Source organism: Telopea speciosissima, chromosome 8, assembly GCF_018873765.1.
Source record: "Telopea speciosissima isolate NSW1024214 ecotype Mountain lineage chromosome 8, Tspe_v1, whole genome shotgun sequence".
Lineage (NCBI taxonomy): Eukaryota > Viridiplantae > Streptophyta > Magnoliopsida > Proteales > Proteaceae > Telopea > Telopea speciosissima.
The window spans coordinates 36,818,645-36,890,733 of NC_057923.1; the positions used below are offsets into that span (position 1 = coordinate 36,818,645).

The 72,089-nt window shown below is 41.8% G+C and overlaps 1 protein-coding gene, 1 long non-coding RNA gene and 1 pseudogene across 2 annotated transcripts; 1 reads left to right on the plus strand and 2 right to left on the minus strand.

Annotated features, from left to right (window-relative positions):
• Positions 1-9,792: 9,792 nt before the first annotated feature.
• LOC122670353 lies at positions 9,793-28,012 on the plus strand. Its single transcript, XR_006334201.1, has 4 exons — positions 9,793-9,806; positions 23,078-23,080; positions 27,594-27,692; positions 27,939-28,012. It is a non-coding gene; the product is annotated as an uncharacterized LOC122670353 (long non-coding RNA).
• On the minus strand, positions 17,766-18,912 carry LOC122670351 (annotated as a pseudogene).
• Positions 28,013-29,602: 1,590 nt separating the features above from the next.
• On the minus strand, positions 29,603-32,397 carry LOC122672270. Its single transcript, XM_043869769.1, has 4 exons — positions 31,749-32,397; positions 30,639-31,414; positions 29,983-30,499; positions 29,603-29,880 (listed from the first exon to the last, which is right to left on the minus strand). The coding sequence occupies exons 1-4, from the start codon at positions 32,395-32,397 to the stop codon at positions 29,603-29,605; spliced, it is 2,220 nt and encodes a 739-aa protein (XP_043725704.1).
• Positions 32,398-72,089: the final 39,692 nt, after the last annotated feature.

Sequence of the window (72,089 nt, forward strand, 5' to 3'; positions counted from 1 at the left end):
CAAACTAGAAATCTTTTTTTAGCTAAGAGATATTGAGTTATTCATACGCAAGGTTCCTTTCAGCGAATCCATCATGGTTAACACAAGATCCAACTGGGGTGGTCGACGAGGAAGAGGCCCTCGATTCGTTCCAGAAGTTGAACTCCCGGGTGGAGCCGAAGCTCAAAACTATGAAGTGCCGGTTACTTCACCAAGAATGCCCTGACTCGTACCAAATCCGGTACCAGTAGCCCCTCCAACTACTGCAATCGCACTCCCACAGGGTATGGCCATCGGTGAAGTAAATACCATCATGGCCACCATGATGACAACAGGAATTGTTGGACCAAATGACTGCCCAGTTCATGACCATGATGCAGTAGCAAGCAGTACCACCACCACCCAATCGGCCCCTATAATTCCCTCCACCTGTACCTCAAGGTGGATAACTCCACAGCTAAAGTGATGGAGAGATTCAAGAAACTCCAGCGGCCTGCATTCTCCACGATCAGTTTAGAAGCAATACAACCAAAGAGATGGATCAACGCCTTGGAGAAAGCATTTGACACATTGGGATGTACCGATGCCCAGAAGCTGATATGCGCTGGGTACCAGTTGCAGAATGAGGCCAAAGCATGGTGGAAGGCAACGCGATCAAATCTGGAGGAGGTTCATCCCAACCCTACTTGGGATCAAGTCAAGGAATTCTTCTTTAAGAATTACTTTCCTGAGAGCTTCAGGGATAGGAAGGAAGTCGAGTTCTCTGCCCTCATGCAAGGGTCTAAGTCGGTGTTGGATTACCAGGAATAATTCAAGGACTTGTTCCAATTCATACCAGAACACCTGAAGGGGGAGGCTAGCAAATCGAAAAAAGTTTGAGAAGGGACTCAAGCTTAAGATCGGATCCATCCTGTCAATCTTAGGCATACAAGACTATGCACAGATGGTTGATAAGGCTAAGACCATAGAAGATAGATTGAAGCAGAAGACCACTGCGTCATAAGGAGTTGGTAAAAGGCCAAACAATTTCCAAAATTCTGGATGGCCAAATAAGGCATTCTGAGGAACTAGCTCGAGTCCCAGCCAGATACGGTACTGGCGACCAGAAGTGGGTCAAGCTTCTCAACCTTTTCATCCGATTTTTAATTCAACTACTCAATATGCCCAACCCACTCCTAGTCAAGCGACAACTACTGCTCCACCACCCCGACCAGCAACAAGCCAAGCAAGCCAAGCCTCTCCTTCCACCTCACTACCCAACAGATGCTTCGTGTGTAACAAGACTAGGCACTTAGCAAGAGAGTGCACAAGCCTGTAGAGATACAATTCCTACCCACCGTTTCAATTTGCCACTCGACTTTCCCAGCCCCAGGATAATAGAACACAAGGGAAAGTGTTTACACTGACCAATGAAGAAGCTGAGGCAAACCTGAAAGTAATGATAGGTACATGCCTACAACACTACTAATTTATGGGAAATATACCAGCTGGGTGTAAGAAGTTTGATTGCATCATTATCTTTCATACAAGCCCTAGGTACCTTGATCATATCATTCGCTCCTACACGAGTGTTATTTGACTTGGGTGCATCCCACTCATTCGCGTCTACTACCTTTGTGGATAGAATGACCATCCAGCCAAAGGACATAGGGCATAAATTAGTAGTTAGCACACCAATAGGGAGCATTGTGAGCCTAAGGGAAGTTTACGACCCCTGTCTAGTAGAAATTTGTGTGAGGAACCTAGCAGCCCGCTTGATTAAGTTTGACATGAAAGACTTTGACGTAATACTAGGTATAGATTGGCTATCCGCCTATGGGGCAAATGTCATGTGTACAGAGAAGAAGATACTATTTAAAATAAAGGATGGTACAGAATTCACCTACCAAAGTGAATAGATGAAGAAACCCAAGAAGATAACCTTGTCTGCCCTTCAAGCCCAGAAGTTACTGGATGAAGGAGGCTATTTGGCCACGGTAATGGACACCGAAGCAAAGATTAGGCCATTGGAGGAACTCGAAGTTGTTAAGGACTTCCCTGATGTTTTTTCGGAAGACCTGACTGGATCAAGAGACAGAGTTCGTGATCGACCTAATTCTTGGAGACGCACCTGTATCCAAGGCACTATATAGAATGGCGCCTATAGAGCTAAAGGAATTGTAGGTTCAGTTGTAAGATTTGTTAAAGAAAGGGCTCATTCGGTCAAACGTGTCTCCTTGGGGAGCACTCGTACTTTTTGTAAAGAATAAGGATGGAAGCATGTGTATGTACATCGACTATCGGGAATTGAACAAACTCACAATCAAGAATCGATACCCATTGCCACACATTGATGACCTATTCAACCAATTACAAGGTGCAAAGGTTTTCTCTAAGATCGATCTTAGGTCTGGATATCATCAGCTGAAGATCAAGGGAAGCGACATTTTCAAGACGGCGTTTAGAAACCGGTATGGGCACTATAAGTTCCTAGTGTTGTCATTTGGGTTAACCAACGCTCCAACTGCGTTTATGGACATGATGAACAGAGTGTTTCACGATGTACTAGACAAGCATGTCATCGTATTTATCAACGACATCCTAGTCCACTCCAAAAGCAAAGAAGAACATGCCCAACACCTAAGGTTCGTGTTGCAATGGTTGAGGGAACACCAGCTGTACGCCAAATTCAGCAAGTGTGAATTTTGGCTCCACCAGATTGGATTCTTGGGACATATTGTCACTGAGGCGGGCATCAAAGTGGACCCAGATAAGGTAAAGGCAGTTCTTGAATGGGAGACCCCAAAGAATGCCACAGAAATCCATAGTTTTCTGGGATTAGCTGGGTATTATCGGCCATTCATTGAAAATTTTTTCTCGCATATCGGCACCGATGACAAAGCTGACAAAGAAGGGTACAAAAGTTTGAATGGACTGATGCTTGCGAGAAAAGCTTCTAAGAATTGAGAAATTGGTTGGTGACAGCACCAGTGCTAACCATTCCAGATGGCACCGGTGGCATGGTGGCATACGCGGATGCATCCCGAATAGGATTGGACGGCATACTAATGCAAAAAGGAAAGGTGGTCACCTACGCCTCAAGGCAGTTGAAGGAGCACGAGAAGAGCTACCCCACTCATGACCTGGAGTTGGCTGTGGTAGTTTTCACCTTAAAAATATGGCGGCACTATCTTTATGGAGAGAAGAGTAAAATCTTCAGCGATCATAAGAGTCCGAAGTAATTCTTCACCCAAAAGGAGCTAAACATTATGCAGAGGCAATGGTTAGAACTAGTGAAGGACTATGACTGCAACATTCAATACCACCCGGGTAAGGCCAACGTTGCTGCTGATGCACTTAGCAGAAAGTCCCAAATTGAATCCCTCGCATCTTTGGCAGTTAGCAAGAAGTTGATAGAAGAAGCTCGAAAGTTTGATTTGGAACTCATGATTAGATAGCTATTCAGATGGCAGCTATGGACATGCAACCATCAATTTGAGAAGAAATTATCAAGAATTAAGCAGCCCAGAGATCCCGAGCTAGCAAATATTATCTGGATCCAGACTTCTCCATTGCCACAATGGAGCATTAAAGTTCAGGGATAGACTATGAGTGCCAGGTAACTATGATGTGCAAAATCGAATCCTTAGGAAGCACACAATTCACCCTACTTGATACACCCTAGCAGCACCAAAATGTATAAGGACCTGAAGAGGTACTATTGGTGGATTGGGATGAAGCAAACCGTAGCACTACATGTATCTCAGTGCCTCACCTGCCAGCAGATAAAGACAGAGAGACACAGACCCTATGGATTGGTGCAACCACTCTCGATTCCAGAATGGAAATGGGAAAGGATCACCATGGACTTCGTGACCAACCTTCCAAACACAAGGAAAGGAATGAATGCAATCTGAGTAATAGTCGATGGATTGACAAAGACACCTCACTTTATTCCCATCAAGATAACTTACTCCATGGAAAGGCTCGCCCAGCTCTACATTGAAAATGTAGTCAGCCTGGATGGTGTACCCGTGAGCATTGTATCCGATAGAGACCCCTGGTTCACATCAAGATTTTGGAAGAGTCTACAACAAGCACAAAATCTTAGCTCGGCTTTCCATCCCTAGATGGATGGACAATCCGAAAGGACCATTTAGACTCTGGAAGACATGCTCAAAGCCTGCGTGTTAGAGATGAAGGACAGTTAGGATGCCCATATTCCCTTGGTGGAGTTTGCATACAATAATAGTTACCATTCCACCATTGGCATGGCACCATATGAAGCCCTGTATGGCAGGAGGTGTCGTACACCATTATACTGAGATGAAGTCGGGGAGCAGAATTATCTGGGTCCTGAGATGTACAAGCAACTTACAAAAAAGTGGACATGATCAGGGAGAAAATAAGAGCGGCTCAATCCAGACAAAAGAGTTACGCCGACAACCAGAGGAAGGATATCGAGTTTAAGGTTGGCAAGAAGGTATTCCTCTGAGTTTCTCCAGTAAAAAGCCTGTTGCGTTTCAACAAAAAGGGGAAACTAAGCCCAAGGCTCATTGGACCCTATGAGATTTTAAAGAAGATCGAGCCAATAGTGTATCGATTGGCCCTACCACCATCTCTGGAAGGCGTCCATGAGTCCACATGTCGATGCTAAAGAAATACATCAACGATCCGATGCATGTGTTCTCTGCAAAGTCCGAGCAACTTGATGCTGATATGACTTATGAAGAACAACCAACGGAGATACTAGATAGGAAGGAACATGATCTTTGTAATTGCACAGTTGCGTTCATAAAGGTTCGATAGGGAGATCGCCCGCCGGAGGAGGCATCCTGGGAGCGTGAGGGAGAAATGTGTGATAAGTACCCTCGATTCTTTGAACAACAAGAGAAGCCAATTTCAAGGAAGAAATTTCTATTAGGTGGGGAGAATGTTAAACTTGCCCCAAACTAGCTGGAACCCTACTTGTAGAATCAAAGCCTGAGGTCACCCACTCAAATACCTTGTGGTGTGTCACCCTTGTGGTTAAGATCAGTAGGGAGCCCCCGCAGATGGCATCCAACATACCTGTAAGAAGGTGGGTTGCAACACCATGCAGCTGCTCAGCCCATCACCTGATGTATGACTCTGACTCCAAGTAATTTCTCCCTAATGTGTACCTAGGGGCCATGCCCATGATTTCATCTGTCTTGCCTTGATAAATGTGTGGGGGGAGATGCCCAAGTGAAAGTCCTAACCCCTATGGAAGGCCACAACAAAAATCAGCAAAAATTAATTCTCTAAGCGAAGCACAAGGAGTTGCACCCAAACGTCCAGTGCATGTCCCAGAGTGGCTGAAAAGGGTATTTTGCACTCCAGGCTTGTGGGAACCATGTACATTGCTAATAAACATATTTAAAACATCCCTTTGGATTTATATAGGCCATCCCTCAACCTTAGAACCATGTAGGCCCCACATACATAGATAAAATGGAGAGAATCAAGTGAATAATGCATTTTTCAATAGGGACAGCTTGGGCCAAACAGATCTTAGTAACCCATGGCCTATAAATAGGGGGCCAGCCTTAGATTTCATTTCCCCTACTGTTCCAAACGTTGGAGAGGAGAGGAAAAAGGAAGGAAAGAGAGGGAGAAGGAAGGAGAAGAAGAGGAGAAGAAGGAAATTGAGCCTAGGAGCCTTGGCCGAATTCACCTGAGCTTGAAGGTAATCAAACTAGAGTCTATTCTACCCCTCTCACCATGTTCCAAATTCTATTCCCTGTGTGTGAGCCCAAAATCTCAACCATGTAACCATGTCCAAACATGTTTTGTTATAGAATCATCATCTAGAACACTAGGACAGCTATGGATCATTCATGCATGCTCAATTCCTTATGACTTACTCATCATCTACTCTATTACAATCTGTTGGTACATTAAATCCATTTTCCAGCCATGTTAGATAGTGGATTTCATGATAAAACATGTATATATATTATGAATGGTTGATTAGAGACATAGATCTTTGCATGCATGCTATGTTTATTGAATTATACCTTGGGATAGCTACTATAGTAGGTAAATATGACCTGATCTCATGATAATTATATGGATTAATGGTGCTATGAGTCTGGTTATAGCTATGCTTACTTGATTCCTTTGATGTTTGGACCCAAACCACCAACCCATACCTAATCATGTTTAGGAACCCATAAAACCATTGTATTAGCTTAATTATAAGCAATACTCCCACTGGATTCATTCAAATCAAAGCTGGGGTGAAACCAACAGCCAAAGCCAATTTTAGATTCAAAAATCTCGTGTTGAACAGGGACTGGGCGATGCACTAGGCGTTACACCCAAATGCCTAGTGTTGTTGTTTGTGGTGTATTTTGATCCCATCCTTTCGGATCTTCACCCACAGGCCTAAAACAGCATGGGAAACATGGAAATCACCTCAAAACCCTACCCCATCCACCCTTACTGGTAACCACACCCTGGATGCACCAATGGACCCAAAAGGGTCAGGAACCAACACTGTGACTTAAGCCAAACCTAGTTGAGGACTTGCCACAGCTTTCCATGATTGTTGGGGCCATGAATGAGGAAATCCTTTAGAAAAATCCTAAGTTGTTGTGTCTTCCATCTCTGGATGATGCACTAGGCGTTTAACCCAAAGGCCTAGTGCAAGTCCCAGAGATTTCTAATTTAACTGGTTGACATCCTAATCTGAACTCGACCTACCCAAGGCCAACCCTAGGACTCTAACCCTTTCTAAACAATATTTAACATGTTCTAATGGTCCCATTAACATAGGTTATAGCCCTGGATACAAAGTGCAGTGTCAGAGTCCAACCGGGACCGGGCAAACTAAAGGACAAGCAGGACTTGAACAAGGTGAGTAGAATTACACCATACGTGTGGGTGTAGCATGACTGATGAGTCATAACACAATTACTATACTGAATTTACTTATTTAATTTTCTTTACAATCTTATTTACTCTGGTTCTTATGTATGATGGATGTTGGAAATTTGATGCTATTGCATATATATATAATTGCTAGTTTAGATGTCATAGCCGGCTTGGATATGAGGCTGGTGGTGGCCTGTAGAATGGGATGCGGGGCACCACTCGACTCATACTATCTTCCATGTAGAATGCATATGGTTAGGGTATCATCACCCATGCTATGAACCCTTGCCCACAGGGGTTAAGGTGTTGGATGCCTATGAGAGAACTAATACCAGTATACCACATGTATTTTTTCGGTTGGGTACCCATCTTCAAGAATGATAGTATCACAGGCTAATCACAAAGGGCAGGTCGGGCTGACCATACAGAGAATGCTGGAGCCGACTGGTTTTCTCTGACAACTCAATTGGTGTATTGCGGGAAGGGGTCAAAGGCCCACACCAGAGATACATGTATTGGGGATTGTAGTAGCACTGCACCTGTCTTAGTTTTGTTGTTAGGTGGCTAAATAAATATAATGAATCTCATTCATATAGACTCATGGTTGTGTTTGCATATGCATGCATGGTTAATATTTCATTCACGGGCTTGGTGGAGCTCACATTCTTGTATATTTTCTTTTTATATGATCTTGCAGGTGGATGTCTCGATGGTTGGGAGGCTCATCTCGAGCAGGAGGGTGATGTTGATTATGACTATATGGGTGTGGACCCGGACGAAGGTTATCCCTCTAGTGTGAGTGATTAGTGTTACTTTTGAGGATGGCCCATGAGGTGCGGACAACATACTTATCCTAACCTTAGGGATTCTTTTTGGGTAGATAGGATCTACTGACTTCCCTCCTTTTGTATAGCTTACTTGGGCTTTTGTTCTCTTGCCAAATTTTGTATACATGTAAGCTATTTGGTTTGAAATGTATAGACTGCACAAAAATGGTGAAGTGGAACTAGAACAATAATGTAAATATTAACTTTTATGTTTAATGTAAAGCTTTAGCTTCTGAAGCACTCTATGTTCTATTTTATCCATTGTTATGGGTGTGTGTGTTTGTGAGTTAATTGCTTCTAGATCCTTAGGGTTTGGAGGATTGTTAACATACAATCAGGGTCACTTGCCTATTCCTCCTAGGGGTGGTTTGGGGTATGACACTAATGATTACATCCGTCAACATGTGCCTGGCAAACTGGACATGAGTTATAGAAGGCAAACTAGTTTGCCCTTTCCTTGCCATGAAGATGAGATCTTTGACCACCTCAAAGAATTAGATGAGGAAACCCGAACAATCGAAGCCATGGTATGGGCACTATGCGATAAACTTCAAGCACTCACTGTAACTACCGATGAACCCGAAATCAACATGATCATCATAAGTAATGGGGAATCAGATGAGTCAAATCAAGATGTTGACCACCTCCTAGCTCAGTTTGATTCCAAGCTCTGTTTCCCATCTGATGAGGAGTTTAACAATACAACCACAAGGAGTGGGAAGAACTCTAAGCCGGCCTAGCTCAATGTCAACAACCTAGCTGAGTTGGTAAGGAACCAGAACCATGCTACCATAGAATCAAAAAATGAGGTTCTGAAACAACTCAAAAAAACTCAAGCCAACATCTCAATCTGGGGTTTTTTAACCGGTTCTCGAACCCATAGAGAGGCAGTCTTAAAAGCGTTGGCTAGCGTACATTTACCAATGGAAACAGAACCAACTTAACTAGCTAATATAGTAGGAGCTCTCTATATGTGGTCAAAGCTATCAAGTTTTCAGACAAGGATCTTCCACCCGAAGGATCAAGTCATACAAAAGCACTCCATATAACCATTGTTTGCAACTGAAGTCATATCCCTCAAGTCTTAGTGGATAATGGTTCATCCTTGAATGTTTGCCCACTACGAACCATTCAACACATAGGGATCGACCATCAAAGCTACATCCCTCTACAGAAGGAGTGAGAGCCTATGACAATACCAAAGGAATGTCATTGGGATTCTAAACACTGAGATCATCATGGGCCTGACCAAGTTCCAAGCCATCGACATCCCTTCATCTTTCAATATGCTCCTTGGGAGGCCATGGCTTTATGCAGCTGGGGCAGTTCCATCCTCTCTCCACCAAAAGCTCAAATTCATAGTCAATGATAAGGTCGTCACCATCTTGGTCGATCCTGAGCTGATAAGCATGCTTGCCAATGTAGAGGCTAGCAAAGAACTGGACTGTCAGCAAGTCAATTTTCAATTCGACATTATGTGGGCTACATACCCAGCACAACCCCTGAGAGAGAAGCTTCCTCTTACCCATTTGAATAGTCACAATCTAGCAATCCCAAACATGCTTAAGAAAATGGGGTATTTTTCGGGTATGAGCCTTGAAAAGTCTCACTAAGGAATGTCTAAGCTCATATTGCCCTCTCACAATAAAAAGAACAACGGTCTAGGTTATGCCCCGACCAAAGAGGATCTCTTCAAGCGGGTCCAGAAAGAGAAACAGAAAAGGAGGGAAGCTTACAAAAAGAAGCTATACAAAAAGGACCTCGAGAAGTACAAGAGGGTGAAGAAGTCAGAGCCCAAAAGCTGAGATCAAATGGACAGGTTGGAGATCCTTCAAGAAGATCATGTGGACTCTAACAAAGACTGGCAAGATGAAGCACCTTCTTTCCAACTTAAAGCCCTATTCGAAGGAGTGATCGCTACACTAGGTGCCCCTTAAGATTGGAATCTAAACCCACAAGCAATGATCTACCCAGCTGAAGGAGCAATACCCAATTGGACCTAGTTTTCAGAGTACCGCTTCTACGAAGGCATCGACAGTTCTAGTCCTAGTCCTCATTTACATTTCCGCTCTTCTAGTTCTAGTTCTGAGTCTGAGTCCGAGTCTGAGTCCAGTTCTTCTTCTAGTTCATCTAAGTTTATGTCTGAGTCCTATGTAGACCTTGAGTTTGATTTCAATGAATTACTTTCTTCTAGTTACATTGGGCCTCTTCTTGCATACATAAATGAGGATGAAATGTTCAATGAACCTCCGCCTGATCTCCTAAAAACAATCCAAATGAAATCAAGAGAAAAGAGCTCAACCAATCCCTGAGAGCTTTAAAGTCATTAATTTAGTATTATCAGAATTGCCAAGAGAAATAAAAATCAGCTCAACTTTGAATGAACAAGAAGTCCAACCTCTGATTGAACTCTTAAAAGAATACATGGAAGTATTTGCATGGTCATACGATGACATGCCCAGAATTGACACCAACATTGTCACACACCGTCTACCTTTAAACCCTGGAATAAAATTAGTAAAGTAAAACCTCAGACAAATGAGACCTGAATGGATCTTGAAGATCAAAGGGGAGGTCACTAAAAAACTCAAAGTAGGATTCTTAGAAGTGACTGAATACCCTGAATGGTTGGCCAACATTGTGCCAGTACCTAAGAAAGACGGACGAGTCTGAATGTGTGTAGACTTTAGGGACTTGAACAAAGCAAGTCCTAAGGATGACTTTCCTTTACTTCATATTAATATACTCGTAGATAATAAGGCCAAACATGCCCTTCTATCCTTTATGGACGGATTCTTAGAGTACAACCAAATCAAGATGGCACCCGAAGACATGCAAAAGACATCCTTCATAACTCAATAGGGAACATACTATTACAAGGTAGTGCCATTTGGACTTAAGAATGCCGGGGCAACCTATCAAAGAGCAGCAATCGCCATTTTACATAACCTAATGCACAAAGAGGTCGAGGTCTATGTCGACGACATGAACGTCAAGTCAGAAGAACGTGAGGGACACGTTGAAGCCTTAAGAAAATTCTTTGAAAGAATTAAGACATACAAGCTAAGGCTAAACCCCCTGAAGTGTGTATTTGGGACAACGACTGGAAAACTCTTAAGGTTCATAATCAGCCATAGGGGCATCAAAGTCGATCCAACCATGATTAAGGCAATTATGGATATGCCACCACCCAAAATCGAAAAAGAAATTAGGGGTTTTCTTGGGAGAATCCAATGCATCAGTAGATTCATTTCTCAGTTAACCATGGTGTGCGAACCAATCTTCAAGCTACTAAAGAAGAATGAGCCAAAGGAATGGAACGAGCAATGTTAGGCCGCATTCAATACAATCAAAGAATACTTGGCCAACCCACTGGTATTGGCACCCCCGATATTTGGAAAACCTTTATTGCTATATCTGCCTATAAAAGATGCGGCCATGGGAGCAATGCTGGCACAATACCAAGAAGATGGCAAGATAGAATAGGCCATATACTTTCTAAGCCAGAAATTTGTGGACTACGAGACTAGATATATACCACTAGAAAAAGTTTGCATGACTCTGATTTGGGCCACAAGGCGGTTGAGGCATTACATGATAACTCACCAAGTATTTCTGGTCTCAAGGATGGATCCAATCAAGCACCTATTCGAGAAACCCGCCTTAACAGGAAGATTAGCATAATGGTTGCTCTTATTATTAGAATTTGATGTCAAACATGTGACACAAAAATTGATCAAAGGACGAGCAATCGTTGATCACTTATCAGCGCATCCAACCCTTGAAACTAGACCAGTGGAAGATATATTTCCCGACGAGGACATTGCACAATTAGAACTAGAAGAAGCCGGTATGGTTGGTAATTACTATTTAATGGAGCAGCCAATCACCAGGGTTATAGAGCAAGCATACTACTAACCCCACCTGATGGAACCCATATGCCCTTGGTGTTTAAGCTTAACTTTGAGTGCACCAACAACATGGCTAAACACGAAGCTTGCGCCATAGGTGTAACACCCTGATTTTGGACTAGGGGTAATTTAGTCTTTTTACCTAATGCAGGATTAGGGCAAGCCGAAGTGTAGGAACTTGGACTAGCTGGAGGTGCACACATGCATGCTTGGTAAGTAGTGTGCCCTAGTGTAACACCTTTATTTTGAGTTTATTTCTTGCCTAAGTGTAGAATTAGGGTTTTATTTATAGCATATATAATTTGATTTGGAAAATAATTCAAAGTTAGTAACCTAACCTAGTACTTAGACATTTAATTCAATTTGTTAGAGGTCTAAGGTTCTATTATTTATAGGTGCAATTAAATATTTTATTTTTTATAATTTTATAGGGCTTAGAAGGACTTCCATGATTCTAACTTGGGAGGTCTTAGATTTTAGCTAGGAAAATATTATGGATTGATAAGGAAAGGTGAGGTGGCAATCTCCAATTGGCTAGAAATCTAAACTTGGAGAAAGAAAGTCTTCACAAAATAAAATCCCAACAAAAAAAGAAATTTTAACTAAAATTAAATTATCTAATCTAAAATTTTAATTTAAAAATCTTAAGTCAAGATTCCTTTTAAAATATTTTTATTAGAGGGCAAGTAAATAGATGTACTTAGAGACAAAATTGGATTCTTCCCACCTTCTTTCTTGTTAGGATTAAATCCCCATAACTAAATCTCAATCCTCATTTCCTTTATCATAAATTTGAGAGAGAGAGAAAGAGTGGAGGAGAGGAAAATTCGTTGACTATAGCAAGGAAGAGAAGAAGAAGAAGAGAGAAGAAGAAGGAAGGAAGGAGAAGAAGGAGATTCAGGCTGTGCAGAACCAACAACTTAGAGTCAAATTTCAACCATTTTGGAGCCGAATTGGAAAAATTTTATTTCACAATAAAACGTAACTCATCTCTTATCTTCGTAACCCAACTTGAATCAGCCAAAACAGAGATTGGATCAGAGAGATATCACTGATTTACTGAAGATAGGTCATTTTATCAAAAATCTGTGTTTTCCAAATCCGAGTTTATGCAATATAGTGATGTTGATTTCATCATTACCTTAATCATAGGACTCCATTAAAGTGATTTTAAATTAGGAAGACATATATCAACATTATTGAAGCATTGATTTGAGGTCACTTATAGAAATCCTAATTGCTTCACGCAAGGTGAGTAGATCTTTAACCATTATACTTGATATTTCTTACATATAAAATTTATTTTGAAACATTGTTTTAAATCTGAAATTTAGTTTTAGATTGAGATTTATCATGCTAAAAACATATTTCATTCATGCTTTTACTCAATTAAATTGTTCACACATGATTGTTTGCAAGGAATAGTGATTTCCTTATGATTTAATTCATATATGTGTGTGCAGAATTTTTAATAATGTCATGTTTATAGACTAATGAATCCAATGCTTATTTCTTGATAGTATGATGAAGGACTATGAATGATTCTTCATGATTAGTGACTCAACGTTTTAACTAAGAACCAAGTTACCATGTTGGATATTTTTTATATCGGTCAATAAATTTAGTATGACCAAAGTCGAATTTTGAGAGTCTGATTTAGTAAATTGATTAAATTTCTAAATATAATATCTTGACCAATAATTGATGGGTAGTCAGAGAGAGTGACTCAGATTTCGAGGAAATAACTATTTGCTTTGGATTACAAAGGGTAAGTCTTATATAACCATACTATTTTAATTGTGACGATTCTCTAGAGGAATTATGATATTCAAGAGGCTTTGTAGGGAAAAGGAGATGATATGCACTACAAGTATCTGTAACTGTTTAAAGATCTAAGTATTTAAATTTCGATGACAAAATTTCTTTAAGGATGGTGGATTGTAATATCCTGACATAATGGGGAGATCCAAATATGTAAATTTTGAGAACGAAATTTTGTTAAGGGGTGGAGAATTGTATTACCCTGATTTTGGATTAGGGGTAATTTGATCTTTTTACCTAATGTAGGATTAGGGCAAGCCGAAATGTAGGATCTTGGACTAGCTGGAAGTGCACACATGCATCCATGGTAAGTAGTATGTCTTAGTGTAACACCCTCATTTTGAGTTTATTCCTTACCTAAGTGTAGAATTAGGGTTTTATTTATAGCATATATAATTTGATTTGAAAAATAATTCATAATTAGTAACCTAGCCTAGTACTTAGACATTTAATACAATTTGTTAGAGGTCTAAGGTTCTATTCTCTATAGGTGTAATTAAATATTTTATTTTTTATAATTTTATAGGGCTTAGAAAGACTTCCACGATTCTAACTTGGGAGGTCTTAGATTTTAGGTAGGAAAGTATTATGGATTGATAATGAAAGGTGAGGTAGCAATCTCCAATTGGCTAGAAACCCACACTTGGAGAAAGAAAGCCTTCACAAAATAAAATCCCAATAAAAAAAAGAATTTTAACTAAAATTAAATTACCTAATCTAAAATTTTAATTTAAAAATCTTAAGTCAAGATTCCTTTTAAAATATTTTCATTGGAGCGCAATTAAATAGATGTAGTTAGAGACAAAATTGGATTATTCCCACCTTCTTTCTTGTTAGGATTAAATCCTCATAACTAAATCTCAATCCTCATTCCCTTTATCATTAATTTGAGAGAAAGAGAGAGGAAGAGAGGAAAATTCATTGACTATAAAGAGGAAGAGAAGAAGGAGAAGAAGCAGAAGAAGAAAGAACGAGAAGAAGGAGATTCAGACTTAGAACCAGGAACTTGGCATCCAATTTTGACCTTTTCAAAGTTGAATTGGAAAAATCTTATTTCACGATAAAAATGTATCCTCATCTCTTATCTTCGCAACCCAACTTGAATCAACTCAAACGAAGATTGGAGCAGAGAGATATCGCTGATTTACTAAAGGTAGGTCATTCTGTCAAAAATCTGTGTTTCCCAAATCCAAGTTCATGCAATGTAGTGATGTTGATTTCATCATTACCTTAATCATAGGACTCCATTAAAGTAGTTCTGAATTAGGAAGACATATATCAATATTATTGAAGCATTGATTTGAGGTCACTTATAAAAACCCTAATTGCTTCACACAAGGTGAGTAGATCTTTAACCATTATACTTGATATTTCTTACATATAAAATTTAAAAATATTATTTTAAATCTAAAATTTAGTTTTAGATTGAGATTTGTCATGCCAAAAATATATTTCATTCATGCTTTTACTCAATTAAATTGTTCACACATGATTGCTTGCAAGGAATAGTGATTTTCTTATAATTTAATTCACATATGTGTGTGCAGAATTTTTAATAATGTCATATTTATAGACTAATGAATCCAGTGCTTATTTGTTGATAGTATGATGAAGGTCTATGAATGATTCTTCATGATTATAACCTAATGCATGATGTTTTTAGATGATGCATAAAAATCTGATTTTGTTTAGGGTTTACCGTTTACTTTTCATTGATGTTATTGTTGGATAAGTGATAGCGAAGATTTTGCCCAATCTTCCCTATTATTGTTCTTCACTTTATGCATTGATATGTTGATGAAAGTTACTGTTTCAAACTTTATTTCCATTCTTTTCAATAGTATGTGTTAGGGTGGAATTGGGGAGTCATAACCCCTAAGGTCCGAACTTGGATGTATAGCTTTAAATTTTAAGCAAACCCTTGATTGTTATTTTGTTGTTTACCTTACCGGCATTGGTGTATATGTTGGGATAAGGATAAGTTGACGAGTTTTTGAGCTACGGACTTACCTTTATTGGAGCTATATGAACTAATAGAAAAAGAGAGATGATAAAAAACTCTCCAGGAGGGCATTGCTGGTAAAATCTTCAGGGGCTTTGATGGCCCCCATGCGCACAGGAGCCATGCTCACCACAGAGAATATTGACCCATTTGAAAAACATGGAAAGTATGTCATTGCATACAAGAGCAAGAAAACGTCGCTCATTATCAATCACGAGTACAAGTAGTAGTGAATTTTATCCTCTCAAGTGTAGTGCACCTCTCTTGAGAATCCAACCGTACACCCAATACTTGAGAAGATAAAAAGATGCCACTGCCCATATTTTAACGGATGGATTCTCAAGTGTGGTACATGGGGCCGCACTTTCAGAGGATAAAAATTACCTTCCTTTCATACAATTAGATAAAGATTCTGTTCTACAAGTTGGTGTGAGCTTCACACAAAAGGTGGGCCACTAATTAAATTTGTCTGAATTGCTGCAGAGCATGTTAAGAGAAACAAATGGAGCCACAACTTCAGAAAGGGACACCTTCTTCTTGAGCTTCTTAGTGTAATTGGTATTTTTATTATGGGTTGATGTTCTCTGTGTTGCAGCGCAGCCTATGCCTGGACACATGGACCTACCACTCAAAGGGCAGGATGGTCATTTCACCGACCCACATGCGTTTGGGCGCCACCGGCATAGAGAACATTTAGCTTATTCTTATTATTAGGGTAATTTACACATACCACCCCTGAGGTTTGACGAAAGGATGATTTTACCCCCCAGTTTTGGATAATTCTGCGTACCCCCCTGAGGTTTACAAATGGTAACAAATAAACCCATTCCGTCAGTTTATGACTAACACTGTTAAAATCAAAAGGTAAAATGACAAAAATACCCCTTCAAGGAAAAAAAAAAACCTGCAACTCATCTTCCCCAAATCAATTTGGGGAAGATAAATTACAGGTATCTCCATATATCTTTTTCCCTGTCTTCTTCCTCTTCTTCGTCTTCCTCCTGCAAGCCCACTTGCTCCCACCCCTCTGTAACCCCATCCGCGCAGGTCACAATCCCCACTCTCCTCCACCTGAGAAACATATCTGGAGAACCCATTGATCAAGCAGTGCAGTGCGGAGTACTGGATCTTGGGTGATCTAATGACTACCGAGGAATTTAGAGAACGTTCTTTTGCGAGGAGGGTTTCTAATGTTGAGGAAGCTGATGTTATATTTGTGCCGTTCTTTGCGACCCTTAGTGCAGAAATGCAATTGGGTATGGCGAAGGGGGCATTCAGAAAGAAAATTGGCAATGACGATCATGGGAGGCAAAAGCAGGTGGTGGACCTGATTCATGGTACTGATGCTTGGAAACGGTCTGGTGGCAGGGACTCCGTCTAGGAACATGATTTTGTTTGTTCATTTTGCTTTCATTTGTTAGTGATCTAGGATTTGGGTTTAGTTAGGGTTTTCTCTGGTGATCTGGGAGTGCAATTTGATAAGATCGCGGGTTTTATTTTTTCAGATCAAGGAAGGGTAGCAATAGCTCCCCAAGGAGATTTATTATGAAAACAAAGAGGGGGAGAGTGCAATTTGATAAGATCGTGGATTTGTTGCCCTAGATTTGTTCTATAAGTGAATCTAGTTCGCCCTAGATCGTGGGTTCATTTGAAGTTCTGTGTAGTAAAAACTGCTCCAATAATCATATTTAGCTTCCCTTTCGAAGAAAGCTCAGAGCGTAGTTCATTGTCGACATCGCTGCTGAGTCTGGAATCACCTTTCATGGTCCAATATTTGTCTAACAAACCGTAATTGAGTGATCTGGGGAGCTCTGCAATGTAGACTCTGATGCATTGGTTGGGATTTTGGGGAATTTTGCTAGAGCAAATGAGAGGTGAAGGGGGAGTAAATTATTGTTTATGTGTTGTGAAGAAGAGGAAGAAGAGAGAGACTGATAGAACACAGAGAATGGAGAATGAGAGTAAGAGAGAAGGTATAGCACAGGGGAGAGTGTTGCTCTTTGCAACCATGGTTCTCTGTATGCCTTCAATGGCAGATGTTGGAACTAGAAGTATCAGGTCGAATGAAAGGGTTTTGAAACCTGCAATTCATCTTCCCCAATCGATTTGGGGAAGATGAGTTGCAGGTTTTTTTTTTTTTTTTTTTTTTTGTAAGGGTAATTTTATCAATTCACCTCTTATTTTTAACACTGTTAATCATGAACTGACGGAATGGGGTTATTTGTTACTATTTGCAAACCTCAAACGGGTACGCAGAATTTTTCAAAACGGGGGGGATTAAAATTATCCTTTCGTCAAACCTCAGGGGTGATATGTGTAAATTACCCTTATTATTATCACACAAGAATGATAGAATGATTGCAAATCAGAGAGAAGGGGAAGGCCTAGTGTCTCACCATGCCCCAGACAAGGAAGGGAAAGCCTCCCAATCCATAGAGGAGAACCCCAAGTGCTATGGGGTGAGCAATGTAAGTGCTTCTCAGAAACCTGTAGAAGGGTTGCTTCTGTAAATCCGCTACGTTATTGGGTTCTCCACACTGCAAAATACAATAATCGAGATCAGAATAAGAGTAAGAGAGGATTTTGCACGGAGAGAGACAAAGTCAGGAATTCTTGCCCTTTCAGTAACAGAATCGTGATCAAAAAGCCAACTCATGTGACTAAACCAAAATCCTTCAATAGGGCTGTGTGGGTCTCGATCTGAATCGCAGAACTGGTGATGATACCTGTGTGTACTTACCCAATCCATTGGGTTCCCCTGCCATATATACACAATAATAAATAAAAAACAAGGAAAGAAAGCCAAAACAAATGGCGGTCACTACGGTACAGTAGCCTTCCACTCACCTAAAGTGCTTGAACCCCACAATAGGCGAAGAAGTATTCAAGCCATCTAGGGAGCTTGAAGCTCCTGTGCGTAAGGTTCCTATGAAATGAGAGAGTAATCCCAAAAAGCCCAGTCACCACATAGAGCGCGACAGCCACCCAAAATGCTCCCCGGTTGAAGGTAAATGGTGCAAACAAGCACAGCAGATGCATGAATAGAACGACCCCGGCCGTCGTCATATCCAAAGAATTCCATTTTCGTCCCAAGTAAACCCCCCTCCTCTGCTTCACCACCACATCCGACAGCAGAATGTGATGCCCACCGCTTAAATTCTCCGATGCCGTCTCCGCAGCCGCACGGACGACGCCCATAGCTCCCCTCCTCTTTCGACCGGAAGTTTCAGATATCAATGGATTCTGCTCCGACCTCTCCGCTCCTGCTGATTTGAGGACGCTGGAGCCAAGCCCTCTGGCACATTCACAAGACGAAGAAGTTGGTCTTGGCGGTCTTTTTGTACGGACGATAGGAGAAGTAGGATAGAATCCGGCATTGCGTGGTGATGCTAGCAGAGCCATGATTTGTCCTTAATTATCGGATGGAGCTCGCGAAAACTTCTTGATCTTCTATCAAGGATTAATGCAGAGGAGCTTTGATTAGAGGTTGTCTTTGTAGAATCCCTAATTCATTGATGAGAACAGAGGAGAAGATAAGAACAAGCTGGACAGTGGTTCAGCTCCCAAAGGAGATAGAAGGGTTAGAATTGCGAGAGAGAGAGAAAGAGAGAAAAGGAGAACAGAAGAAATTGATCATTTCGTTGTTGTTTTCTAACCTTTGACAACAGCTATTTAAAGCTTTTACAATAAAAGACTGTAATGTAACGGAATCAAGAATTGGAGAGTAACAGGGTCTTCTCAATTGTAACAAGTAATCCAATAGAATCACAACTTGTATAACCCACTTGGAAATTAACTCTCTACATAATCCCTGAGCCAGCTGGGAGGTCTTCTTTGTCTAGTAGCTTCCAATGCCACCTCAGCTTGTCTAGTAGCTTCTAATGCCACTTCAGCTTCCCCAGCTTGCGCCACCTCAGCTTCTTGCTCAACTATGCGTTGTTGTTGTTGTTGAGTAATATCTACATATAATTTTGGGGCTGTATCACTCCTTACCCCATCGAAACAAACCTTGTCCTCAAGGTTGAGATGAGGGTATAAGGCCTGAAAGGCAGAGAAATTTTCCCAAGTGGCATCTTCCCGTAACAGCCCATCCCACTGTACCAGGACTTGAGGTACAAGCCTTCCCTGTTGCCAAATCTGTCGTTGGCCCACAACGGCTATCGGAACAACTATTGGTTGAGCAGCCAAATTGACAGGGGGTAATTGCAGTACAGCAAGCGGAGGAGTAGGACCGCGATAAGGTTTTAATTGAGAAACATGGAATACATCATGGATTTGTGAATGAGATGGTAACTACAGTTTATAAGCCGCTGCCCCTATTTTACCTATAACCTCAAAGGGACCATAGTATCTTTTGCCCATTTTTTGAGATGGTCGTGATGACACTGAGAGCTGTCGATATGGTTGTAGCTTGAGCCAAACCCAGTCTCCAATTTCAAATTCTAAGTCCCTCCTATGCATGTCAAGCATAAGCCTTCATCCGCCGCCAGTGCGGAGTAAGTTAGACTTCAACGTTGTAATAAAAGCCCTCTATCACATAAATCAATCCACTGCCTCCGAAGAGTGACCCTCAATATAAAAGGAATCGTGGGAGGAATTCTTCCATACAATGCTTGAAAAGGTGTCATCTTGATACTTGTGTGATAGGAAGTGTTGTACCAAAACTCAGCCCAAGCCAAACATTTGTACCACTTGCTTAGGGTAATCCATTGCAAAACACCTTAGGATCTGTTCCAAGGATCTATTGACCACCTCGGCTTGCCCATCGGTTTGAGGATGATGGGCTGTCTGACTTCAGTGTAGTTCCACTATGGATCAATAAATGTTTCCAAAAAGTACTAAGGAAGATTCGGTCCCTATCAGTGACAATTGAACTTGGAAACCCATGGAGTTTTACTACCATGTTGATAAAAATAGCAGCTACTTTAGTAGCTGAAAAATGAGTTAGAAGTGCAGCAAACACTACAAGAACAAGCCTTTTTGGCTACGGTTAAAAATTTTACCGTAGCCGAATATATATTTATAGCAACGGTAATATACCATTCGTCGCCTTATTTAATTTATAGCCACGGTAATATATAATCCGTTGCCTTATTTAATTTATAGCAATGGTAATATATAATCCGTCGCCCAATATGATTTATAGCAACGTCCACCAATATAGAGTCGCCAAATTTCATTTAAGGAGACGGAAAATATATTAGTGTCATAAAAAAATATTTAATACAACGATTATAAAATAACCGTTGCAGAAAATACGATTTGTTGCAACGACATACTACAAAATGTTGCCAAATATAAAGTGCAAATATACACAAGCGTTTTTGGGAGAGAATATCAAATTTGTCCCACTATTTATAGCAACGGTAGTATATCATTTGTCGCCTTATTTAATTTATAGCAATGGTAATATATAATCCGTCGGCCTAAAATATTTAATACAACGCCTATAAAATAACCGTTGCGGAAAATACGATTTGTAGCAACGACATAATACAAATCGTCGCTAAATATGAAGTGTAAATATACACGAGCGTTTCTATGGCAACGGTAAAAGTATTACCGTAGCCAAATATTGTTTTATAGCAACACTAAAACACAAACTGTCGTGGATTGTTATTTAGGGTAACTAGATATTATTAACCGTAGCAGCAATTTTTGTTTTCGGCGCCATTTCCCTTTCCCGCTTTGTATTCCCCATCCCCGCACGAAACCCATTTTCTCTCAAAATCTCTCTCACAATATCTCAATCCACGCATTCTTCTCTCGCTCTCCTAGCTCTTGGAAACCTATTTTGTTCAACCCCAAACTTAACCCCTCCTCTACGACTCGCCTCCACCGCCTCGAGCTACGCACACGACGCAACGTCGTGGAAGGTGGACGATCGAGCCCCTTTTCTCTACAGCCCCTCTACACGCACGACGCAGTTGTGTCGTGGAAGGTGGACGATCGAGTCCCTTTTCTCTACAACCCCTCTCCCACCCTTGTGCGTAAACAGCTGCGATTTGAAAAAATTAGGAGCAGACAATGATTCTAGATCAGGAGAGGTGTTTTAGACTTGAGAAAATCAGAGGTAGGTTTGGTTCGCTCTCGCTCAATATTTCTCTCTCTCGCTAAGGTTGACTGCAAGTTTTCGATTTCAGGGTTTATCTAGTTTCTTCCACTGGGTTTTTGTATTGATTGAGATTTTTGCTAGGTATCTATCTCTCTCTCTCTCTCTCTCTCTCTCACACACACACACACACACACACACAGTCTGAATCTTTAATTCCGGACAAGCATCGTTTGGGATTTTGTCTATCTTTACAAGCTATGACTTTGTTGTTGCATTGCTCTGTGAATGGTGTGGGATAATAAGGATGCTTTCACTTTATTTATTTTTTTCCTGTTTTATAATGATAAATCTGAGATGCTCTGAGGCACCATACATCTTGTTAATTTGATTTTTAATATTTGTATATGAGATGGGGACTGAGGCACTATATATCTCCTTTAGGTTATTAAAATCCAATAAGGTGTTAGACTAAGTTGAAGTGATTAAGAAGTATGTTATTATGATAGTATATATAGATTAATTGAGGTGAGAATATGTGTTAATTACTCAACACATTAGAACCAATTCTACACTTGGAAAGGAAGAAGAAAAGAAGAGGTAAAGGAATTGATTGGGAGTGAAGAGGAGCTGCTGTATTGGTGAGGAAATTATGTGACATTGGGTATTTTGGATGCCAAACTAGAAGAATTGAAGACAAATTGAAAGTTAAAAAGGAGCATTGCTGAGTTGTTGGACAAAGAATAGAATAGGGAAGAGGATAGAGAACTGAAATCAAGTTTTGAGCTGGGATTCTAAGGTAAGTAGAGAATCAGACTTATGTTTTGAATTTGGTAGGAAGTTGTAAAAAGATTTGTTTGTAATTAGAGAAACTAGGGTGCATGGTTGAAGGTCTATGCGCATTAAGAGAGGAATTGGGATTTGGGACTACTAACGAACAAAGAACTTATAATATGAAGAATACTAAAATTTTCATCTACATAAGAAGAAATTTATGCAGAATATATTAGATATTTCATACATGGATGGAAATAATATGCAGAACAGAGTAAATTACTTAAGAATATTGTATATCTAGTTTCACATACTTGAATTTGAATACACATTTTTGTTTCTTCAATGGCTTTGTTTTGGCCAACCCCTAAATCTCTTCTATTGCAATATGTGTATGTGTGTGTGTGGGGGGGAGGATTGATAGGAAACACCTCTGAGATTGAAGCAAGCCTATGAAAGCGTAGTTAATATATAGGAGAAGCCCTCTCCATTAAATTGCTTATCAAGCCATCCCTAGGTTTTGATGAATGAGTAGGGGAATAAAGTATTCCATTGCACTTGCTACTATCTTTTCATGAAGTGATTATTTGAATGGCACTTCTATAGGTGTATTTAGGATATCAAACTTCTTTCAAAATCCCATTGTCTTATTCCCAAAAGTTCATTAAGTTGGGGTAAAAGAGAGTTTTCAAAGTTATTAAAAGTGACTTATCATTATATCATTTTCAAGAGTTGTCATTTTCTTGTCTGTGCTAAATTGTTGTAGTTTGGTAATATAATATGCCTTTCAGTGTTTAGGGGAAGAACTTTGGTCTGCTATATGGGGTTTTTTTAGCTGGTCTGGTGAAATAAATTATACTATTTTGTTTTGATTTTGTAAGTTTTTGTTTAAATGTGAAATGAAGCTGGATTCAATTTTCAGTCTTATATAGAGGGATATTTTGGGTACTATTGTATGTACTTTGTTAGGTTTTGAAAGAGAAGGATGGGGGTGGGGGATTGCATACAGCTGTGCCAATTTTTGGGGAATGGGAAGAGGAGTAGAAAAGCTCTTTATGTAATTGGGGCTCAGCTTGACTTGGAAATGGAACCCTAATAAAATCTGTAGGAACTGCAAGGCATGACTATGACCCACCACTCAGAGTGGTTTTGAGCTTGAAATTCCCCACAACACCCTTCCCTTCTCTTTTGTCTCTTCTCTCTTCCCCATGATAGTAGTGAAAAGCAAAAAATTATTAATTACTTGGCTTCCTCTCTTTACAAGTGCCTTTGTTTGGTTAGTGAGTTCACACAGATATTGATAATAGCTCTAAAGTTTGAGTTTGTAAACTCTACTTAAACACTATGAACTTGATTGCTCTAATTAACTATAGAATTCAATTGCAATATTGCATCCTGACCAGATGGTTTATGAAAAAGAGGTTTGCATTATATGTGCTTGTGATTAGGAAGTAAAGGTGAGTGAATAGGGGGTGGGTTTGGGAGCTGGGAAATAAATCATAGATGGGGTCAAAGACTTTAGAAAGGAAATAAAAGCAATTCTGTCCTCCGCTCTTCTTCACAGAGTTTCTAGGTTATTTAACTTGTAACACAGTTACATAATCCAAGAAGCTATATTAGACTGGGAGCGTGGTCCAAGTTAATTGATTTTGCAAGTCAAATCCATTTCATGGGTTGGCATGCTCTATCGCCCACACCCTTGCTGCTGAAGGTGGACACCTCCATACTAATCTCTTGTGTATGATTTTATTTCCGAAGGACCCATCTAGTTCAACTTGTATTCCCCCCTCTCTCTCACTGAGTCACTGCACCTTGCCCTCTAAAATTTTCAAAGAAGAAAACAATGGTCCACATAACCTGCAGCAATGTTTGAACAGTCATCACAAAGGCTACAGCTATTTTTGTACCATTTTCATACTATAGCTTTCACAAGAGGACACAAGTCACACAACCAATGCACTTGTCCCATTATTTTAATTAACTCTTCTGCTCTTTCTCCTTCTTCTACAGTAATACTGAGCATGGAAGTCAAAAGTAGGTGAAATTTTGGAAGTGATTGAACACCAATATATGGTGACAAGTTTGTGCCCTTTTCCTTGACAATGATCTACTTTATAAGGACTCTTAAAGAGTCATAACAGTTCTCCAAAACATTTATATGTGACAAAAGACAACCTTTAAGGGAAAGGAATTTTCTGCAATTGAACAACTTGGATGATGACTTGACAACATGGACCATGATTATTTGTTGAGGTTCCAAAAATGCTAGAAGGTGATAGGGTGGTAATGAAGAAAAGTGGAATTTTATAGTACTACAAAAAAAAAATTCAAAACTATAACTTGTAAACATTTTTTTTCTTTTTTCTCCCTTTCAGGGCTTGCAGATTACCACAAAGCAAGGGAGAAGAGCTCTAGGGCTGAGTAAGTATAGCTCCTCAATATTTGAATAAAGACCAACTTTTCCAACCAATGAATCAAACCCTGTTTGCCCCGCTAGTCCTTGGATGCTCTCCAAAGGCTTATGTACCCTTCCTGCAATCACTCTCTGAGACTATTAAAGCCTTCCTCACAGATGGGGTTTCTTCATAGAGTTCAATAGATTCAAAGACTCTTCCACTTGTTGAAGTTGTGAAAACACCAATACCTCCCTTGATCTCTTTCTTTATGGAGAACCCATGTCTTATAATACGACAAACACTGCACTTATCAGAAATACACATATTGGAGGATCCATTCATTCCAAGGGAACATGTCACAGTAGTGCCATAGAATTTCACCTGTTTTTTGTATTTGTTAAAGCCACTTTCTTATACTTCAACATGTAGTAATCAATATTTGGTAGTAGATCACCCCCATTATATTTTCTTGGCTCTTTTTTTCTTATTGAGCTACCATGCCCAAGAGCTTCCGACATGTTCTGACAGTGATTGTTTATTGTAAAACAGGTTTAAACAATGAGCGATACCGAAGTACATGGCAGTACTAGTGCAAGTGGTTCAGGTTGGTCAATAGACTATGTTATTCTTCAAAAATTATGTCAAATATTGTTGTTCTCAATATATACTAATGGTTTTTTTTATCTTGAACCATTAGTGATTCATGTCACAACAACCCCATTGTTGTACCTTGTTGCATTCATATGGTTTAACCATTGATTTTCGGGTTTAAAGCAAAATATCTTTCTATTTTTTTTTATTTGTGTTGTTTTACGGATTTCCTCTTCATTTGTGGGGTGGTCAATCTAGTCTAGAGTTGGGCAGATCTATTTTCAGTCAAAATTCTTTAATGGCATCTTTCTCCTTCAAAATGTATTTTTCAATAAAAACAAAAGATTTTCCTTTTTCTTTCCTTTTTCTTTCTTAGCCATGGATCTTAAAGTTGAATCATTTCTTGATTTTCAACACTAGGTCATTTGGCTTACATTAAAGTGGCCCTTAGGTCTGTAAATCGAGTTTGTGGATGGGTACAATGTCAGTCCATTAGCCCGGAGGTCATATCCTCCACACATCGTTTCGAGTCAAGGGTTCGAACACCAACCCTTGGGGCTTATAAGCAAAGCCCATTACTTTCGCTTGGGTCCACACACGAACCTGACTGATTTATTTCAAAACATTGTCTTTCTTTCTTCAAAAAATACAGCATTCCATCATTGGGTTGGGATAACAATGGACTAGGGTTACTCCTTGATAAAGGAATGAGTCTGGCATTAAGCCAAGGGTAGGTAGTCTAAGTCTAGGTTGTTTGGATATTAACTAGTTTGGTATTCCAACAAGACTAAGGGCCTACATTAAAAAAGAAACATATACTCTTCTCTCTTTTTCGTGGGTACTGTCATGTCTTTCTCTACTGGCCTTGCCAACAATATCAACCTAAAGCATAACAGGTAAGATACTGAAGAAACATATACTCTTCTGTTTCCTCTACTGATTTTTTTCTTTTTCTGTTCCTTAATTATTTCTTTCCTACTCTGTGTCTACATGCGGTGTTGGTTTCTACCGAGATGGCTAAGATTTCGGTCACTCCAACCATTGTCTTGGCCGAGTTCATTCTCTTCAAGAAAAAGGTTTCCTTCAATAAGGTGGGAGTGAACTTTGTCCATTTAAATGTGTTAAGTGTAAACTAGTATCTAAAAGGGGAGGGAGGGGAAGTAAAAATTTGTTTTTGGTGAAAGAACATAAAGAAAACAATGTTCAAAAGTCCTGCAGATGATGTGCATTTCTTACTTCCATAAATGTCTTAAATCCCCAAAGTTCTTACTTATAGGCTATTTATTGGACTGCTCTAGCTTAAGTAACCATATTTCTTTTGATAGAAATCAAAGCCTTAAAATGTTAAGGGCAGCAAGGGGTGGGGGATGTGTGCTCAGGTATAGGGCAGGAAGGGGGGGTGTGTGCTCAATTGTAGGACAGCAAGGGGGGGTGTGCTTAGGTATTGGGCAGCAAGGGGGGGGTGTCCTCAGGTGTAGGGCAGCAATGGGGGGTGTGTACTGAGGTATTCGGCAGCAAGAGGGGGTGTGTGCTCAGGTATTGGGCAGCAAGGGGGGTGTGTGCTCAGTTGTAGGGCAACAAGGGGGGGTTGTGTACTCAGGTATTGGACAGCAAGGGGGGTGTGTGCTTAGGTGTAGGGCAGCAAGGGGGGGGTGTGTGTGCTCAGGTATTGGGCAGCAAGGGGGGGTGTGTGCTCAGCTATAGGGCAGCAAAGGGGGGTGTGTGCTTAGGTATTGGACAGCAAGGGGGGGGTGTGTGTGCTCAGGTGTAGGGCAGCAAAGGGGGGGTTTGCTCTGCTTTGCTACACTCTCATAAAAAATATTGCTTGTCTGTACCTTTCTCTGTGTGCTCAGGTATTGGACACCAAGGGGGGGTGTGTGTGCTCAGGTGTAGGGCAGCAAAGGGGGGGTTTGCTCTGCTTTGCTACACTCTCATAAAAAATATTGCTTGTCTGTACCTTTCTCTGTAGAGGGCCAGAGGTCTTGTAGGTCAATAATGATTTTGGAGTGCAATAGAAGTCCTCAATGGGTCAAAAAGAGTAAAGATTTTTTCCATCTATTCACAAAATAAAAGTGAAGATGGTGGAGATAGAATGCGAACTGATTTTTATCCATATACAAATTCGTATACCTTTTTTTTTTTTGTTTTCCTCTTCTGTTCTTTGGTTTGTGATTTGATGGGAGTGGAGGTAGTTTTAATTTTTAATGGAGTTTCTTTGAAGGGATATTGTTGTTAAGTTCTTGTCATCCTCGTATTGATGAGGGGTGATTGTCCTTCCTTCGGAATGCTATTTTTTTCATGTTCATTGCACCGGACTCCTGGGTTTGTTAGCCTTGGCTTGTAACTCCTCTGTACTATTTGCAGGTTTTGTGGGTCAGGGAGCTACTAGGGAATAAGCTTTCACTTCTCTCTTTTACTCTGTTTCCAAAACGAGTGGTAAAATATGCAGATGCCGAAAGGAAGGTAATTCTAGCATTTTCTCTTCTATTGTCCTTTCCTAAGATGGTTGGATTCTTATTCTTATTCTTCTTGTAGTAGTCAAGAGGTAGGAAATATGATGATATGCTGTGTTCTTTTCATTTCTTGGCATCCAAACATAGCCTTAATGTTGTTGCTTTGCTGCTGATTTATTGTAGCTGGATCTCATTGAATTCTGGATTCTTTTGTTCCTCTTAATGGTTATGAAAATTTCCTGGGCAATGGATGCAGAAGTTCATCTTCAGAAGTGCCTCAAAGGACATCTCCAGGGACACCACGAGCTCCTCATCAGCTCAAAACACCTGCCTATTGTTATGATTGTGAACAATTTTTTTTTCTCGGACACAGGCTGCCTATGTGCCTTGTTATTCAACTTACCAGTCATCCATTTTCAACCTACTGCTCATAACAAATACTGAGAACATCTGGAATCAAATAAACTTTCTTTAGAATTCTTGAAGGCTATATTTTATGGAATATCTGAATTTTCTTTCGATTTGTAAAATTACATAGTCAGTCAAGGTCTGAAGTAGCTTGGGGAATAATTTATCGTTTATGTAGGAAGCATACGCTTTGATCCCTCTATGGAAACTCTTGTTGTAGTTGACGTATGCTGTTGTCTTTCTTTCTTTATTTTAGTTATATGTATACTACCTTGTTAAGGCCTCACTTTGAGAGTTCCATGTCAATACTCTAATTTGTGGTTTCTTTGGAATTCTTGAAGGCTATGTATGGACTAGTATATCGATGTAATTACAGGAAATATACTGATTTTAATTTTATTTTTTTGTTATTTCAGTTTTGGCGTGATTATTTTTAAACCGTTGCCAAAAAGACTAACTTTATTGCTCTTAGCGACGGAGTTTTTAATATTTACAACGGTTAATTCCGTTGCTAAAAATATAGCTTTTCTGCAACGGTAAACTTTGTTCCGTTGCCATAATATTATCTTCCGCAACGGTTAAGTAGTAACTGTTGCTAAAAACCAAAATTAGGCAACGGTATTATTTTAACCGTCGCCAAATATATTTTTCCCAATGGAACCCCTTATTCCGTCGCCTAATTTTGGCTGCGCCATTTATGCCAACGGTGATTGCAACGGCTTAGAAAACCGTCGCCAACATATTTAGCAACAGATTTGGATTTTTGGCAACGGGAAAAAACCGTCGCCAAAAATGAGTTTTCTTGTAGTGAAAGTGGCTGTATTTTATGAGCCTATCAACTACCACAAATATGGCCGTAAACCCATGAGATAGTGGCAAACTGACAATAAAATCCATAGTGATCTCATCCCAAACTTGGTGAGGTACACTCAATGGCTGCAATGTCCCAGCTGGTCTTTGGGTCGAGTATTTAACCTGTTGACAAACTAAGCAATGCTGAATATGGTTCTCAACATCAGTCCTCATGTTTGGCCAATAAAACTTTGCTTGCAATTTTTTTAGGGTCTTCTTGACACCTCCATGTCCCCCCAGTGCAGTATCATGGAACTCATGTAGGAGTTGTTGTTTCAAGGGTGAATCTGATGGAATTCTGAGTCGGTCCTTGTAGTATAAAATTCCACCTCGAACTGAATAAACATCCTCAGTTCTGCTATCCTGCTGAATGGTCTCATGAATGGCTAACAGCTCAGGGTGGGACTGATTAGCTTCCATTAACTGGTCAATAAAATCAAAAGTAACAAAGGAGATAGCAGTTAAAGTGGCAGATGTAGGAGTCATGTCCTCACAAGTAACTGGAAGATTGGCTACTCCTGGTAACCGAGATAGTGCATCAGCAGCTCCATTGTCATAGCCTGGCTTGTAAAGGATGATGTAAACAAATCCCATTAGCTTACTGAGGTAGTGTTGTTGCTCCGGGGTCTAAGCTACCTGTGTCATCAACTCTTTAAGACTCTAATGGTCAGTTTGAATAATGAACTTCCTGCCAAGCAAATATTGCCTCCACTTTTGTACAACTTGGGTAATAGCATAGAGTTCTCGAACATATGTGGATGCATTCTGTAAATGTTTATTAAGTTTTTTGCTGAAATAAGCAATGCGGTGAGTATCTTGCATTAATACTACCCCCACTCCCACAAGAGAAGCATCAATCTCTACAACAAATAATTTGGTAAAATCCGGAAGAGCTAAGACAGGGACTGAAACCATGGCCTGTTTGAGAACATTGAAGGCTGCAGAGGCCTTATCACTCCATTGAAAGGAATTAGCCTTCAATAAGTCGGTTAGAGGGGCTGCAATCTTAGCTTACTGAAATACAAACTTCCTATAATAACCTGTAAGACCAAGAAAACCTCTCAAGGCTTTGAGATTTTCAGGTATAGGCCAGTCAATCATACATTTAATTTTCTGTGGATCTGGTTCAACCCCCTGAGCTGAAACAATGTGGCCCAGGTAATCAATGGAGGCCTGAGCAAACTTGCATTTAGACCTTTTTGCATATAGTTGATGTTGTTGCAAGCATTGCATTACCTCCCGTAAATGTTGTGCATGTTGAATCAATGAAGTGCTGTATGTAAGAATGTCATCGAAGAAGACAACCACAAACTTTCGAAGAAATGGTTTGAGTATCGAATTCATCTGTGCTTGGAAAGTAGAAGGTGCATTCGTAAGGCCAAAAGGCATTACTAGGAACTCATAATGCCCTTCATGAGTTCTAAAGGCGGTTTTATGAATGTCCTTTGCCACAACTCTAATTTGATGATAACCAGATCTAAGATCAATTTTTGAAAAAACAGTAGCACCATGGAGTTCATCAAGTAATTCATCTATAGTAGGGATCGGAAACTTATCCTTTATGGTGATGGCATTGAGAGCCCTGTAATCAATGCAAAAACGCCATGAACCATCTTTTTTTTTTAACCAAGAGCACTGGAGAAGAGAAAGGGCTGTGGGACACTCTGATTATGCCACTGGTCAGCATTTGTTGTACCAAAGTTTCAATCTCCGCTTTCTGAAATTGAGGATATCTATAAGGTCGAACGTTTATTGAGTTGGCCCCAGATTGTAGGTGTATTCGATGGTCAAACTGCCTTGTAGGAGGTAGTTGGGTTGGTTCTCTGAACACAACCTCAAATTCTGCCAAGATTTGTGCTACAGAGGGCGGTAGCTGCCCCTCTTGCTCTGTCTCGAAATTAATGTCTGTAGATACCATCTTCATATGATAAAATGAAGCTACAGTTTGTGCAGCTGTCATTTTAGCCAATTGATGATGAGATACAGGGTCGTGCTTGACAGCCATTTCTCTTTGTAACTGAACTTTGCGACCCTCCCATTCAAAATTCATGGTAAGATGCTTATAATCTGTTAAGATAGGACCCAGCTGCTGCAGCCATTGAATCCCAAGAACTATCTCGGCTCCTTCAATTGGTAACAAGTATAACTCAATGGTGAAAGTATGGCCTTGCAATTGTAAGGAAATTGGCTTGCATTTCTTTGAACAAAGGAGGTAATCACCATTACCTATCAACACCTTGAATTCTCTAATAGGAACAATATGCAATTGCAGTAGTTGTGCCACCCGCGCTTGTACAAAATTGTGGGTGCTCCCACTGTCAATCAGCACTTGTATTTGCCTATCTGCATATGTACCCATTAACCTTATTGTAGAGGGAGCAAATTTCCCTGACAAGGCATGTAAACTAACTTCTGATGTCTCAGTAATCAGTTCCTCTACAATACTCATATGCTCCTGATCAACATCGTCCTCTGCTATCAGTTATAAAAAACGATGCTTACATTTATGTCCCTTAGTATATCTCTCATCACAATTAAAACAGAGCCCCTTCTCCCTACGGGCCTGCATTTCTGCGGAATTCAACCTGCGAATGGGAATCTGAGAAGGATGATGGATGGTTGGTGTTGGTAAAATGGCTGGGGTTGTTGGTAAATTGACAGGGGGTGTTGGTAATATAGCAGGTTGGTTGTGTGGAGATCGAAATAGACCTGTGGAGGAATTTGATTTCTTGGTATTTTTCTTCTTGCATCCGAGCCATAGCCATGGGTTGAAGGAGGGTTGTAGGCTGGGCGATTAACAACTCACTCCTGAGCTCTGGTTTTAATCCTAAAATGAAGAAGCTTAAGAGGAATTGTTCCGAAAGGCCACTAACTTTATTGGATAATTGTTCAAACTGGGCCTGGTATGCAGCAACATCCCCAGTCTGCTGGAGCTTAGACAAGGCACCCCTATGATCATCGAAAGCTGTCGGACCAAATCGTTGAAGAAGTGCTGCCAAAAAAGATTTCCAGGAACCTAGAAGATTGTTGTTGTGCATCCATTGAAACCAAGATGAAGCAGCACCATCCATATGGAAAGAAGCAACGACCAGACGTTGATCCTCAGGTGTATTGTGATAACGGAAGAACTGCTCAGCTTTGAAGGCCCAATCTGCAGGGTTCGACCCGTCAAAGCGAGGAACATTCAGCCGTAAATGCTTCATCGGTGGAGCAAAGGACGAAATTGCAGGCTGCAATGGTGGAATGTCGGTATTGGAATGAGGGGCTTGGTTAGTTTGATGAAAATGGATATCATTGAGCTGTGTTTCTATCGTGGCCATGAATTGCTGGAGATTTTGATTGATCTCCAAACTGCTCTGCTGCATCAACAGTAGTTGTGTCTCGGCAGTCTTCTTGAAATCAAGAAGAGAACGAACGTTATCCTCCATTCTCTGGGTTCTAGTACCTTCAGCCATGGAAGAGTCTCAATGAAAGCACCAGTGATGAGAATAGAGGAGAAGATAAGAACAAGCTGAACAGTGGTTCAGCTCCCAAAGGAGATAGAAGGGTTAGAATTGCGAGAGAGAGAGAGAGAGAGAGAAAAGGAGAACAGAAGAAATTGATCATTTCGTTGTTGTTTTCTAACCTTTTACAACAGCTATTTAAAGCTTTTACAATGAAAGACTGTAATGTAACGGAATCAAGAATTGGAGAGTAACAGGGTCTTCTCAATTGTAACAACTAATCCAACAGAATCACAACTTGTGTAACCCACTTGGAAATTAACTCTCTACATAATCCCTGAGCCAGCTGGGAGGTCTTCTTTGTCTAGTAGCTTCCAATGCCACCTCAGCTTCTTGCTCAACTATGCGTTGTTGTTGCTGTTGAGTAATATTTACATATAATTTTGGGGCTGTATCATTCATCTCAGAGGGGGCCAGAATCTTGAAGCGTTGAAGACAGAGACGTCTATTTCAACCCAAGCTCGTAATCTCAGAAGAGGAAAAAAAAATCTCTTATTTGTCTGAGGGATTTTTTCGATTTTGTGTTTGTGGCTAGCTCTCACTCTTGCTATATCTATCTTGTCCAGTTATGGATTAGGTGTAGCTCTCTCTCTCTCTCTCTCTCTCTCTCTCTCTCTCTCTCTCTGTCCATTATAATTGCGGCCTTGACTGCTCAGCTCCGCTCTGGGTCCAGTTGCAACCCTTGTCTCTCCGTTTCCATTACTAATGGTAAGTCCCTGCTTTCTGCTCTCAATTTATTTCTGTTGTTTCAACTTCTACCTTGAAGAAAGCTGAGTTGGCTGCTGGGTTGTCTTTCTCCTTCAATTTCAAGTTTGTATGTGATGTCATTGAGTGCTGCAGGTTATAGCGTTTATGCTGGTTTTGAGTAGTTTAATTGTTTAGATCACTAGAGATGTCCATTGTATGAGACTATGATCTTCACTTGTTTTGAATTCTTGTGGGTTTAGAGAATTTGATGTCACAAGTTGTATCTTTGAATTTGCAATTCTATGTGCTGAACTGAACAGCTTTGAGTTAAGATTTTTTTGTTTGGGACTGCTGGCTGTTCTTCTGGTCTTCTTGTTGACCATTGAATGTTTGTTTTAAGTCTAATATTTAAGTCTGATTTAATTGTTTAAATCACTAGAGATGTTCATGATATGTCCAAGTGATGTCTTCGAATTTGTAATATACTATGTGCAGAAATGAAATAGCTCCGAGTTCAGACTTTATAGTTGACCGCTTGCTGTTTTTCTAGACTACTTTTGGCAATTGAAAATTGGATTCAGTGATTAGACTAGATTGTCAAATGTCAATTTTTAGAGGCAACAGTAGAACAATTCAACCATATCTGTCTTTAATAATGTTCTTGGATGGAGCTAGTAATTTCATGGATGCTCCCTTGTGGCATTTCTTCCAAAACAGAAGAAGGTTTCCATGATAACTAAGCAAGTAAGGCTGCTGCAGTTGCAACTCCTGTGGTAGAGAAAATCAACGAGTACATGTCATCTTTGATGATTCTGCATTTAAATGCCAAATGGATGTGTAAATAAATCAACACCCGTTAGTTGCAACTCTTGTGGTAGAGACAATCAACGAGTACATGCCATCTTTGATGGTTCTGCATTTAAATGCCAAATGGATGTGTAAATAAATCAACACCCGTTAGGGTGTTACCTGAATGGAGATGGGAACGCAATGGAAGATGATCTCGTACGGTCGTACGGGTTTGGTTACAAGCTTCACGAACTCGAACAATTCTTTCACGATCTTCGAATGGCACAGGGAACTCCACATCACAAATCCTTGGGAAGAGATCAAATCCCAAGAGCACACAATTCCATGGAGAGAAGAGAGAGAGAGAGAGAGAGAGAGAGAGGGAAAATTTGGTTTCTAGTGTGAATTATCTGGGGCCTTAGGGTTATAGCATCTATATATAGCCAAACCCTAAGGTACCCCCCTTTTGCAGTCTTTCACTCTAAATAGGAAAGGGGGGAGCGGGAGTTGTTCACTTAAAGTGAACGGCTCCCTCCCCTTGCTCACGGGTTGTGTCAAGCCGCCCCACATGGACGCCATGGATTGAGTCCAAGACCTGGATCTGATTAACATCTCCCACTCGCTCATGCATGGGTGCATTAGATCAACTATGCATCCAAGTTTCTGTTAATCAGTTGTTTAACTCTTTATACAGGTGTAAGAACCATGGATTCCAAAAATCCACATTCCCCCGACAAGGGGTGGTTCTTTTCTCATGCGAATCGGATCTCGCCGGTGAACCCTAAAGCACCCTGATCCCTCCTAAGAGGGCAAATGGGTAATATTGAAGCCGCCACCTAGAAGGGGTTTAGGACCCATAAATATTCCCACTGGGGAAAGACTAATGACTCGATGGATAAAAGCTGTGGTCCACCCAGATCATTGGGTAAGTGTCAGGTTACGGACTGGGAAGGTGTTAGGCACCCAGTCTACCCGCCGAAACTGATTGTCCTTTCCTTGCAATCCTAAAACTAATTATTCTAGTTTCAGGTCATCCTAAAACTGGGCTATAACCCACACTTGGGTTTGAGTGCATGTTATTGTCTAAAGTGGGATCTTGGGGTTGTATCACTCGATGCCTTTTGGTCGGCCTTAGAATTGGAACGTGTGAGAAGGAAAGAGCTCATCTGGTAGCCATGAGTTGAAACAAAATATATTGGGACCTAGTGGGACGTGGATTCCCAAACCAAAGCCAAAGCCAAAGCCAATTGGCCCAAAATCAATATGGGCCTAAATTTGAAATGCGGTCCACACCCAAAATCTAAACCAAACCAAATCAATGCCTTGTAACCTCAAGTTCAAACCCATTTCTTAATTAATTGATTTATCAATGTTGGAGGCCCAGCCTGAACCTAGGCCTAAAATTTGATCGCATGGCCCATTATTCAATGAGAATCAAAGACTTGGCAATGGGAAAAGAAAAGACTACAGAGACATTCAAGAAACCATGGATAACACCTATGTAAGATTCAAGAATTCAAAAAAATGAAAGTCTCATGACAACAAGAACCAGAGATTATAGAAATGATAATAGGACGTAGATCATGCTCATCACAGAATACAAGTCAAGACTAGAAATTATAGAAGCATATACCTAGAAATCACATCACAAAATGGGGATTCCATGACATAAAAGATACAAAGATTATAAAAGAATCAATCACACAGATCTAGTCTCAAGAACATGAAGGAAGTAGATCAAGACATGGAGATGCATTTGCAGATTTGAAGCTAATCAGAAACCGAACTAAAATGCAAATTAAAGAGAAATGCAATCTTGCATCTGACATCATTCATAGAGACTGGCAATGGCATATCTAAGTCATTCACAGGACTGATTGCAATACATTCTTATATCTACTATTGATCACAGAGAGAATCAAAATAGAAGTCACAGAGACATACATTTAAGATATGAAATTAACCACAGAGAGAAGAATAAGACGCAAGATAATGGAGATCACATATTAGATGTAAGAATGGACCGTAAATCTATGAAAAACAGGGATCAATCATCAAGATTATAGAGAAGCAAAGAGTTGCAGATCCATTTTATCTTCAAGGAATTAAGCAATAAAGACTAGGGATCACAGATTTCATCAAGAAAATGAAGAACCAAAGAATTGTAGAAAAATTTCTGAGAGAATCAATAGAGGACATGAAATTTACCTGAATCAAGCAATAGAATCCCTTTGAGATCGATCAAGATTGTAGAGGATCAAACGATTCCAATGATTGCTACTTTCGGTTTCCAACGCAAGAACACCAAATTCGACCACAGGGGATGGGGAAAAATTATTACAGATTTAAAGCCGAAAAGAATTACAGGAGAAATCGCAAAGACTAGAAAAAGAAGATGATCAGAGATCACAATCTCCGGTTGGTGCGCCTGCAGCGGTTTCCTTGCTTAAGAAGCCTCAATCGCCGGTGAAAGGATGACCGATCAATGAAATGGAGATAAAGGAGGAAGAGAGAGTTGGTAAGGCCGATTGAGGACTGCAACTCATGAACCGCCGCCGCCGCCGCCGCCGCCGATATTATCTCCCCCAACTCAGAGGAGTTCTGACCCATCTGTCTCAGTGGACTTCGTTCCCATTTTCTAAACCTTTCTTCTTTCCCCTTTTTTTTTTCTCCTCTTTTCATCTCTCTTTCTCTCTATTTTTTCCTTTTTCAATTCTCTCTCCGGATCCTCAGCACCGATATCATCATATCCCGAGGGTTCAACCTCGAGTCTAGTAAGATAGCCACCACCTGTAACATCATCTAAAAAGAGTGTATACATGGGGGTTAGCTCCATCGAGCCAGTGAGGGGATGGGGATGCACATACACACAAAAGCACAGATAGTCCATGGTACATACTATTATTAATCCAATTTCCATCTAACACGCAATACTAAGTCAAAGTTATATGCTACTGCAATAACTTGGGAGACACTGTGGGTCCTTCCATTCTCACCACAGGGAAACCTTAGTTATTATCTTGAGGCCCGCACCGGATGTAGCCTCAACCACCCAGAGGCAGACCGCGATAACCATTACTACCCCTGGCCTGGCCTTTCTAACTCTCCTTAGGTGGCAGGTGCTCTGGTTACCCAACACCTGACCCCTGTTGGTAAGGGTTGTCGCATAGGGTACTGAACCTAACCACAAATATACTACATGAATCCTATTGTGTTGAGAGGTACTCCGGGTATATCAACCGTCCTATTCCATCTAACACTTGGGTACTAGCACAACACGGTGCATACAAGCAAGGATGGCATGCAAGTTATAATTTCACATAAACTGGGGTTCCAGGACCGGTACTTCCTGGCACCATAACCCAAAATAACCCACATCATCATCAATATCATCAATGTCAAGTAAGAAATAAATGCAATAATATAATCATGCTAATAGGGATGCAAATAACATTATATGTGTATAGATGTAGATAACAATCCCAAATAAATGCCCAAACCCACTCACAAATTGTCCACGTATTGTTCAGTGTGATTGCTAAGGGTTGCTTTAGTACACGCTTTACCATATTAGTTAGGTTGCCTAGTGATGCGTGAAGTATAGGTTAAAAGGTGCAGGAGGGGTCCTCAAAGGAGTCCCCAGTAGTTACTGTTAAGTGAAGCAAATAGATCACGAACAGACTCAAAAACGAAGGCACCAACGTGAGTCCATTCCTGGATCCGTCTAAGTCATGGAGACGAAATGCGAAGGATGGGTTTATGGATAGAGTCTACTCATTGGATCCGTCCGTTGATCCGTTCATTACCCTAAGAAAGTCCCGAAGGGAATGGAACCACAGACGGAGGAAACCAGGTGAGTCCTTCCATGAGTCCAATCGGTTAAAAGTCTTTGAGTGTGAGAAAGGGATCTACGGACGGAGTCCCGAGGCTGAATCCGTTTGTTGGTCTATTCGAGACTCAGTTCGAATTTTGAAGATTTTTAACTTTCAGCCTTAATCCATGAGATCCCACAGCTTCAAGAGCTAGGTAGGGGTATCCTAAACCTTCCTAGGATTATAATGTCACATAACATTCATGGATTCAAGGGTTTATAAGGAATTCAACTCCCATGATCCCAATCCAGGGTTTAGAGTTGAGGGAATCATAGAACAACAACTAGGTTAAAATGGAGGCCTTCCAAGGTTGAAATTAGTGTATGAGTTCCTTACATGGCCATGGTCTCAACTTGGGTTCCAAGTGAAACCCTAGGCTAAGACCAATCCAAGAGGAGAGGGTTTTTAATGGTTTAGGATGCGGAGGAGAGTGTAATGAATGAGGTTCTTACCTTAATGGGGTGATGTGCACAAGGGATCCTCCAAGTGGCAAGCCTCCTTCTTCCTCCACTCTCTTCCTTCTCTTCTCTTCTCCTTCTTGAATGCTCGGTCTTGGGTTGGTGTAGGTATTAAATGGCCAATAAATGGCTGAGTTAAGTATTTATAACAATTCATTCCTTAGGTGCTGTTTGGATGGGTCTCTAAGTTATAGAATTTATTTTATCACATTACAAGGCTAGTGGGTCCATCTATAAGGCACACACAACACAAGGAGGTCAAGAGTAGGGTCCACCATGCCCGAGGCATAGCCACGATGTTTGGAGTATGGAGATGTGGGTCCCACACATAGAAACACACAAAACAGGCATGACACAACAAACAAACAGATTATCGGACAGACTCACCAGCAGTGGGTCTGTTCGTTGATCCGTTCCTGCTGAAAGGGCTGTACAACCAAAGAAATGCCATGGGACCTTGGCCCACACTTTAGGGCTTCGAGGAGGGTCTGAACACATGAGTACTAGGGCAAGGACCATACCTATAATGTAGACTCATCCTTCTTGAGGGCTAACTCCTAAACCCTAAACAATAGTCTCTTCTCAATGCATACTGCACATAGGTACCACTTGTTGATGCGAGCAAGCACCGGATTCTCCTTACGATCCTCTTCGCTTTTGGGGCAGGTGCTAAGAGGGTAATCTAGAAAGTCGCCATCCACGAACCTTCCCCAATTCTGGTCAAGGAACCTTTCTTCAACTACGAGTCCCGTGTATTGATTGATGTTCTTATGTATTGGTTTAACAACCATTGCAAATAATTCACTGGCATAAGCTGCTGATTCGTCTACATTGCACAAAATTATAATTATATATTAGGGTCATCGGTCACACCCCGAACCAACCCCTGGGAGGATTCGATGGCTAACCCGAATACCCGATGTATTCGGAGACCACCAGGATCCAGATGCAGTAAGTACACGTCACAAGCACAACACAATTTCAAGATGACACGTGTCACATTGATCAGAGTGCAGGGAAAATAAAGTGCGACAAGTCTTATACATATTATTTACATTGAAAGTTCCAACAGCTCGATGTTCCCAAGTTCACGACCATCGAGCCAACACACCACTATGCTAAAGTACAAACAGTGAAAATTCATCCACAAAAAAGGCTAGTATTTAAACAAAAGAAAATAAAAAGGTAATGCCACGTCATCAGTTCCTGTTCTCCAAGTAATTTTTTCGGCCACAAACGCATTTACCTACAGGATCATCTAAAAAGAGAAAATTCCACAGGGGTGAGCTCCACTGAGCCCAGCAAGTAAAGGATAGACCACACACACACACAAGCATGCATCCTAAATGCATGGGTTCAATTTTAATATTAATCCACCTAACAAACAAATGCCTAAGTCGGGTCGGTGCTACAACAACAACTTGGGAAACGTCCTCGGTTTCCTCTCAACAGCCCCGAGATGTAACCTCAACTGTTGTAGGGAGCTCACAGTGGTCATTGGTATTATATACCTTCCCATTGGTAGACCCCGATAATCATAGCCTAGACCCCATCCTGACGTCCTTCACACTCCTCAGTGACAGGGAGCTATGATCAACCAACACCTGAACCCCTACTGGTAAGGGTTGTAGCACTAAGGAATGATATTCCTAGCCATATGCAGTCTAAATGGTATAGTACGAGGTGTACAATGCTCCCGCATCCCATACTACGGTACACCATACCTCTCGTTTCCAAGCCGACTACGACATCTAATCTATCACAAGCATTCATCTTGCCAACCATTCCACATCATATCATTCACAACCATGAATTATAGACAATGAAATCAATAAATATTGTAAATAAAACAGAAATAACACATGCAAATGATTACTGGCAATTGTATCTAAAAATTGAATTAAATATTCTTTAAAACAATCAAAGCCTACCCCTACTTACCTTGTTATGTTTGCATTTGCGAGATCGAAATAGTCCTCGAGACGGTTGTCGATAGGTTTTGATGACCAAATCATTATTCCCTATAATTGTTAAATCATACACAAGTATTAGACTATGCTCGAGTATTGGTAGGATCCTAGGATAGCCATAGGATTAGGTTAGAATAAGTTTAGAATTAAATTTAGGTTTAACAGTGGTTACAAGAATTTAAAGGGAAAAATGGGGTTTTGTATAGAGATTTCGGATTGCTTAGAAGTAGAACTGGGTAATGTTTTCTTTTAACAAACGAAGCCCTATGAGTCTAATTTAAAATTGGTATTAATGGAATTATGACCCACAGTGCAGGCAACGTCGGATGCAGCATCGGACTCAGCCTGGGCTTGCCTCCGACCTTAAATCCGACCCGACCAGAGGTGCAGACAATATCGGATGCAGCATCGGACTCAAGCTGGGCATGCCTCTGACCTTAATTTCGACCCAACCAGAGGTGCAGACAGCATCGGAGGCAGCATCGGGCTCAGCCTGGGCTTGCCTCCGACCTTAAATCCGACCCGACCCGACCAGCGGTGCAGACAACATTGGATGCATTACTCGTATATTTTAAAATCAGAAATAAAGTTAATTCATAGCTTAGGAAGGATTCTTAAGAAAATTTCATTAATTCCAAGGTTTACTTAGAGCTTGAAAGTAATATGATGAGTTGTACAAATCTTGAATTTACTGGGCAATTGAAAGTAAGGAAGACCTAGAATGGATTCAGCAAGGAATTGCCATGAAAATTGTGATTAAAGAAGAGAGTAAAGCAAAGATGAGATTATTACCTTAAAACAACAATTTGGAATTCCAAGAATTCTACCTCTTCCCTTTTTCCACTTTTCCTTCTTCCCTTCTTCTCTTCTTCTCCTTCTTCTTCTTCTTCTTCTTTTCTTTTCTCCTCTTTTCTGTTTCTAAGGTTTACAATAGTAGTGGTAGTAACGGTGATTGGGTTTTGTTTAGTTTAGTTAATCCATTAACACATCTAACTAATCTTATTATATTATTAAAGGTTAGTTATTTGTATTTTATTCTCATTATGATCAATTATTTAATAATTCACTCACATGACACCACACCATATGTTAGGTGGTTTAATTCTAAAACAACACTTCATACCTTTACACTATAGGCTGCCACCTCCTACAAAACCAAGTTAACAATTGCTAAGAGAGAAGCATTAAAGAATGCTTACCCCTCTACCCATTACGTTGTCATCTAACACTCCCACCTCTTAACCTTTGCTTGACACCTAAACAATTTGCTAAGTGGCTAGATCTTATAAATCCACCTTCTACTTCTATTGCCACCACTAACTACTAATGCCATCTCCTATTTCACTATCTCTCTTAACAATTAATCCAAATAACCCCTATGTTATATAAATCATATATATATATATAAACACTACACCGTAGTACATTGTTATAAAATTATTATAATTTATATAACTTACATAAAATAAAATTAATATTATAATACATCTTAATTTATAGTAACATTAATATAATATAACCCACTTAAATAACATATAATATTGTATTAAACAGAATCTTTGGAAGTTCGCATATGACTTGCATCGGATGCGAGGCCAGATCCAAGCCTGGGCGTAAATCCGTGTTTGGATCCGATGTACCCTACTATTCGGTCCACATCGGTCTCAAGGCTGGATCCAAGACTCTGCCTGTCTCCGATGCCTCAATCATGGCCTTTTGCTTATGAAATCTTAGGGCTTTTCTCTATGGATCTTCCCCACCTTCTCTAACACACTCTCGCCAAAAATATTTAAGTTTAAAATATCAAACACAGCTTATGCTTATCAGTTAGGGGAACTTACCACGATCCGTACATCTGTCGATGGGTCTTGCAACTACACGGGGGAGGTATCCGTCATTTTACTAGTATGTGATGCCTTACCGTAAAGGTTCTTTCTTCATCATCTACCTGATCGAACACCGAACCAAAACTCCATAATGTACTTGATGTTACGACTTCGGGTTCCAAATCTATAATCGGATTTGGGTTAAGGTTTGGATTTCGGACTTATAACCAAAGTTCAAATTAGCCCGGGTTTTTTGGCATGGGTGTAACATCATGGTTGCAGTTATAACAACCCCACTTATGCAGAGGTGGTCCAAGCCACTAAAATAATAGAGGAATGAGGAAGGGCATGTCTACTCAATCACCAATGAGGAAGTCCAGGCTGATCTGAGTGTCATCATAGGTATCGCAAACATGTAGAATTATATTGCTATAATTGGTTTGTTTTGGTGTCTATCAGGTATGATTTCTATTTGTTCACAACCAGCTTATGTGTTGTTTCATTCGGGGGTGTCACACTCTTTTGTATCCCCTTTTTTTACCAAGAGGATGCCAGTCAAACTAAAGCAAATGGCTCAGAATCTGACCGTTAGTACACCAACGGGTAGCAAGAGGGAACTCAACTTAATGTACAAGCTTTGCCCCATACGGATATGTAATAATAGGCTAGTATCAAATTTGATAGGTTTGGACATGAGGGACTTTAACATAATCTTGGGTATGGATTGGCTATGCACTTATGGGGCCAGCCTGATCTGTGCAAAGAGGAAGATCCTGCTCAAGCTAGAAGAAGGTGAAGAATTTATATTCAAGGGCATTAGACAGGAAAAGCCCAAGAAAGCCATTATCTCTGCCCTTCAAATCCAGAAATTGTAGGAACAAGGATGTCAATGTTACCTGGCCTCTATGGTAGACACTGAAGCAAAGGTTAGACCACTAGGGGAGATAAATGTGGTGAGGGATTTTTTGGATTTCTTTCTGGAAGATCTGACACGGTTGCCACCGGATCATGAGACGGAGTTCATGATAGATTTGATATAGGGTGCAACCCTAGTGTCTAAGGCTCCCAACAGGATGGCACCAATTGAGTTGAAGGAGCTACAAGTACAACTTCAAGACCTATTGAAGAAGGGCTTCATTAGATCCGGTGTATCTCCATGGGGAGCACCTGTACTATTTTTGAAGAAGAAGGATGGTAGTATGAGGATGTACATTAACTACTGTGAGCTCAACAAATTGTCAATCAAGGATCGGTATCCTTTGCCCAGGATCGATGACTTATTTGATCAACTACAAGGTGCCAAAGTATTCTCAAATATTGATCTCCAATCTGGGTACCACCAGATAAAGATCATGTCACACCCCAAACCACCCCCTAGGAGGATTGGGTAGGTGACCCGAATTACATGACCGCAATCCGCCAAATCCCACGGATCTAGAAACAATGCTTACATTCATGAATCAATATCCACATCTTAACCATAAGTAAGATTAGAGTAATGCAGAACATCTACAATTTAAACAAATAATCGGAAGCATAGTGATATGGGAAATGGTGATAATATATACATGTAGACATGTAGAAACTTGTTTGTTACATTTCCCAGCACACACAACCCACAACGAAGGAAGACATAAGTTGATAAGTGCAGCACTATATACATGATTATATACAGGGTTAGGATACCCAACCCCAAAAGAAAGAAAGAAAAACAAAAGCAGTAACTAAAACTGATCCACGGTCAAAACAGGAAACCTCCTAACAAATCAAAAAGGAGTTCCCAGCATAAAACATCAGAAGCACTCCTCAACGGTCTTCATCCATGACCACCGAGAAAGTACACAGAATCGGTATGACCTTCGTCGGGGTCCATACCAACATCATCATACACACCAGGACTCTCCTCCTCGAGATAGCCCACCATGCCACAGCGGCATCCACCTGCAAGATCATCTAAGAACAAAGCAACATATAACAGAGTGTGAGCCCCATCGAGCTCGTGAGCAAATAACATCCATCATGCATGCATATGCAACCACAATCCACAGATTCACATGATCTACATGACGTGCAAGTCCAGTTTTATTATTAGCCACCTATCATTACAACTAAGTCTGGTTTATGCTACTATAATCCCAATGCATGTATCCCTGGTATAGGCTTGGTTACCTCTTCCCACGATACACTCATGGGGTTGTCGGAGAAAACTAGTCGGCTCTAGCATCCCTTCCTAGGTCAGCCCGACCAGCCCTCTATGATTATCCTGGTAAACAATCGTTTCTTTCCTCATGCACCATATAGGTGTTCTGAATCTATGCACCTTTCGGTGTTCTGATAATTGCACCTTTCGGTGTTCTGATCCTATTCACTCCCTGATAATTGCTTCCTAGGCATCCAGCACCTTAACCCCTACTGGCAAGGGTTCGTAGCACGGGTAATGAAACTCTAACCCCATGTCTATATGGTATAGTATGAGTCAAGCAGTGTCAACCACATTCATAGTACGGGCTACCGCAGGCCTCATTTCTAAGCCGAGTACAACATCTATTCTAACAATCACAATCATCATATTTATTTCACAGTGTTGATCGACAATAGTCATTATGCAGTGATTTGAGTAACTTTGATTATAAGTATGTAAATAGCATAACCGACAAGATTCAATTACTAATAGCCGGCATCAGATCATAATTACATTTGCACATATGATAGTATCATTCACTCACCAGCACTTGGCTCTAGGTACTCGGTCACAGATTCAATTCCAGCTGTGGTCTGATTGTTGTCCTCGAGCGCGGGATCAGATCCTAAACATAAAAATCAAGCAGTGTTTTATTCAGTTATTGGCCCTACACTGGTGTGCTAGGGTTACCCTATCTTAATGGGTTGACTCGGGGTTTGGTTGGTCTCATTTGGAAACATCGGGCCTTGCACTGGGTCTTAGATCATGTCCCGGTGCATGGGCCAGTGCCTAGGGCACAGGGGCAATTTGGTTATTTATAGTGCCCACACCTGCCTGTAAGTCAGATTTGGTCCATAATATATTTTACATTACAACATACTACTGTCCAACTCAGGACAGTGCAGTATGATCAAACACAGCAAGGCACAGCTACCTGTAGGGCCCACTTAGGGTTCCAACCAATTTTCACATATGGACAGATGTGGGGGAAGGTCATTTTTGTCATTTCCCACATCCCACAGTGTCCAAGGATAAAATCCCATAGGAAATTACAATTCTGCCCTTTTGTATCAAAAGATTCCTTCACTGGGCGATGTCTCTGGGCCTTGCTGCATCGCCCAGTGCCTACAATTGACAGCTGGGCTGAGCTTCCTAGGCTTTGCAGGGCCAAGGGTCCAATGGATCCTCTGCATGTTGGGGTGGTTGGGTAGCCCTTATGGTGGTCTACCATTTGCCATAGGCTGATCGCCCGGCAAATCCACCATCAGGCTGGATCTGGCTGCCCAAATAACCCTGGTGAATAGTGTTCAAGGTTTTGTAAATCTGAGAACTTGGGATTCAGCCACATGCAAGGCTGGAAATGAATGCAAAACAAGGTTCCAGGGCTACAACCACCTAGGGTTTGGTCTCTGCAGCCCTGGCTTGCAATCTGGGCTTCAATCCAGCAGCCAAAAGAGGGGTCTGGGCAGTGCATGCATGCACAGTTGGATTTCGGCGAAGGAAGCATTACATCAGAATATTGATTTTCAATAAAATGCCCAGATTTACCATGCACAAGGTCTGCATGGCTGATCTGGACCAGGACTGGGCAAACCCTAGCTTGTCTGGGCTGCCCAGGGTTGAGGAAATGCAGAGAATGAAAGAGGAGAACAGATACAGTAGGTATACATATAATTTTTATACCTGAAAATAGCAGTCGAGGGGCTCGAATCAGTCCCTATGGGTGATGGCAGCAGCCTCTCCTCTTCCTTCCTACTTCCTTCTTCTCCTTCTTCTTCTTTCTCTCCTTTCTTCTATCTCTTCTCTCTTTCGGATTCAGTTTTTCCAAGGGTTCTAAATGAACCCAAAAGCCTCCTATTTATAGCCAAAAGCCAACTAAGGCCTGTTTGGCAACAGTCCCCTCTTTTAAAAACTAATTTTTGGAACTGATCTTGTTCAGTTCAGGGTCCACTGGTGGGGTCCACACTGAACCAGGGATATGAGGTGGTCCCTTAGAGTCCCCTCTATCACTGGAGAGTGTCCATGGTGAAGTTGGGTGGTCCCCATAATTTAAATAATTAAAATTATTCAGAAACAGCCACTGGGCGATGTCTCTGGGCGTTGCTGCATCGCCCAGTGCCATCGCCTAGAGAATTCCTGCAACAGAATTCAAAGGGGAAAAGCATAGGGGTTTGACCCTGGGTTAGGGTATTGTCCCCACATGCCCACCATGGGTTTTTATATGATCTTTCAAAGGTGGGTCCCACCACTTAAAGGAGGAGAGAGATTACATGGGATCCAAGTCATACATCAGGCTGTGAGCTGTACAAGTGCAGGGGTCTGCTGTCCATCTTCTCACAGGTGTATAGGAGGACATGCACTGCGTTTCCTCATTGATCCATACCACTGGAGCGATGCTCCACAATGAATCTGATTGCCTGATCAGAGGTTCCTGCACTTCAGTCAGATTCCAGCCAGTCAGAGGGCAGGGTTTGACATTTCTCCCCACCTTACAAAAATTTCGTCCTCGAAATTTGCTTACCCGGTAATGCAAAAAGTTGAGGATACTTCTCCTTCATTTCTTCCTCACGTTCCCATGAAGCTTCTGCTGCTGGGTTATTTCCCCATTGAACTTTCACGAACGCGACGGTGCAGTTTTGGAGGTTACACTCTTTTCTATCCAATATCTCCGTGGGATGTTCCTCATAAGTCATATATCCACACCCAACTGTTCGGGTTCATTTGATAATACATGCGTCGGATTGTTTATGTATTTTCTCAGCATTGACACATGAAAAACATCGTGGACACTCGATAAAGATGGCGGTAGTGCCAGTTTGTATGCTACGGGTCCCACTCTATTGAAAATTTCATATGGACCAATAAATCTTGGACTCAACTTACCTTTCTTGCTGAAGCACATTAGTCCTTTGGTTGGAGACACTCAAAGAAACACCTTTTCTCCGATCTCAAATTCAATATCCTTCCTTCGGTTGTTCGCATAACTCTTCTGTCTCGACTGGGCTACCTTGATCTTCTCTCTTATGACATCCACTTTGTTGCAGGTTGCTTGTATCATCTCAGGTCCGAGATATTTCAGCTCACCAACTTCATCCCAATAAAGCGGAGTTCGACACTTCCTGCCATAGAGTGCTTCGAACGGAGCCATGCCAATGGTGGAGTGGTAACTATTATTGTAAATTCCACCAGTTGTATGTGAGCATCCCAACTGTCGTTCATCTCCAAAATATAGGCTCGGAGCATGTCTTCCAGAGTTTGAATGGTTCTTTCTGACTGTCCTTTCGTCTGCAGATGAAAAGCTGTACTGAGATTCAATTGAGATCCCAATGCCTTTTGTAGACTTCTCCAAAACCTTGAAGTAAGTCAAGGATCTCTGTCAGACACAATACTGACAGGCACGCCATGTAAGCGGACTATGTTGTCAATGTATATCTGGGCAAGCTTTTCCATCGGATAGCTTATTTTAATCGGTATGAAATGAGCTGCCTTTGTTAGTCCGTCTACGATCACCCAAATTGCATTCATGCCCTTCCTGGTGTTGGGCAGATTTGTTACAAAATCCATAGTGATTCTTTCCCACTTCCACTCAGGTATGGGAAGTGGTTGCAAGAGTCCATACGGTCGGTGTCTTCCCCTTTTATTTGTTGACAGGTAAGGCACTTGGACACGTAGATTGCTATGGTCTGCTTCGTTCCAATCCACCAGTAATATTTCTTTAAATCCTTGTACATCTTCGTACTCCCAGGGTGGATGGTATAGGGTGAGCTGTGCGCCTCTTTAAGAATCCAGTCTTGGACATCAAGATCCTCAAGCACACACAATCTATCCCAAAACTTCAAAGCTCCATCTTGGGCCAGTGTAAAGCCCGAGTTCTTATGGACGCCTTGTTGAATTTCCCAAATTATTTTAGCTAGCTCGGGATCCAATGGTTGTTTCATAATTAACTCCTCTCGTATCGATGGTTGCAGATCCAATGCTGCTAGTTGTATGGCTGCTTCCCCGATCACGAGCTCCAAATAAAATTTATGAACTTCCTCCATTAGTTGCTCACTTACGACCAAAGATGCGAGAGATGCAGTCTGAGATTTTTTGCTTAATGCGTGCGCCATAACATTGGCCTTGCCAGGGTGGTACTGGATTTCACAGTCATAATCTTTTACTAGTTCTAACCACCGCCTCTGCCTCATGTTAAGCTCCTTCTGGGTGAAGAAATACTTCAGGCTTTTGTGATCTCTAAAGATTTCACTCTTTTAACCGTAGAGATAGTGTCACCAAATTTTCAATGTAAAGACCACTGCTGCTAACTCCAAATCATGAGTAGGATAATTCTTCTCGTGTTCTTTCAATTGTTTGGAGGCATATGCGACTACTTTACCTCTCTGCGTTAGGACGCCGCCTAGGCCTATTCTAGATGCATTTGTATATACTACCATTCCTCCGGTTCCATCTGGAATGGTCAGAACTGGAGTTGACACTAAATGGTTCTTTAATTCCTGGAAGCTTTTCTCACACACTTCATTCCACTCGAACTTAGTACCCTTCCTCGTGAGTTTTGTCATGGGTGCCGAAATGCGTGGGAAGTTCTCAATAAATTGGTGGTAATAACCGGCCAATCCTAAGAAACTTTGGATCTCAGTGGCATTTTTCAGAGTCTCCCATTCGAGTACCTCTTTCACCTTGTCAGGGTCTACCTTGATGCCGTCCTTGGTGATGATATGCCCTAGGAAACTAATTTGATTGAGCCAAAATTCACACTTACTAAATTTGGCATAGAGCTAGTGTCCCCGCAACCACTGCAACACGAATGTAAGATGTTGCGCGTGCTCTTCCTTACTCTTGGAGTACACCAGAATGTCGTCGATGAACACTATGACAAACTTATCTAGCACGTTATGGAATACCCTATTCATCATATCCATGAATGCTGCCAGGGCGTTGGTTAATCCAAATGACAATACTAAAAATTCATAATGTCTGTATCGGGTTCGGAACGTCGTTTTATGGATGTCACCGCTCTTGATCTTCAGTTGATGGTATCCTGACCTAAGATCAATCTTGGAGAAAACTCTTGCTCCTTGTAGCTGATCAAAAAGGTCGTCGATACGCAGCAACAGATATCGATTCTTAAGTGTCAGCTTATTCAACTCGCGATAGTCGATACACAGCCTCATGCTTCCATCTTTCTTCTTCACGAACAACACAGGTGGTCCCCAGGGTGACACACTGGGTCGAATAAATCCCTTCTTCAGCAGATCTTGAAGTTGTATCTACAACTCTTTCAATTCGACTGGAGCCATCCTGTATGGTGCCTTAGATGCCAGTGCTGCACCAGGAATTAGATCAATCACGAACTCTATATCGCGGTCTGGTGGTAACTATGTCAGATCTTCTGAAAATACATCAAGAAATTCTCTGACTATATGAAGCTCTTCTAAAGGTCTTATCTTTGCCTCTGTATCAAGTACAGTGGCCAAGAACCCTTGGCATCCTTCTCCTAGTAACTTCCATGCTTAAAGTGCGGACAACGTTATCCTTCTAGATTTCCTCCTTGGTTCACTTTGATAGGTGAACTCCGATCCATCTTCCAATCTAAACCTTATCTTTTTCTCCGCACATAAGACGTTTGCACCATAGGCAGACAACCAATCCATGCCTAGTATCACGTCAAAATCATTTATTTCCATTTTTATCAATCGGGAGGTTAATCCCTTCCCAAAAATTTTGACTCGATAGGGGTCGTAGACCTCCTTCAAACTTATGTTGGCATGCTGACTACTAGCTCATGCCTAATGTCCCTTGGTTGGTCTTCCATCTTGCTCGCAAAGGTTGAGGAGACGAAAGAGTGGGTTGCACCCGAGTCAAATAATATTCGTGCGGGTATGGTTGAGACATTCAGGGTACCTAGGGTTTGTAGGTAATTTAAGTTATATGATATAAACCAATTATTCCCTAGTTAAGTAGCGTTCAGCAACATACCTGTCATTACGTCGGGATTTACCTCAGCTTCTTCATTGGTTAGAGTGTACACCTTCCCTTGCATCCGATTGTCTCGTGGCTGAAATGGCCTATTGTAGGACTGATTAAATGAATTGTTACCGTACCCACGCGATTTGCAATCTCTGGCCATATGCCCTTCCTTGTTGCACAGATAGCATTTGAAGGGTGGGGCTCCAGGTGTTATGGCTTTGCTCGCTTGACTTGCTGCTGGTTGGGCTGGTGAAGCTGCTGTCATTGCTTGACTCATAGCAGGTTGAGCAGGTCGACTGAATGTGGAGCGGAATGGATTCTGTCCCACAATCGGCCTACGATACAGAGTCGAAGTAGGGCCTGAGCTTGTTCCTCGGTATCCTTATTTGGCCAGCCATAGGCTTAGAAATTGTTTGGTCTTTTGTTTAGCCTGGACGACATCACAAGCTTCTCCTTATCCTTTTCTTTAAATCTATCCTCCATTGTCTTTGCCTTATCAACCATTGGGCACATTCCCGAATATCCATTATCGACAAAACTGATCCAATCTCTGTCTTAAGTCCCTTCTCAAATTTCTTGGCCTTACTAACTTCTCCTTTCAAATGCTCTGGAGCAAAATGGAACAGATCTTCAAAACGCTGTTGGTAATCTAATACCGACTTGTTCCCTTACACTAGTGCGATGAATTATGCTTCCTTTCTATCCTTAAAACTTTCAGAAAAATAATTCTTGAAGAAAACCTCTTTAAATTGCTCCCAAGTGGGATTTGGGTGTGCAGCTTCTAAATTAGGTCTAGTGGCCTTCCACCAAGCTTCAGCTTCATTCTGCAACTGATATCCCGCACAAATAATCTTTTGTGCATCCGTGCACTCCAGTACCTCAAATGCCTTTTCTAGGGCACTGATCCACCGTTTTGGCTACATTGCTTCAGAGGTTATTTTCAAAAATGCAAGCGGTTGGAGTTTCTTAAATCGTTCCATCACCTTAGCGGTGGAATTCTCCGCCAAGTGTTACGGTACTGGTGGTGGAAATAGCACTGGTCGATTGGGTGGTGGTGGTGGGACAATGCGTTCGTGGATCATAGTTGCAAATTGTGTAGACATCTAATCAAGCAACTCTTGTTGTTGTTGCATGGTTCGCATCATCGTGGTCATGAACGCAGTTACGTCGTCGGCTGCTACACTTGACTGAGGTGCTACTGCAGTAGCTTGTGTAGCCGCTAGTGCTTCTGATGAAGCAGCCGATGCCTCAGAATTTTGAGCCTCAGTCCCATTGGGCAGCTCCACTTCCGGCACAACTCTAGGTTGTTTACCTTTCCGACCTCCACGAGAACTTCTAGTGTTGACCATTGTTGCTTCTCTGAAAAGAGGAGCAAGTTCAATATTCCAATTTATCTATGTGGGTAAATAGTTGTTTTCTAACTTAAGCAGGTTCAAATCCAGTTCACAGTTCCAATGAGTAACATGAGTCATATCAGTAAGGTGGAATTTGTTAGATTCTTTATCTTGGTTCATTAGGTGAAGTGTTTCATTGATTACTTTGTGTTTCCTCTTGCTTACTTGTTTTTATGTATCAATATGCTATGCATGGTGCTATATAAAATTTCAAGCTTTTAATTAATTACCTGATCTAGCAGGTGAGCATCTCCAACCTCTTCCCGGTCTCGAACTCCACTGCTTGTAAAAATTCTATGTCAGATATTACCTCTCTAGCTAACCTCAGAAAATGCTCTTGCTCCTCGGGTCCACTAATGGCTGCAATGGTTAAGTACAAGTCCAGTTGGTTTTCAGCCCGGGGTAATACTATTCGTATCCACCTCAATCTCTCTCGCGGATGTCTAATACAAAGCATGGTTCTGGGGTCTCCAGGTCGAATGAGGTAATAGGTCCTGTCACACAAAATGGTTCTAGGCATGAGGGCATACTTAATTAAAAGAATTAAGTACTTGACAAGGGAAATTTAATTAACCATACACCAACATAACAAATTCTTGGGTTGGCTCGAGGTGCATTAACGTCTAAGTGATCGATTGATTAAGAGGTACTATTAGGTCCTGTTCTCGGGTATTCTAACCTGAGTTTGGATAGGATCTACGCCTCTCACACGTACTACGCATGTACCACAACATACCTAGGTAGCTATGTTCTGTTTGCATCACAACATTTCAATCGGGTTCATACATTGCAACAAACAAGTATATTATATACTTATAATACACACCATAGACTATTTTTATATAACAAATTATATATCATTATACTTATTAGTATAAAATACATTTTCATTTTAAAACCTACTCATATAGGTCCTTTCCTTAGGCCCTATTTGTGAAATTTTACCTTCTTGAGCTTATGAAACCTAAGTCCCTAAGTTATCAATTTCTTATTATGTAATATATTTTTATTATTTAATAAGAATAGCCAATTAAATTTTTTTTTAAAGTCCTTACTTTAATGTCCTATAAGGTTAGTATGCCCAAAAATAGAATCTACATGTGAAAATACTGATTTCCTGCAATTTTACCTTTACTAGGCGATGTCTCTGGGCGTTGCCACATCGCCCAGTGCCATCGCCCAGAGAATCGGGCTCAAGCTTTTTAAGTCCGAGAGGGCCCCATTTGCTTTCTATTTCACTCCAAGCTTCACCAAACCTTAGAGAAAAGTACTTGGAGGGTAAGGGGACCACTTCCACACTATTTCTCATCAATTCCTCGGGCTATTTGCGATCACATACGCGCACCGGTAAGCTTTCTAGGTCAAACTTGTCTTTTTTATATCTCTATTCACTTCCCCCTTGTTTTGGTTTTGATTTTCACCAAATTGCTAGTTCTAACCATGGGGTTTCTTTCTCTTTTGTAAAGAATGTCCACTAGCAGGCGTACTACACACAAATCAGTAGCCCAAAAGAGGCTACGGGCTGAATCTGAGGATTCTTCCTACTCAGAGATTCCTCCTCCATCTCCTAGGGAGGATTCATCTTTAGAGGAACCTGATTTTGACCACCATCTTTTCTCCAGGTATGAGTACGCTAAGGAGTGGCAAAACTTCATTTCCGTAAAAATAGTGAATGGCCGGGTGGTGCGAGTAAAGGACTTCCACCAATATGGCCTCTTTGCCAAGTTTAATGCCCTAGGCTGGGCATCGATGCTATCTCCTACCGAGCCTTGTTATCCCAACTTGGTTCGGTACTTTTACAGCAACCTGGGGCCTTCTAGTACCTAGGAGTTCGGGGTGGAGAGTAGGGTGAAGGGAGTGGATATCAGGCTGACCACTACCCTACTGGTGGAGATCCTGGGTTTACCTGACACAGGTGATAGGGTTTATTACCAACCGCACATGGATATATCAGACATGTTCTCTTTAGAGACTAGACGGACTGTGTTCAGAGCTTTGATAGGGTCAGGGGATACTCCTAAATCAGAGACCGTCTATAAGCCTAGTGCGAGAGTCATTAGTAGATGTGTAACATCTACCCGAAGGGCGGCAACAAGGGTAACATTTCTATGATGCGGGCCTACATTACCTATTGCCTGTTAGGTGCCGGTTAGGGGGGGTCCAGTTATCAACCTCCCATATTTACTACTTCAAGTGATGCTTTACCATGCGCAGAATCCAGCCGATGGTAACCTTCCTTATGGGAAGTCCCTTACATTGGTCTTTCGATACTTTGGGGTTCCGTTAGAGGGGGAGTACATTGATAAGGCCAGATCTAGGCCAATAGACAAGACCTCTATTCTGAAGATGAAGGTGCCTGGGGAGGATCCAGTAGTGGATGAGGAGCAGGTGATAGCTGAGGATATGCAGCAGGATAAGGAGCAGGGTGGTGATGCACAGGATGTGGATCAGTTTGGAGAGGAGCAGGGTGGTGACATCGGGGGTGGTGCTCAGGGCATGTACACAGAGGAGCAGGGGTTAGGTCCAGATGATCTTGAGGGTTTTGGCACGCCATTTGTGGACTTACCCGCTTACGAGATGACCGGTGCCACTAGTTCACAGATTCTAGGGCCTCCAGATTGGGCTCAGGTGATGACACAGCTTTAGAGCCTCGGCACACAGATGTCAGACCTGGGGTCTAGAGTTGATCAGGGTTTCAATTCTTTGGGCGGCAGAGTAGGTGCAGTTGAGCGGACAGTAGACTTTTGGGACCTCTACTTCCGTGTTGACTCACGCCAGCCTTAGCCTCTTACTGATGACCTGCCTCCTACAGAGTAGGTCCTAGCATCTTCCAGACACTTGAGGCTACATGATTATGATCATCTTTTTTGTAGTTTATACATTTTAGTCTCCTACCTGATGTACTTAGTCTAGGTTTTTTTTTTTTTTTTCTATCAGCTTATGTACTTGTTGAATTGCAGTTTACGCAATCAAACTTATATTAATATTGTTAAATTAATGAAAACTTTGTGCCTTTGTTTATTTGCATCTACCTACCCTGTAGCTTTTACTTATTACATATTTTATTTGTTATATCTTGTTACCCTTAATCTGCACGTCATGAATGTAAGAAGAGCCTCATGCTTTGATACCAAGCTCTGTCACACCCCAAACCACCCCCTAGGAGGATTGGGTAGGTGACCCGAATTGCACGACCGCAATCTGCCAAATCCCATGGATCTAGAAGCAGTGCTTACATTCATGAACCAATATCCACATTTTAACCATAAGTAAGATCAGAGTAATGCAGAACATCTACAATTTAAACAAATAACCGGAAGCATAGAAATACAAGAAATGGTGATAATATATACATGTAGAAACTTGTTTGTTACATTTCCCAGCACACACAACCCACAACGAAGGAAGACATAAGCTGATAAGTGCAGCACTACATACATGATTATATACAGGGTTAGGAAACCCAACCCCAAAAGAAAGAAAGAAAAACAAAAGCAGTAACTAAAACCGATCCACGGTCAAAACAGAAAACCTCCTAACAAATCAAAAAGGAGTTCCCAACACAAAACATCAGAAGCACTCCTCAACAGTCTTCATCCACGACCACCGAGAAAGTATGCAGAATCGGTATGACCTTCGTTGGGGTCCATACCAACATCATCATATACACCATGACTCTCCTCCTCGAGATAGCCCGCCATGCCACAGCAGCATCCACCTGTAAGATCATCTAAGAACAAAGCAACATATAATAGAGTGTGAGCCCCACCGAGCTCGTGAGCAAATAACATCCATCATGCATGCATATGCAACCACAATCCATAGATTCACATGATCTACATGACATGCAAGTCCAGTTTTATTATTAGCCACCTATCATTACAACTAAGTCTGGTCTGTGCTACTACAATCCCAATGCATGTATCCCTGGTGTAGGCTTGGTTACCTCTTCCCGCGATGCACTCATGGGGTTGTCGGAGAAAACCAGTCGGCTCCAGCATCCCTTCCTAGGTCAGCCCGACCAGCCCTCTGTGATTATCCTGGTAAACAGCCGTTTCTTCCCTCATGCCCCATATAGGTGTTCTGAATCTATGCACCTTCCGGTGTTCTGATAATTGCACCTTTCGGTGTTCTGATCCTATTCACTCCCTGATAATTGCTTCCCAGGCATCCAGCACCTTAACCCCTACTGGCAAGGGTTCGTAGCATGGGTGATGAACTCTAGCCCCATGTCTATATGGTATAGTATAAGTCAAGCAGTGTCAATCGCATTCATAGTATGGGCTACCGTAGGCCTCATTTCTAAGCCGAGTACGACATCTATTCTAACAATCACAATCATCATATTCATTTCACAGTGTTGATCGACAACAGTCATTATGCAGTGATTTGAGTAACTTTGATTATAAGTATGTAAATAGCATAACAGACAAGATTCAATTACTAATAGCCAACATCAAATCATAATTACATTTGCACATACGATAGTATCATTCACTCACCAGTACTTGGCTCTAGGTACTCAGTCACAGATTCAATTCCAGCTGTGGTCTGATTGTTGTCCTCAAGCGTGGGATCAGATCCTAAACATAAAAATCAAATAGTTTTTTAGTTAGTTATTAGCCCTACACTGGTGTCCTAGGGTTACCCTATCTTACTGGGTTGATCCGGGGTTCGGTTGGTCTCATTTGGAAACATCAGGCCTTGCACTGGGTCTTGGATAATGTCCCGGTGCATGGGCCAGTGCCTAGAGCATAGGGGCAATTTGGTCATTTACAGTGCCCACACCTGCCTGTAAGTCAGATTTGGTCCATAATATATTCTACATTACAACATACTGCTGTCCAACTCAGGACAGTGCAGTATGATCAAACACAGCAAGGCACAACTGCCTGTGGAGCCCACTTAGGGTTCCAACCAATTTTCACATATGGACAGATGTGGGGGAAGGTCATTTTTGTCATTTCCCACATCCCAAAGTGTCCAAGGATCAAATCCCACAGGAAATTACAATTCTGCCCTTTTGTATCAAAAGATTCCTTCACTGGGCGATGTCTTTGGGCCTTGCTGCATCGCCCAGTGCCTGCAATCGACAGCAGGGCTGAGGTTCCTAGGCTGGGCTTTGCAGGGCCAAGGCTCCAATGGATCCTCAGCATGTTGGGGTGGTTGGGTAACCCTAGTGGTGGTCTACCATTTTCCATAGGCTGATCGCCCTGCAAATCTACCATCAGGCTAGATCTAGCTGCCCAAATAACCCTAGTGAATAGTGTTCAGGGTTTTGCAAATCTAAGAACTTGGGATTCAGCCACATGCAAGGCTGGAAATGAATGCAAAACAAGGTTCCAGGGCTGCAACCACCTAGGGTTTGGTCTCTACAGCCCTGGCTTGCAGTCTGGGCTTCAATCCAGCAGCCAGAAGAGGGGTCTGGGCAGTGCATGCATGCACAGTTGGATTTCGGCCAAGGGAGCAACACATCAAAATATTGATTTTCAATAAAATGCCCAGATCTACCTTGCACAAGGTATGCATGGCTGATCTGGACCAGGACTGGGCAAACCTAGCTTGTCTGGGCTGCCTAGGGTTGAGGAAATGTAGAGAATGAAAGAGGAGAATAGATACAACAGGTATACATATAATTTTTATACCTGAAAATAGCAGTGGAGGGGCTCGAATCAGTCCCTATGGGTGATGGTAGCAGCCTCTCCTCTTCCTTCCTTCTTCCTTCTTCTCCTTCTTCTTCTTTCTCTCCTTTCTTCTCTCTCTTCTCTCTTTCGGATTCAGTTCTGCCAAGGGTTCTAAATGAACTCAAAAGCCTCCTATTTATAGCCAAAAGCCAACTAAGGCCTGTTTGGCAATAGTCCCCTCTTTTAAAAATTGATTTTTGGAACTGATTCTATTCAGTTCAGGGTCCACTGGTGGGGTCCACACTGAACCAGGGATATGAGGTGGTCCCCACAATTTAAATAATTAAAAATATTCAGAAACAGCCACTGGGCGATGTCTCTGGGCATTGCTGCATCGCCCAGTGCCATCGCCTAGAGAATTCCTGCAACAGAATTCAAAGGGGAAAAGCATAGGGGTTTGACCCTGGGTTAGGGTATTGTCCCCACATGCCCACCATGGGTTTTTATATGATCTTTCAAAGGTAGGTCCCACCACTTAAAGGAGGAGAGAGATTACATGGGATCCAAGTCATACATCAGGCTGTGAGCTGTACAAGTGCAGGGGTTTGCTGTCCATCTTCTCACAGGTGTATAGGAGGACATGCACTGAGTTTCCTCATTGATCCATACCACTGGAGCGATGCTCCACAATGAATCTGATTGCCTGATCAGAGGTTCCTGCACTTCAGTCAGATTCCAGCCAGTCAGAGGGCAGGGTTTGACAGATCAAGGATAGTGTTAACAGCAAGACAGCCTTCAGATCTCGCTATGGTCACTACGAATTCTTGGTCATGTCCTTCGGGTTGACCAATGGCCCGGCTGCCTTCATGGAGTTGATAAACTGGGTGTTCTATAATGTGCTGGATAAGTATGCCATCGTCTTCATTGATGACATCTTGATCTACTCCAAGAGTAAAGAGGAGTATGCAGACCATCTCCGTCTGGTACTGTAGTGTCTGAGAGAGAAGCAACTCTACGCCAAGTTCAACAAATGTGAATTTTGGCTACAACAAGTAGCATTTTTGGGGCACCTTGTCTTTGCCAAGGATATTGAAGTTGATCCCGGTAAGGTGAAGTTGGTAGTTGATTGGGAGGCACCCAAGAATGTAGCAGACATTCACAGTTTCTTGGGCCTAGCTGGCTACTATAGGAGATTCATCAAGAACTTCTCAAGAATTTCAACTCCGATGACACAACTGACTCAGAGGGGAGTGAAGTTCGAGTGGTCCGATGGTTGTAAAAAGAGCTTCTAGGAGTTAAGGCAGAGGTTGATTTCCACTCTAGTACTCACCATTCCTAATGGTACTGGAGGGATGGTAGTCTATAGTGACACATCCAAGATGGGTCTGTGTTGTGTTTCGATGCAAGATGGGAAGGTAGTGGCTTATGCTTCTCGACAGTTGAAAGATTATGAGAAGAATTACCCAACCCATGACCTGGAGCTTCCAGCTATGGCTTTTGCTCTAAAAATCTGGAGGCATTACTTGTATGGTGAGAAGAGCAAAATCTACAGTGACCACAAGAGCCTCAAATACTTCTTCACATAGAAGGAGCTCAACATGAGACAGCGGTGGTGGTTAGAGTTGATAAAGGATTATGACTACACCATCCATTGCCATCTTGACAAAACAAATGTGGTAGCGGATGTGCTAAGCCAAAAATCTCAGACCTTGTCATTGGCATCATTGGCTTTCAGCAAAAGACTTGTTGAGGAAGCAAGGAGGATGGATCTAGATTTATTGGTGGAGGGTATTACCCTATCTTTGGAAGCCTTATCAGTACAGTCAACATTAGTGGAAAGGATCCAGTCTACACATGCTTTAGATGAAGACTCATAAAAGATCATTGAAGCTATTCAGGAAGACGCATAATGAGATCTAGACTTCACATTGACTTAGGATGGTGACCATATGTTTAGAGATCGGCTATATGTTCCTAATGATACACAGTTGAAGAAGGAAATTTTGAGAGAAGCCCATGACTCTCCTTATTCAATCCATCCAGGTAGCACAAAAATATACAAGGATTTGAAAGGGCACTATTGGTGAAGTGGAATAAAGAGAGATGTGGCTGAGCTTATGGAAAGATGTCTCACTTGTCAGCAGGTGAAGCCGGATAGTTAGCGACCCCATGGTCTTTTACAATTATTGCCCATCCTGGAGTGGAAGTGGGAGCATGTTACTATGGACTTCATCACTGGGTTTCCCCGTACACCTAGAGGTATCGATGCCATATGGGTCATTGTAGGCAGATTGACGAAGACAACTCATTTCATCCCTATGAAGATCACCTACTCTATGGACAAGCTAGCCCATTTATACATTGATAATGTAGTCCGCTTGCATGGAGTTCTAGTTAGCATCACCTCCGATAGAGATCCCAGGATAACATCCAAGTTCTAGGGTGGTTTCCAGAAGGCCATGGGCGAGTTACTAAGTTTTAGTATAGTTTTTCCACCCTCAGACAGATGGACAATCTGTGAGGACCATACAGACCATAGAAGACATGCTCCGAGCCTGTGCCATTAACATGCAAGGTAGCTGGGATGAGCACATCTCGCTCATCGAGTTTGCTTATAATAACAGTTACCAAGCTACCATTGGTATGACACTGTTTGAAGGCTAATAAAGAAAGTGATGCCGGACACCTTTGTATTGGGACGAGGTGGGCGAACGACGTATCCTTGGTCTGGAGTTGATCCAAGCAACTTGTGAGAAGGTGGATCTGATTCATGAACGAATCAAGGCAGCCCAATTTAGATAGAAGGGTTATGCAGACCTAAGAAGAAATAACTTACAATTTATTGTCAAAGACAAAATGTTTCTCAAGGTGTCACCCACTTAAGGGGTGATGCGATTCAACAAGAAGGGTAAGCTGAGTCCGACATTTATTAGACCTTATAAGATTCTACAAGGATCGGACCAGTGGTGTATCAGTTGGCACTTCCTCCATCATTAGAGGGCGTGCATGACGTATTTCATGTGTTTATGTTGTGGAAGTACGTTCATGACCTGACCCATGTTCTATCACAAGAACCACCAGAGCTTGCAGTGGATATGTCTTACAAGGAGCAACCTGAGAAGATTTTGGATAGCGAGATTGTTCACCTTCGACCTATCTACTATGTGAAGGTAGAGTGGTGTAACCATATAGAAGAAGATGCATCTGGGGAGGTTGAAGTGAAAATGCGGGCGGAGTATCCTTCTCTCTTTGACTTACGAGGTACATTAATTTCGAGGATGAAATTTCTAATAAGGTTGGGGGAATGTTATACCCGCACCCTCGATACTAATAATATAATCTTATTCTATGCCATGTAGATGGAGCGGAGGTCTATGCCGGTGAGCTGTTCTCCTTGGTCATCAAGACAACCTATAAGATCATTGACCAATTTACGGGGTTGACTGTCCAGGATAGATTCCTCAATCGAGAGTGGGGAAAATTCACCGATGATGACTTCATAGACTTTCCTCCGAGTAGAATCCCAAAAGCAAGGAGTATTGGAAGGCGCACCCTATGCCATGTCACCTAAACACTTCGTGCCCTAGTGAAGTCAGTATTGAGATGAGGAAGCTCTTCAAGATCACGGAGGACACATCGTGATGGTCGAGGGGTAAGTTTCTAACCTTAAGTTATTCTTGTTCACCCTTTCCTTTATGACCTTGAAGTACGGGCCAAGGCCCAGAGATTTTACTGTTGTTATTCAGCCTTTTTGGCAAGAACGGATCCACGAACGGACCCATCATTGATGGTCTGTCCAAAAATCCGTTCATGCTGTTTGATGCTTATGTGTGTTTTCTTATGTGGGACCCACATGCGCGTGTCTCGAACACTGTTGCCATGTCCCTGGACATGGTGGGCCCCACCATTAACTTCCTTAGCATTAGTGGGCCCCCAAGCCTTATGATGTGTTTAAAGTGGACTCTTGAACTTTAGACTTAAACCAAACAGGCCCTAAGTGGGCCACTTATTATAAGTAGGACTTGAAGGCCATTTATTGGTCCATTCATTGCTTAACAACCAAATTGTTGAGGCTTAGGAAAGAAGAGAAGAAAAGAAAGAGAAGAAGGAGAGAAGGAAGGTGGGGGAGAGGGATTGCCACTTGGAGGGCCATTACTTGGCTTCAAAATTGTCCAAGGTAAGATCTCTCACTTCTTTTCTCCCTCATCTCCTCTTATTAATATCTAATGACCTTCCCATGGATCGGTTCTAGCCTAGGGTTCCACTTGGAACCCAAGGTCAATCATAAGACCCTATGTTGACTCGTGGTTGGACTATTGGCCACCACCTTAAGCTTCTAAGACCTCCCTAGAGAAACCTTAGTTGTTGTTCTAAGGCTCTTTACCACAACCCTATTCAATTGATCCTAGAACAATCCAACCTTGAACCCCTAATACCAAAGCTTAGGTTAGGTCACTGTGACCTTAATGGACCCTGTGATGACCCTCTCTAAGCCCTAAAACCATAATACACATAGAGATTTGTGTTGGGAAATGATAACTTAAGGAATCCATGTTCTGACTCGAATGGATTAATGACCGGACCCAAGTATCGGGCTCCGTTCGAGAAACCATTCAGCTTAAATGGGTTGAAATTGAATATTTGGCCTGAGCGGATCCTCGACGAGACCCACCGGTCTGCCTCCGTTTGAAATAAGGCGGCTACTGCTTCTCTTAACTGAGAATGGATTCACCAATGGATTCATTATGAGTGCCTCCATTCAAGAATCTGTTCAAACTCCTTTATGCTGTACCAAATGGAAACTCTTTGGAACACTTTATGGGATCCACCTACATCCTCTAACACTATGTTAACGCATCCCTAGGATATCTAATATAAAAAAATTGACGGACGCGACTAGCCATCTTAGAACAATCATTTGGTTTGGTTCATTCTTTGACTACTCTGCTCCCGAAAGAAAAAATAGAGAGACTTGTTCTTGCTTCCCAACTCAGGAAGAAGGAAATTGTCGGTTGGGTACCTGGGACCCCAGAATTTGTATGCAAGATGAGCCTATAGGAGTGCCAATCAACCGAGCCACCAGGTCTGAGAATAAGGTGGGATCCTTGGATGTAGTGGTTGGTGATTCACTGATCAAAGAGCCAATTTTAGAGAGATTCTTCATCGATCTAGTGGCCGGTGAATTTAATAAGGGGGAACGTGTACTAAGGCGACCTTTATAAAACAAATGAACTATAAGCAGATTATTGGTGAGTGGGTTTGGGTGACTATCATTAGATATATATATATATATATATATATTATTCATGCGAGTTGCATCATTATCAAGAATGTTGCATATTTACATTATATTTCTTGATTAATGGACTATATAATTATGGTTATGGATTGAATTTCATCTTGTATCGGGTTACAGTGCCGAGAAGTATCGACACTGGAACCCTAGGAATATGTGAAATTCTATTGTATGCCATGAAGATCTACATGCAACGTGTTGTGCTGGTACCTGAGTGCTAGATGGTATGGGTCGTTGATGCACCCAAAATACTTCTCAACATAATAGGGCTCATGTAGTATAACTGCGGTTAGGTTCAGTCCCCTATGCTACGACCCTTACCAACAGGGATTTAGGTGTTGGGTAACCAGGGCACCTGCTGCCTGCGGAGAGTGTGAGAGGCTAGGCTAGGGATAGTCATTAGCTGTCGAGGTCTACCTCTGGATGGGATGAGGCTATGGCCGGCGTGGGCCCCATGGTAATAACTGAGGTTTCACTGTAGCGAGAATGGAAGGACCCACAGTATCTCCTGAGTTATTAAAGTAGCATATACCCTTTGTCTTAGAATTGTGTGATAGGTGGCAAAATGTTAATAATTTTATGCATAATGGACAATTTATGATTTCTGTGTGTATGTGCATCCCCATCCCCTCACTGGCTCAGTGGAGCTAACTCCTTTTGTGCACACTCTTTTAGATGTTGCTGCAGGTGATGGTTATCTTGCTGGTCTCGAGGTTCAATCCTCGGAATACGATGACATTGGTGCCGAGGATCCAAAGGCTGTGACTAAGGTACACGATGATGGATCTCCTTGCGATGATTGTGCCTACGGGGCCTATTGATGTTGGGACTTGTTCCCCTTTTGATTCTTTTGGGACTTTGCGCCCTTGTATAAACATTGTCTGTTATACATTATTTTGAGTAGTTATGTCATGGTCAGTCAGGTTAACATTATTAGACTTCATCATATATCATGTAGCCCATTGACCATATTATAACAATTATTGAAATGCTTTCGCTTATATTTCTGATGATTGTGGAATGTAATATTTCCTTTCTCTGTACTCTGATATTATTGTGTTTTAATATTGGTTTATGACTGTGGATTGCGGCATTGCATCTATGATCCTGGTGGCTTATTGGGATGATGTGTGTCATCCTAGTCACACCCTTTTACTATATTATATTCCTCATTGGGATAGGGGCGTGACAGTTTTCCCTGAGCCCCTCTTGTGAATTTGATTTTTCCCAACAACTTTCCCAATCATATCCCGCTGGACCGCATCATCCATGATCCTAAGTGGATGGACCGCATCATCCATGGTCAAAGTAGCATCATTGGGTGTCCTCTTCATGACATCGTCTTAGGTAATAAGGGTACTATGGAATTAATATAATCCACATGGCTCACACAGTGACGAAGTAGGGCTCTATTCAGTCACTCTCACTATCGATCGATATAAGCACATACAATATGATATGTATGCTATGGCGTAACTTCCACTGAGGTGGGCATGTCACTCTAAAAAAATATAAATGCCATACGTATCTTAGTCTAGTTGCTACGCCAAGCGCCTCACCTGAGCTTCTAGCGCAGTCACCTTCATGGTTTCTGCTTGAAATTTCACATCCGGCTTTCCACAGGCTACATAGAAGTGTGGTATCTTCCAAGTTGGACCAGATAAGGTCTCACCTTAGCTCTAACTAAGGCGCCATGAAACACAAATTCTCATAGGCTCATCTTGCTTGCTATCTATAAGCGCCAAGGCGAATGACCGATGTGAATGGGTTGACTCGATGTCTGGAGACATCTTTATGAATGTGTACACACATAATCGCTCAATCCAATATGTCTCATAAATAAATGAAAGAGGTATATATATAAATGTCCATCCATAAAAGTGTTGCAAAGTAAAATACATATCAAATCCGTCTCAATCCTAGTTCCTAACATGAACAAGGAAAATAGCACTGGCAATAAGCTTCGTCAAAGGATCAGCCAACATACTGCTAGTGGAGATATGCTTCAAAACAACTTCACCTTGCGTAACCATTTCTCGAATGTAATGATATCGTATGTCAATGTGCTTAGCTCTACCATGAAACTTGGGGTCCTTCGAAAATGTAAGCGCTACCATGTTTCACAATGTATAAGTGCAACATCATTTGAGTGAGTAAAAACACTATCTCTACAAGAACCTTCTGAGCCAAACATCCTCCTGAATTGCTGTCGAACATGCACCATGCTTCAACTTCATCGTGGATAGGGCGATGCAGGTCTATTTCTTGCTACTCCAAGTAACAACTCCACCTCCTTGGACAAATGTATACCCTAAAGTGGATTTGTGCTCGTCTCTATTACTAGCCCAATCAACATCACTATAGCCTCTCAGTCTCAAGTCTGAACCATTGAAGGTGAGCGAGAGGTCTGTAGTCCCACGTAGGTATTATAGGATTCTCTTTAGTGTTTACCAATGAACTGGTCCTAGGTTACTCTAATCACGGCTAACCATGCCAACAGCGAAACATATGTCTGGATGCATGCACATCATCGCATACATCAAACTGCCTACTGCTACTGCATAGGGTACTTTGGACATTTGGTTTCTTTCTTCATTAATCTTAGGGCACTGGTCTAGGCTCAAAGTGCATGCCTTGTCTATAGGTTTCAAGTTGTTCATATGGAATTGCTCTAGGACATTCTTTATGTAAGTCTCTTGAGACAAACTAAGAGATCTCCTAGTGCGGTCTCTCACAATCTTGACACCCCACACAAAGTTGGCCTCCCCCATGTCCTTCATCTCAAAAATAGAGGACAACTACTCTTTAGTAGCGACAATCAATTCAATATCATTCCTAGCTAGTAAGATGTCATCAACATACAAGGATAGGATAAGGAAACCTTCCTTAGACCGTTTAGCATACACGCAGTGGTCCTCTTCAATCATTTCAAAACCTATAGAGGTAATGGCATAGCGATTACTTAAGGCCATAGATAGAATGTTTGAGACGACATACTTTTCGCTCTTATCCCTTAATCTCAAAACCCACGAGTTGAGCCATAAAGATCTCCTCATCCAGTTCTCCAATGAGAAATACAGTTTTAACGTCCATTTGGTAGAGTTCCAAATCCAATTTTGCAACAATGACTAGAATGAGGCGTATATAGGCCATTCTCACCACAGGGGAGAACGTCTCATTATAGTCTACACCCTCTCTTTGGGTATATCCCTTTGCCACAAGGCGTGCTTTATATTTGTCAATAGAACCATCTACCTTGTGCTTGACCTTCAGTATCCATTTATTCCCAATGGCTTTGCATCCAGGCAAAAGGTCAACTAACTCCCAGACTTGGTTCTTACTCATAGAACTCAATTTATCTTCCATAGTGGCTTACCACATTTCCTTAGTTGTAGAGGAGACTGTCTCTCTTATTGAGGCTGGGTCATCCCCATTCTTTGGAAGACAAATAAGGACGTTCCCTTCAATCTCAGAATGATGATGGGGAACATTATGAGGATCCGTTCCCCCTTTTTCGGGGCTGGATGGTGCATGGGGGATCTTGCGTGTGCTCCACTGTTTGAGGGAGAGAAGGAAAGCATCTTCTTCGGGGGTATGATGTCAATTTATCAGGGGATGGGGGTCATACAATAAAATGAAATGGGGTTGCCACCTAGGATTAGGGCCTAGGATCCATTGGCGTAGCCCTAGAAGGGCTATGAGAATTCGGTTGGTCTAGTAAGAGATTCGGGGTAAGTAGTCAGGTTACGAGAGTAAGAAGGTGTTAGGCACCCACCTCGCCCAGATAAATCGATTTTGCTACTAGATGTTTGTTTTCAAATATTCTTCCTTTTATGAATATCCTATTACCACATGTATAACTAAATAATGATGCACAAACTATTTATTTAAATTAAACTTTGTTACACTAACTACTATACACTACACGAGAATATTTGAAAGGACTACATTGTACTGAAATTAAAAGTTAACGGAAGAAATGTATATCTGTACACTTTAAATAAATGCAATTATACAAAATGGACGACATCCCCCAGCTCAGGTGGAGGCGAAAGACTGACTTTGTCCCTTTGTCGAACAAAGTAACGGCTAGTGAGTGTCAGATCTTACGATCTTGAACAGAATAACGACTTTCCAAGCCTTTTTGAAACTAAGGGCTCAAAGGCCAGACAAAGTGACTATTCCATGTGAGATTTCCTAGATTTGGGTAAGAAAGGGTCAAGGACGCCGAACTCGGATAGCCCAGACTATGGATAGAGGGACGAGGCTCGAAGGCTCAAAATCGGATTGGCGAAGAGCCCTGAAACAAGGAAAACAAGGAAAAACTACAAAATTAGAGCTCTAGGGGTGCCCCCTTTCCCACAAACTGATTTTTCAAATGAGGGGGTGACCCCCTTTTTATAGGAAAATTTTGGGTTTGACGGCACTGTGGAAAACGTGCGGGGTTGCATGATAGGGCCGTGAAAATGGGAAAAAAATCAGATTATGGGGGCCTGCGGGGCCACACGGTAGGGCCGCATGTGAGCATGTGGCGCCATTCAAAAGAGGCACGCAGACCACGGCGCCATGTGGCAGGGCTGCAGTGCACATGCGGCATCGCACGATAAGGCCACATAGGCCACGACGCCATGCGACAGAGCCACTACCTTGCGGGGCTGCGACTATGATGCTACCTCGTGGGGTTGCGTGGACTGTCTGGGGCCATCTGGGGGGTCGTGCACATGATGCACGCCTTATGGGACGAGTGGAGATGTTTTCTGATGTAATGTTTGGTTTTTGGGGACATTGCCAGTCATCTGCATCTGATTGTCGTCATCGCTGGGGGGGTGAAAAAATTCAGTGTCTATAGTTTCCCTCTTTGGCCAAGGCCTGTGCCAACATCTGAAGGGCAAAGATAAAAGATCGCCTGTGTCACGCCCCTATCTCGATGTAAGATATTTTACCACATAGGGGATGACTGGGACAACACGTGTCATCCCAACACCTACCAGGATCGCAAGTACAGTGTCCCAAGTCACAGTCCATCCTGTCATCACATCTTGATAATAGAAAAGAATGTACCAAAATGGAATAAATCGTTCCAATCACAGAGTTAGCAAAAGCGAAATTAAATTAAATTATATAAAATTATAGAGCATCGGTTCTCTAATGATAACACATATTATACTTTTCATATTTATAACCATTCAATCTCTCCTATAATTAAACATACAGTTTATACATGATTGTGGATGAGTACAGAATTTAACTAATAAATAATTGCCACTAGGGCACCATTCTTGGGTGTACATCTACATCCAAGTTACAGCCACTGGCTCCACTTGATTCGCATCCAACGGTGCTTATCAAGAGTAGTACCTCCTGCATATAAACTAAAAAGGGGTTACGCAACGGGGTTAGCTACATCAGCTAGTAAGGGAGCAAAGGGGAATGCACATACACCACACAAACAGTTTCAATATCAGAATGATGCATGCTAATGTTAGATTCATTTTCCACCTAGCACACAAATTCTATCGGTCAAGTGTATGTTACTGTGATAACTCGAGAGACACTGAGGGTCACTTATCCTATCGCCCCAGTGAAGCCTCAATTATCACGCCAGAACCTACGCCGGTAGAAACCATCAGGTCACCCAATGGCAGACTCCAATAGTCATCACTACCCCTATCTTGGCCTCTCCCACCTCCACAGACCACAGGTGGTCAGACTATCCAACACATAAACCCCTATGGGGGAGGGTCATAGCATAAGGGAGCAAGCATCCTAGCCACAGATATACTATATGCAAATCCTATAGTCTCGAGAGGTATTCCAGGTGCATCAATGTCTCGTTCCATCTAGTACCCAGGTACCAACATGGCACGACACATACAGATCAGGATGGCATATAAGAGTTTTCATAATTAAATAAATTAGGGTTCCGATATCGGTACACCCAGCACCGTAGCTCAATACAATGGTGAGAATATTATCGCAATCATAGCAGTTCACATTTGAAATAATTAATGCGATGCACACAATGCTTATATTTATATAACAACATGCTTAAGATTACCAAATATATATATTCAAACCCAACAAAGTCACCCAGAACCCACTCACCGAACTCGGGTGTCACCCGACGTGGTTGACATGAATCTCACCGGCACACCGACCATCCATCGAGTTGGGCAGCCTAAACATATAAAAGCAATCATTAAAGAATGTATAGAAGGGTCCCATGCTAGGCCCCCAAGGTTAAATCAAGTTTCAACCAAGGCAGCACGAGCAGACTAACGGACGGTTTCAGCAAAGGTGAGTCCGTCCCTGACTTCGTTCAGGCCAAAAGGTAAAAATAGAGCAAGCGGATCCACTAAAGGAACACCTTACTTGAATCCGGTCGTGCATCCGCTCAACTTCTGAGACACATCCGAGAGCGAGCAGACCCATGGGTGGATGTGTTTCCTTAGTCCGCCCCTACATCCAGTCGATCCTTGAGACATACCCAAGAGCAACTGGCCCATAGGTGGATGCAACAGACTTGAGTCCATTCCATCATCCATCCAGGTCATTTCACAGGGTTTATGCTGGACGGATTGATGGATGGTACCACGGTCGACAGTTTTGTTCGAGATTTCAAAGGGCTTTTGCGCCAACTTGAAGCTTGGAGCATCCCAACACTTCAGGGTCATGGAGGGGGTGTCTAAGCCTCCCTAGGGTCACTAGAGCCTAGGCTCACCTCATGGATCCAAGATCCAATAAGGATTAGTCTCAAATTGGTCCAAGGGTTAGGTTTCAAGGTTTAAAACCATAGGTCTAGCAACAATGGCTGCAAAGCAGCTCGTGGGAACCATTCCTAGAGCTAGGTCAGCACCATTAGAGCTCCCAAATAGGGCCAAGCATCACCTTGATGAGTCCCAAATGGAACCCTAGGTTAGCTCAAGCTCAAGAAATTAACCAAAAATAGGAAGGGAAATGGAGGAGAACCAAGTTTGAGGTCTTACCTTGGTGAGAGCCTCCTTCCAACCATCCACTCCATCTCTTCTCCTTCACCTTCTTCTTCTCCCTATGTCCGGTCAGCAAGAGGAGGAGATGTGGGGTAGCCAGCCACCTTGGCATGGCTTCCATCCTCTTCCCTTCCCCTCCTATTCCTCTCCTACTTCTACTTCTTCTTCTTCCTTCCTCCTTCTCCTTCTTCTCTTGTCTTTTCTCCTCCACGGTTTGCTTGTGAGGGGGAGAGATAAGGGAATGAGGGAGTTCTCTTATCTTTTAAGGGATAGAAGGGGCCTTAGGTAGTGTTTGGTTAGGTATCCTTAAAATACATTTAACCCCTTAGGCTTTAAATGGCTTTTAGTTTTGGGTCTTAGGGCTTGTTTGCCCAAGTCATAGACCATTAGGTCCCTTTAGTTAATTAGGGTCAGTTTGGGGTGCACCCTAAGTCCATAGGACTTAATTGTTCTCTAAGGTCTGTTTGGTTTAAGTTGGGGTACATTAAACCCATTAATTCCTTTAAGTTAGGCCTTGTGGGCCCACTTTCATGGCCCATTTAACCAACTAATGGTAAGGGTAAGGGTCCATATGGTCCAAAGGTCCAATTTCAGTGTCCGAGACACGAGTCTGTGGTTCTCATAGGAAAAATTACCAAAAGGACAGGTGACAGCACGGACAGATTCTCGAGCAGATTCAGTTCGAGTGAGTCCGTTCGTGACTCCGGTACTGCTATCAGGGGCCAAACTTCAAGGAAAGTTGTGGGGCTTTGACCCACATTTTTAGGACTTCGAAGGTCTCTTATAATAATATTTTAAGTCTGGGGTTATAGGTGTTGGGTAGTGCCACCGTGGCATTACCCTTGGTAAAGGTCTAAACTACCCCGGGGTATAAGGGTATATTTAGGGTGCGGGTGTAACAGCCTGATTATTTTATCACCAAGAGCATGCATCACCACCACTTTACTCATAGGTAACGGAGTTAAATGATAAAACCTCATTTTGGCAAAACCATTCGATAAGCAAAAACTGCTGCCACTTTGCTGATAGGCGACGGATTTTTTTTTCTTTTATTTTTAAAAACAACGCTTTGGCAAACTATTTGGTAAATCCATTTTGAGGTTTTAGATGGCATTACCTAGCGTGTTCTTACCTGATGGGGCAACATTGCTCGGCTGGATTTTTCCCTGGCATCCAAACATTTGCCTTTGGGGATTCTGATCTTTGAACATTACTCGGCCGGATTTCCTCTTGGTGTTTGAACATTACTTGGCGGGAACCTACTCTTTGGGGCACTGCTTGGCCAAATTTCCTCTTGGTATTCAAACATTACTTGGTGGGAACCTACTCTTTGGGGCGTTGCTTGTCTGTACTTCTGATGATGTGATAGTATTACGACAATGAGACGGCATCGCGATCGAAATTTTGAAAATGTAATGATGCACAACTGAATTTTTTAAAGCGTAACGGTGCGATGGCATCACGACCAAATTTTTTTAAAGTGTAACAATGAGACGGCATCGCAACCGAAATTTTAAAAGTGTAACGATGAGATGGCATCGCGATCGAATTTTTTGAAAGTGTAACAATGAGACGGCATCGTGACCGAATTTTTTAAAATGTAACGATGAGATGGCATCACGATCAGATTATTGAAAGAGCAACGATGAGATGGTATCACGATCATATTTTTTAAAGTGTAACGATGAGGCGGCATCGTGACCGGATTTTTTGAAAGTGTAACGATGAGATGGCATCACGATTGAATTTTAAAAAATGTAATGATGAGACGGCATTGCGATCGAATTTTTGAAAATGTAATGATGAGAGCATAGCGATCGAATTTTTGAAAGAGTAACGATGAGACGGCATTGTGGCCAAAATTTTGAAACAGGGGGGTTTTCAAAAAGAAAAGTTTAGGGTATGGTGACAAGACCCAATGGATCAAGGCACGGAGCCCCTAGAATTTATGTTTTTTTTTTCATGCAGACCTACGTAGCGCTGCCGTGTAGGGCCATGGGCATACAATGCCGCCATGCAGGGTCATGGCACTACCAGGTGTGCCCACTTGGCCTTTGGCTATAAAGGGAGGTGGGGGAGGTCTCTCTCATTCTCACTTCCTCTCCTCTCTTTTTTTGGGTTTCCCTCCTTAGAGCCTTGGCCTCTCTCCTCCTTTTTTCCCTTTTGTTCTTTTGCATTTCCTTCTTGTGTTTTTTACTTGCTTTCTTCATTATGTCTGTGAAGAAAGCTCGGTCTGAGAGCCCTTCCTTAGGGACAGTGGGAGACATGCGCGGGGAGTGGTACACCGGTTCCATGGTGATGGATACTTCCCGTCACAAGTGTTACATTATCTGGGGTCAAGGTCTCACAGATGTAAATGACCCTTACCTTCTTTCTCTTTTATAGCATATGCTTGATTCATTTTTTCATTTCGGCTATTCATTTGGTAGGATCTCTATGCCCCTCATTATAATAAGTACTGCCGTACGGACGATGTTTAGTCGTGGTATTGGCAGCTTCATCCTGCTGTGAGGGAGAGAGTACAAATGGCCCAAGTATTTGCCCCAAAGCTTGACACTCCGGTTGTTCGAGCCTTAGTTGATCGCTAGTG

Excerpts from the sequence above, each read along its gene's own strand:
- LOC122672270 (XM_043869769.1), bottom strand. The coding sequence starts at position 32,397 with ATGGCTGAAGGTACTAGAACCCAGAGAATGGAGGATAACGTTCGTTCT. Across the intron at positions 30,500-30,638 it reads AAGCGGAGATTGAAACTTTG|GATAAGTTTCCGATCCCTAC; the intron begins GTACAACAAATG and ends ATCACCATAAAG. Across the intron at positions 29,881-29,982 it reads AGGTTTTCTTGGTCTTACAG|CCTTCAATGTTCTCAAACAG; the intron begins GTTATTATAGGA and ends AGGCCTCTGCAG.